Source organism: Brassica oleracea, chromosome C6 (assembly GCF_000695525.1).
Source record: "Brassica oleracea var. oleracea cultivar TO1000 chromosome C6, BOL, whole genome shotgun sequence".
Lineage (NCBI taxonomy): Eukaryota > Viridiplantae > Streptophyta > Magnoliopsida > Brassicales > Brassicaceae > Brassica > Brassica oleracea.
The window spans coordinates 24,032,991-24,097,846 of NC_027753.1; the positions used below are offsets into that span (position 1 = coordinate 24,032,991).

Here is a 64,856-nt window from a genome sequence, read left to right on the forward strand (position 1 = left end):
AATACAAGATGGATGATCAAGGGGGAGTGTTATAAATTAAGCATTGAAATGATCATCCACTTCTTTACCAAACTCAAGCACTATGATCATCCACTCCTTTACCAACTCAAGCACTATGATCATCTACTCATCAAACACTATGATCACCCACTCATTTACCAAATTAAGCACCATCTTTGTTATTTTATGTATTGTTGTTCACTATAAATACCATCACTCATCTCACTCTTTTGTACACCAAAAACAAGAACAAGAGTTTATAATCAAAGAATGATTACATCTTCTTCTTCTTCCTTATAATAAACTCTCTCCCTTATATTAGTGTTATTTGCTTTCTACGGGTATTAAATTCTACTCTTATTTAAATTTCTCGATACTATAAATTATAAGTTATTTCATAACAGATTTATCATTTTTGTAATGGTGGCTTTCATTTGGTTTTGTAGTCTTAAATTCGGACAAAAATAACATTTAAATTTGTTTAGTGATTTATCAACATCTTCTGGCTCCTCCACAATTCGTTAATTTGTCGTTTGCACCAAGATTATTTCCTTTGTCAATGGATTAGCTTTGTTGTTTGGTGGACTATATTCAATGCTTTAGATCCAAAGCTATAAATTTATTATATAGACAAGAGCATCATCTAAGTAACTTTGAGCTTAAACGTTTGGTTTGAGGAGTCTTTTTAGTTTCCTTCAAAAGAGTATCAATGACTTTTGGGTATTACCTCCCTCTAGTTCGCATTTAAGAGTTTTAGATGACCGGTAGTGGCAATTTGACTAACTGATCTGATGGTGACTGAGGTGTGTCGGTCATGTTTTTGGAAATGACATAAAAGAAAAAATGAAGGAACTCCACTTGTTCTGCATCATGCCTCTTTACCTTTACATGTCCTCCGAATTCAAACCAAAAAAAGAAGGAAAGAAATAGGAATACCATTGATTATCATATCAAATCTTGCGAAAATGTATCGAATTACATATATGTCGGAACCTAAACTTGTTTGTTTGTTTTCTTAGGCCGTCTAACTAAGGTAGGTTTAGTTTAGTTTGGTTAATGAAAAATGAAGTTTTAGTGTTGTGTCTTCCTTTTAATAATTTGATTCCCCGATATGCTGCTCTGTTGTGAGTTGAGCATGGACCAGGTACGTTGGTTTTTTTAGGCAAACGAACCTAGCTAATAATACTCCACAACTATCCTTTTTTCTTCCATTGGATTCTTTGTCGATAGATAAAGCCTCCGCATATCATTATGGTTCAGTGGAGGAAAACTTGAAAAGATTCCTTGTTATTCACTCGAACTTGTTGATCTGTATTAGTACTTGTCACGATGTTTCCACTTTTGTTATTGTCACGTTTCATTTCGCGGTGAATTGGAAACAAAAAAAAAGTTGTTGTCACTGGAAGCGTAAGCTCCGTTATGTTGCATCCTGTTAAAGGACCAAGTGGAATAAACGTGGCCATGGCTATGATATCACTCGGGATGAGAGACCACGCAAGCGTCTCAGCCAACTGGGACGGGACTCTCCACCGCGAGAGTCTCTTTCGTTGGCCCGGGGACCTTCATGGGGCGGAACTTAGACAAGCCCATTTGCTCCATTCACCCCGTCGACGATGACATTTATAGCCTTTCACATTCTTAGACATAATAGTCAGGAGGCCTTATATCGGTGCTGGTTATAATTGACTCATAAAATCATTTTAACTAATTGTTTGATGGGTTGAGCCCGGCCCTTGCAATAGTGCAACGCAAAAGAAACTCATAGAAACCCAAATAGCAAGCTATTTAACTGGTTTTTACCCTTAAAAAATAGAGTTAATATCATGTGGACCGATGGACCACGTATCAGATATTAAACTGATAAGAACAGATACTACAATTGATCTTAGCCAAAAGGCCGAGAAAGGTATGAATCGAATGCAAGCCTCGGCCTCTTTGTTTATACTATCACCAAGTGAGCAATGTTTTCTCTGATAAGCGATGTGGGAGGTAAAAGATTTAAGTTTTAGAGGCAACTTTATGTTCAAAGACAAAAACAGCACAATCGCCTTGCGTCTTTATATATACTTTTCGTGATTGTTCGTTGGTTGCTACTGAACACAGAGGAACTTTGAGCTGGTGATAATTGAAGCTCAAGTGAGATCTCTGTGCGCAGATGAGAATCATATAATATTTGTTGCGCTATAGTAATGCAAACTTTGAGGATCTACAAACACTATCTTTGCTAACTGGTGATTATACTATGAACGAGGTTAGCACATTTCACCTGAGAAAACAATTTAAAAGAAACCCTCCAAGCTCTTCAGTGGAAGATGTTTGCCAGAATCGATGCTTATTTGATGATTTATCATGAGTTTCAAAGAAGCAGGCTTTAAATTTTTCCCGACGATGTTTATTCTTGATTTCATGTCGCAAATGAAATATCCGTGAAGGAAGGAACCAATGTTTTTAACATTCTTTCAGGCGTTGTGTGCCAAAAAATGTAAAGCAGGTGGGGGAAGTGAGATGAGTAGGATAAAACACAAAAGCTAACATACGCATGTGCGGCGCACGCTATACATGTAGTTTGAAACATGTGCAAACCCTACACCGACCCAACCCCATTAACAATTTTCTATCAAACAATCCTCTTTTTCGATTTCGTGTGCGATTCTTCTTCTACCACGAAGGCGAATCAAATCCACAGCAATCGATTAGGGTTTACGAGACCACGCATCACTTGCTCGCCTGGGGATTGATTACTCAATGCCTGCAATCTCTTCATCTGTCACCGAAAACCCTAGGCACTCCCAATCTGCTAGAATCGTCGATTTTCCCTGATGGCTCCGAGCCGGAAGAGAGGCGGTGGTAAGGCTGCAGCATCCGCCAGGCGAGAGTGGAAGGTTGGGGATCTCGTTCTCGCCAAAGTCAAAGGCTTTCCTGCTTGGCCTGCCGCGGTTTGTGCATCTCTCTTCCTTCCCTTCCCTTCCCTTTTGATTTTGTTTTGTTATGGCCTCTTGCTCATGATTTTCATAGATGCGGTAAGACAGGTTTGATTAGAATTAGGTGTTTGATTATTATCGACTGCGTTTAACTATGATGAAGTAGATGTTTATGCCTTTTTACTATTGACTGCCTTTTACATGAATTTTTGGTGAGGAATTATTTTAGTTTCTAGTAGATACCATAGTTTCATTTACCACTTTCTTCAGCTGATACATGCTCCGAACTTGATAACATGACAACTGATCCTTAGTTTCATATGATCGATCATACATCGACTGTTAGTTGTTTGCCAATTTCTTGTTTGCTTATTGCAGGTTTGCGAGCCAGATAAGTGGGGCTACTCTGCCGATAAGAAGAAAGTATTCGTTCTCTTTTTCGGCACTCAACAGATGTGAGTTTTCTTGCCTTTTACTACTTACATCGTCTAGCTCTGCTTTCTGGTCACACTTCCCTTATTTGAGCGAATGCTACCATTTTTTTTTCCGTCCAGTTCATCTTTCTCATCCTATATACCTATCTTAGTTCATTAGATTTGCGTCACCGTTTGAGCATATTTTTTTTTCATTTTATCATGATTCTCATTCTCCAGGAAATTTATTCTGGTTCTTGCATCGGTATTCTCTAGATTAGGACGTACAAGTTGGTAGCTTCTTTATGGCCATTCAATTTTTTGAACTTTTCTTGCTAGGCAGGTTATACTTGGTGTGATGTGCTTTCTCAAACATACACCACTAAGTTCGAATTTTACTTGGTTTACTATCTGATTCATCTCTTGTGCGGAATTATGGGTTTCTTTCCAGATAGTTGACAACAGTGCTTCTTGTTGAACATATTTTTTCTACTTATGGTTTTGAGTTTCACTTTAAGCCTTTTGTATGTTGAATTCTCTTAAAACTGTTTATCATCTCCTTTGCAGATTAGCGTCAACATTTAGTGAATGTTCTTTTTGCTGCTTCATTCATTCCCACGGTTATGTGAATTCTGATGTATAATTACCATGAAGAAAGCATCTTAGCACAGCTGCTCTCTTGTTAAATTAAATAAATTTAATTGAATCAATTTAAGGTTTTAAAGCTGTGTTCACTTTCTGCTCTTCGCTCTAGATCTGTTTTAAACGTTTTGTATTCCCTGTTACAAACCTAGTAATCATTTTTGGTGTATATGCAGAGCTTTCTGCAATCCTGCTGATGTAGAATCATTTACAGAGGAGAAGAAGCAATCTCTTTTGACAAAACGGCATGCCAAAGGTTCAGATTTTGTCCGTGCGGTTAAAGAGATCGCAGAGAGTTTCGAGAAGCTGAAGCAGCAGGTCGAAGCTAATGATCCTAAATCTGCTGACGAAACAACTGTTGGAAGCTCTGGGAACACTATTGAGCTGCCTCAGGTTTGTGAAAACCTTATTGGTACAAGACTTGACACTCAAATGGAGTCAAATTCTAGTCATGGTAAAAATGAATCAACACTTCTCAGCGAGGATGCTTCAGCTGCTGAACAAATGCTAGCTCTACGTCACAACAGTCTATCTCTTAATGTAGCAGCTAAAGATCTGTGTGACACAGCAATATATTCTTCAAAGAGAAGAAATGAAACGGCCCGGTCTCAAAAGTGTGCTCCACAGACAATAACATTACCGGTTCAGGACTCCAAACTAACATCAGGGTTGGAACTGGATAGGCTTCAAAGACCCCTGCGTCAATGCAGTGATGGTGGCAACATTGTCGATGATATAGATGATGGAGATATAAGAAGGAGAAAGAGGATCCGAAGGCCAGGTCATTCTGAATCAGATGATGTGGTTTCATCAGCTCTAAATTTGCACGGATCTGATGAAGAGTACGCATCTGAAATTGCTACTGTTGAGTCTGACAATAATAGTAGGAATGAAGGCAATGGTGTGGATTCTGGTTCCAAAGTTGAGCATTCTGATGATGTTGGCGAGGGTTGTGAAGGAAGTCATGAGCTTAGCAAGGGGCTTGATTTCCAAATTAGTACCATGGTTACGAGGAAGAAGAGGAAGCCTACCAGAAAACGTGAAGCCAATGACCTTATTGATCCTCCTGCTAAAGTTGAAGCAGAAGAAGGTTTTGGGACCAAGGCGTGTGATAGCTGCCAGGGATCTGAAAATTCTCATGAAACGCTGAATGAGAGGCCCTGCGGAGAGAAAGGTGATGAACACTTACCTCTGGTAAAGCGAGCCAGAGTCCGGATGAGTAGAGTATTTTGTACTGATGAAAAGGGCAATGCCTCTTCACAGTTGGAAGAAAGATCATCCAAAGACTCTCCAACAAGTGCAGCCATGCAGCCAAGCTCTTCTGTTGATCATGAAAATGATATTGTATCTGGTCAAGATACTTCTGCGGCTAAAGAATTTAACAGCTTTGAGTTATCTGGTAAGGTCCCAGGTGCTATGGCTGATGTAGGGCCTTCTCATATGGAGAAACCTTCTGGCAGAATGTCTCCGTATAAGGTATTTATTCAGACTGTAGGAGATAAAAAAGCTGCTACGGAGTTACATGAGAACGAATTTAGCCTGGCGCCAGATGATGAAGTAACTCGAGCGCAATCTAATCTACTTGGCAGTTTGCCAGAAGGGAACACTCGTGTTTCTGAAGTTGTTCAGGGCTCTTCGGAGGTATCGCAAACCGTGAACTGTCTAAACATTGAATCCGATCCTATTGACTTGCAGTGCACACGTCAAAATGAGAAAAATGGACTCCCTTTGAATTCTGATACCATGGATTCATTTGCAAATAAGCCCCCAAGTTTATGCCCGGGTTTGGATTTGACAGCATCATCGGTACCTGCTCAATCTCCTCACCAACACGAAAGCCAGGACAATGATTCTTGTGATAATTCATTAGTCGTTGTTGGGGATTCTTCTTTTAAAGAAAAATGTGAGACTTTTGATAAAATCGCTCAGGATGTTCAGTCCCAAGCTGTAGAACATTCTCAATTGTTCTGTTCAGTGGTCAGTAATCAGGAGGCTGAAAACATGCAGGAAACTGAAAACAATCTACGGATAGAAAAACAAGGTACTCTGGATAAAGAACTTGAGAGTGGCAAACTAGGTCATATAATAGAGAATCCAGCCCCCTGTGCTACTGAATGTTATATTGTAGTTAAAGAAGCGGAACCTCAGTGTGGAACGGTGTATAGCCACTGTGAGGATGCTGAGGAGAACAAAAAGCTGGAAAAGAGGTGAGTCTTCTGATTTTGTCCCTCTACCTCCTATGCTAATCTCTGATACCATGATGTCTCTTATTGGTTTTACTAATTAGAATAACTTCTACAAACACATTGGGATATTTGAATGGAGTCTTTATATTTAGACTCGCATACTAACCCATTTCCCTATTATTTTTACTTTTGTGTAGCTTTCATTTCCCTTCTTTGACTGAAGGTTAACTTGTTCTTACGGTGAAAGTCTATGTAGAGGATAAGCATATTGAGTTTTAGGAAAATATCTATTAGATTAAGTCTCTTCAGAGTTTAGACATTATTTATCAACTTTTCGCAGTTAACAGAACTAGTTGACTAATAATATGGTGTGTCCTTCTGCATTGACAGCTGTGAGACGGATGGGCAGAAAGAGCATGTCCAAGCCACCAATTCTGTCTCAGTATCTGAGAACCTTTCACCTGAAAAAATGAGGTTAACTCCAGACTCTCCTGCAAGGGGTATACCACATAGCAACTCAATTTGCGATATTTCTACTGTAGAAAGTGCAAATGGTATGCAGAGCAACAGTTATTGCTGCACCAGTGTTCAGTTTGGTGAGAAGAAAACTATGAGTGATGACACTGTCAAAGAAGAAAGGAAAGGTGAAATAGGTGCAACTGAGGTAAAGAAAGTTGTTATTTCTGATGTGCAATTCACTATTGAATCATTTGAGACGGCACTTAGCTCCTTGGTGAGGACAAAGGAGACCATTGGCCGCGCAACACGTTTGGCTATGGATTTGGTGAAATTTGGTGTGTCGGCAAAGGTACGAGACGTTCTTCCTTCTTGTGATATTCTTTGTTTGTTGATGCATATGTTATATGGGTGAAATCCAACTTTTCTGCTTTTTGGAGACAACTTTCTTATTGTAGATTGTTGATATCATAATAACTTGATCTGTCCTTTGGTAAAGCACTATCTACATTATCCAAATATTTAATTGCCTCAATTAAACAGAGACTATATCTATCAAGCCAACTTTACCCATTTCCTTGTGTATATTGTGTTTGTATGCTGTTTTTAGGATGCCGTAGCCCGTAGGCATACAATAACCCTAGGCAGCGTAGATCTAGGGAAAGCCTTATATTCTTATCTACTGCCTTTTACATGAGCAAAGGGACTTGTTTACACTGTGATTTTGTAGGATTTATTAAATACTATATTGTGCAGAACGATGGCCTATGTTGCTAAGAATGTTTGTCTTGTATTAGGCCATGGAAATTCTTGCTCATACTTTGGAAAGTGAGTCAAATTTACAAAGAAGGGTGGACTTATTTTTCCTTGTGGATTCTATTGCTCAATGCTCCAAAGGCCTGAGTGGTGAGTTACATATTTAACGTTTTACTTTAGTCGCAACATGAGGTCTCAATGACGAGTTAACTTAGTGAATACTGTATTTTTCTTCAGGTGACGCTGGTGGGGTTTATCTTTCATCCATTCAAGTTATGCTGCCTCGCCTATTGGCTGCTGCTGTCCCAGCTGGAGCTACCACACAAGAAAACCGACAACAATGCTTGAAGGTGTGTGATAATTTTTAGCTCTTCTTTTTCTTATAAATATTAATTCTCACCCTTTCTGCTCTTGTATAGGTTTTGAAGCTTTGGCTCGAAAGAAGGATCCTTCCTGAATCTATTGTTCGTCATCATATAAGAGAACTTGATTCACATAGTAACGTTCCTGCTTGCCTCTATTCTCGGCGCTCGGCTCGAACAGAAAGGGCGCTGGATGACCCCGTTAGAGATATGGAGGGTATGCTGGTTGATGAATATGGAAGGTGAGATATTCGTCTTCGGATCTTTATTTTTTTTAATCTCTAGTGTCATAACTCAACTCATCTTTCTGTATCAGTAATTCAACTCTCCAGCTTGATGGATTTTGTATGCCTGCAATGCTCAAGGTTGAAGACGAAGGAAGTGACTCGGATGGTGAATTTGAGTCTGTCACCCCTGAACATGAGTCAAGAATGCTTGAAGAACATGTCACACCCTCCATTACTGAAAGGCATACCCGTATACTTGAAGATGTTGACGGTGAGCTTGAAATGGAAGACGTGGCTCCACCTTGGGATGTTGGAAGCAGTGCACCCAATGATCAAGCTGGTAATACAGAGTCTGCGAGTTGCCAGCCTGCCTTTGGCACTTCACATCAGAACGTGACCTCGTCATCTCCATTAGCTCCACCTTCACAGAATGCTCAGTGTGCCATGTCTGATTCCTACTCAAATGGCTTCGACTGCAGAGGGTATCCCAGCATGCATGTGCGTCTTTGTTTCTTGCTTAAAGAATCTTTTCGGTTAAAGGTAGTGATGACTGAAGCATGATTACTAACTTCATTTCTGGTCATTTTTTCCAGGGAGATCATCAGGCAGATATTCCAAGGATGAATCCACCACCTGTGCATTACCGAAGTCCTGAGTCATCTTATAGTTCCCGTGCATCTTTGTCAAAAAGCATGGCACATGGTGAGGATTCCAACTTCCAGCATGGGCCTTATCCCCCACCTCCGCCTTCACATCATTATTATCCATATATGGAGCCGGAGCACCATAGAAAGCCGCGGAGAGAAGGTCCATCATACCCTCACAGATCTCATTACACGCCGGATTTTGAGGAAAGGAATTATCATGATGGCCATGAGAGAATGAGGCCTGCAGCGTGTGAGAGTCGAGACAATTGGAGATACCATCCGCCCTATTCTCATGGTGGGCTCCTTTAACCCTTTTAAATTTAAATAAATGGATGCATATGCACGGCATATATGAATGGATGTATGTATTATATGTGCTCACACAAGCACATGGTCAAGCATGCTAATATAGCCATGGATGCTTTTTTGCGTATTGCAGGTCCACGATATCATTACAGACAAAGAGGCGCTTATCAATCCAGCTCACACAGTGGCCATCACCGTGAGTATGGAAGGTTTGAGAACGACAGGTGGAGTCATTCTCCGCGTGCATATAACAATAGGCACTCTTTTCACTATAAGCCGCATTCAGAAGGTCCAGCTCCAGTAGCAATGAGAGGTAAATATGGAAATTCGTACCGTTCTTTGCTCTCCCAGGAACTGAGTCAGTAGTTAGCCGTACAATACATTCTAAAGCTGGAATTATGGCCTAGTGTTTTAGGAAACCTGATGCTCTAAGTAAGCTTTGTTTTGTGTGGTTTGCAGATCCCCCAGGCACGTGGCATCAAAGGTGATTTTACAGAGGTGGACTGGTAAGTCCCACGCCAGAGGTTGTCTGATGTAATCTGAGGAGTGAGTTTGGCTCGAGGTGTATTGGAGGCTTGTCTAGGGACTTTTTTTTTGTGAAGAAGGAAAAGGGAGAGAGCGAGAGTGTACATATGATGATGGATGGTATTTGCCAACAAAACGAAAACAGAAGTCGTGAAAATATTGGGTAAAAGTGTAGAGAGAGATGAGAAAAGGAGTGATTTATTTAGGTAGTTAGTAGTAATAGCATTTTAATATCTCTGTTTATTACCCAACTCCACCAATATGGGTGTTTTGTTACTAATGGTAATGTGTTCACTCGAATGATATAGACTTGAGTAAATTAGCTGCTGCCTGCTTAGCGTGTAATGTCTTTGGTTAAAAAGTGGAATGAATACTATAGGAAAATCAAAGACATGAACTCAGTTTTATATATAGAAAAATATATATCAACGTGACAGCGAAGAAAATTATCAAACAAAAAAAGCCGGGGTTAACGCGTGACCAGCCTGTTTTTTTTTTAAAATCACAAACCAGCCTGTGTATAATACTAATAATAATGATACTAAATATACTAATAATAACAAAGAACAACTCTTTTTTTTTTTCTTAGGACTTCAAAATGATATAATTCAAATGGAATATCCACTCTCCTGGGATTATTTAAAAAAAATCAGGAGGTGGTGGATAAGACAGCAACAAACAACAGACGTAGAACTTGGTTCGAGAGTTCCGGCTGCGAGAAGATGGGTGGTTCAATATCAGTGCCCGAAAAATCTATCCATGAATTCACTGTCAAGGTTTTTCCTCTTTTATTATTTGTATTATCGATTATTACGAGAATAAATAGTAGTAAATTATTTTAATCTAATTCACCACACAGCCGAGAAGATGAAGCGTTTCTGATAATCTTCTTTTGAATTTTTGTAACGTTTGGCGTGGGGAATTAGGATAGCTCCGGCAAGGAGGTTGACCTTAGCGTTTACCAAGGGAAGGTTCTTCTCATCGTCAACGTCGCTTCTAAATGGTACTTCTTCCTTCTTCTTCTTTTTTTTTCTTTTTTTGGGATTATTGTTGTTGGTATCACTTGATTGATTCTTGGGGTTTGGGGAACAGCGGTTTCACTGAAACCAATTACACCCAGCTTACTGAACTTTACCGGAAATACAAAGATCAAGGTATTTTGATGATTCTTCTAGGGTTTTATTTATAACCATGAAAATGCTTATACAGTGTCTTTTTTTTCGTTGATGAATGGCTTGTGGTTTGTTTGTTCAGGGTTGGTGATATTGGCGTTTCCTTGCAACCAGTTTTTGAACCAAGAGCCTGGCACTAGCCAAGATGCTCATGAATTTGCTTGTACTAGGTTCAAGGCCGAGTACCCCGTCTTCCAAAAGGTACCCTACCTAAGTACCTACCATCTTTTATTAGAAACCAAACAGAAGAACCAGCTCTGGAAATGTTGTTAAGTAGTTTGACATCAATATGCTTGTTTTAAACAGTCAAAGTCAAACACTTTTATTGATTGATGCATCTCTGTTATTTTCTTTGATTTGTATATAAAACAAACCCAATATAATCAATCTGCCGCCCTTTTTAGGTGCGTGTGAATGGTCAAAACGCAGCACCAGTCTACAAATTCCTCAAGTCAAAGAAGCCATCTTTCCTTGGAAGCAGGATCAAATGGAACTTCACCAAGTTCTTGGTCGGCAAAGATGGTCAAGTCATTGATCGTTATGGCCCCACTGTTCCACCTCTTTCCATCGAGGTGAATCTTGTCTTTTACAAATGTCTTTGTCATCTCTTGCAATTATATACATGTGTCTGAGCGGTTTGTGAATTCATTCATGTTTTCTGCCAAACAGAAAGACATCAAGAAAGCCCTCGGAGATGAAGGAGCGTTTCCAAGTACTTAGCCCTTGAAGAAGAAGAAGACACAGAGAGAGGCTCTTGAAGAAGTTCTCTCTTACTCTTTGATATCACTCATTTTGTAGTTTATATGGTGAAGAAGATGTACACGTTTCCATAGCACAACCCTGTGTAGCTTCCATATGCCTCTTTGGGCCTAGCATTTGATCTTCCGAACTAATTATTCAACGATTATCTCGATAATTTATAAATATAAAAAAATCAACTAAAAAGAATCCAAAGAATATTACTTGTTTTTCTATAGAAGGAATTTTAAGCAGAACATGTGTTATGTATACTATATTTCTTTCTATGGTAATAATTGGAGTTCCAATCACCTATTAAATCTTGTCTCATGTATTAGATAAGAACCTTTTTCCACCTGTAATGTATCGATTGAATTAGGCGCATCATCCACACGTGCTCTGTTTTAGATATAATAGTGAAGTGCACAGAAAAGAAGAAGATAAAATAGTGTAAGAGAGAGAGAGAGTTGAGTAGGAAAGTGAAAAAGGAGAGCTTTGCTTGACCACTCTTTTGGTGGTGCATTCATCTTCCTGACTTCCTTATCACCTGTCAAACTCGTTTGCCTTTCTGTGTGTTTGTTTGCTCTCGGGACATCTCCGATGGTAAATTTCATTTTTTTTTTCAAAATACAAATTTTTTTTTAAAAAATGAAGAAGCATGTTTTCCAATAATTTATTTTATTTTCTTCTTCAAAAAAGAATATTCCAAATATATTCTTTTTATGTTTTATCATTATTTATCAAAAACATCTTTTATCCAAATATTTTATTTTAACAATATTTCACCACAATTGATAATTAATATTAAATAAATATTATCATACAATATAATTAGTACACATAAGATAAATAAATAACACAAGAACACTACATTTTATAAGGAAGCATAAGATGTATATTTTTTTCACATGTGATCAATTAAATTATTCCAAATAGTGAAATGAGCTTCTTGATCTTTAATTCTTCTAAATCGAGCCAAAAATTATTGAAAACGAATATTATCATGCTCATCAACCTCTAGAACTGGAACTTCTACACCAACTTCAATTGGAGTATCAAGATCACGCTCATCTTCAATTATCATGTTATGTAGAATTATACATGTAGTCATTATGTCATGTTGCACATCTTTTTTTCCAAAAACGAGCTGGTCTTTTCACAATTGCAACATTGAAAAACTCCAAAGGCACGTTCCTTCTTGTTGTGTAGCAAAATATTTCTTCTTTGAACTCACTGGCTCATGAATAGTTTGCACTATGGTAGACCATTTTGGATATATACCGTCGGCCAAATAATAACTCATATTATATTCTTTGCCTTGAATGATATAATGAGCGGGAGGTGCAATACCTTGAGCGAGATTGAAGAAAAGATGTGAAGACTCCAAGACATTGATATCATTATTGTTGTCCGACATCCCGAAATATGCATGTTATATCCAAAGATCATAATCCGCAACAGCTTCAAGAATTATAGTTGGTGATGCACTACGACCTGCATATTGTCTAGCCCAAGCGGTCAAACAATTTTTCCACTTCCAGTGCATGCAATCTAAGCTACCCAACATTCCCGGAAACCCTCGCTCTTTACCAATCTTCAGAAGTCTTGAAACATCGGCAGGTGCTGGGGATCGTAAGTATTCCTCTGAGAATATTTCCACAATAGCCCGAAAAAATCTTCCCATACTTTCGATTGCTGTTGATTCACCAATTTTGATGTATTCATCAGTAGCATCAGCGGGCAAACCATAAGCTAGCACCCGAAAGACGGTTGTTTCTTTCTGGAGAGATGATAAACCAAGTCTTCCAGTTGTATCCTTTCGCTGTCTAAAGTAGTTGTCATGGTCTTCGACAACATTAACAATACGAAGGAATGAAGAACGAGACATACAATATCTCCTACGAAACATGGTGTCGTTGTAAATTGGATTCTCTGAGAAATAGTCGTTGAACAATCTGCAATGCGCGCTTTCTCGATCTCGATGGATAAAAGAACGTCCAGGAACTGAGCCTCCATGAATCACATGGCTGCTTTGTGGATTACGTAGGTATTCTATTACCGCATTGTTATTTTCGATAGCAGAATGTATCGCCCATTCTTCTTGCTCGAGACTATTAATCATTTCTACATTTTCAACATCATCATCTGAAGAGGATGAAGAAGAACTCAAATGTAGAGGTGAATTTGTGAAATTGTAATTCATTTTAAAAGAAGAAACTTAGAGTGTGAAGTAAAAATATAATTTGTGAAAATCAACAAGGATTTCTACTATATATAGATCATTTTGGAATCACTTTTATTGTAATATTAAATCACATTATTTTAGATTGAAAAATATGAGAATCTTTGAATCACCTTTTCATTGCATTATCAAATCATGTCATAGTAGATTGAAAAATGTGAGGATCTTTGAATCACCTTTTCATTGCATTATCAAATCATGTCATAGTATATTGAAAAATGTGAGAATCTTTGAATCACCTTTTAGTTGCATTATCAATTCATGACATAAAATATAAAAACTTATAAGAATATTTGAATCACTTTTTCATTGCATTATCAAATCATGTCATAACATATTAAAAAAAATGTGAGAATCTTTGAATAAACTTTTCATTGTATTATCAATCATGTCATAATAAGTTTAAAATGTGAGGATTTTAATTCACCTTTTCATTGCATTGTCAAATCATGTCATAGTAGATAAAAAATGTGACAATATTTAAATTCACATTTTCATTGAATTATCAAATCATGTCATAACAAATTAAAAATGTGAAAATCTTTGAATAAACTTTTCATTGTATTATCAAATCATGTCATAATAAGTTAAAAATGTGAGAATCTTTGAATAACTTTTTCATTGTATTATCAAATCATGTCATTATAAATTAAAAACAAAATCTGAGAATCTTTATTGTGTATAAATATCATGTTGTGTTCTACATTTTCATTCACGACACTGGATCATTATATTTTCTATTGCATCCACATCTTATTTTAACTTTGTTTACAAAATGTCGTTACGTTCTGCTGGATATATATATGAAAATATCTCAAGATATTTTATGTCAAGTATATATGAAAATATCTCAAGATCCAATCAAAGGTGTTTATCAGTCGTTCGACCAATTATGGTCTCGTGTGGCAGCTGCTTACTAGAACGAAAAAGATGGAAGTTGGAGTGAACATACAAAGAAGTTTATCCATTGTCGAATTCAAACTATTGAGAAAGTAACGAAGAAATTGCATGCAAGCATCAAGCAATGTGAAAACATACGTCCAAGTGGTGCTTCAGATGAAGACATTGTAAGTATTTTTTTTTAGTTTGTGTAATATATATTTTACTTACTTTGCAATAATGTTTTATTTTTTAAAATGATATGCAGTTTAGACAAGCCAAGTTAATGTTATTGGATGATCCAAAATACAAAGGAGGTTGGAAGTTCGATCATGTATGGAGCATTATAAAAAAATTTGAAAAGTTTAAAGATGGTGACACATCCACGAAAAAAGTATCAAACTCATGTGGTTTCGGGGATACAAATCCAGAATTGGAAAATGTTACATCTGATTCTGCTACACAAGAATCTCCAGGTTTGTCTACCTTTTCTATGAATTTAGATGATGAAGAAGATAGAATGGGTGGATCTTCGTCTAAAAAACCAATTGGAGTGAAACAAACCAAACTCAAAAGAAAAAATGTTGATCAAACATCACTTGTTATTAACATTTTGGAAGAAAAAAATAAAAAACTATCGGAGAAATTAGAGAAAACAAGCGCACAAAGACATCAACATTTGGAGATTCAAAACAAGAATTATGCTTTGAAGAAGTTTAAAAAAGAGAACAAAATTTTATTTCGTGATTTGAACTCCATACAAGATCCTAACGTTCGTGCATACATTCAATCTGAGCAAAATGAAATTTTAGTAGAAAAGAATGAACAACAACAAGCTCAACAGCCTTCTCAAGCAGCCACTTCATTTGGACAATATTTTAACAATCTTAGTGGATCTGGAAATGATTTACCAGATTATTAAGTGTTAGTTTATGATGTGCTATGTTTTTTTTATTTAGATTGATGTTTATCAAGTCTTTGAGTTTTTATATTATTTAAGTAATTGTGTTTCATCTAAATATTAGTAAAACAACATGTTTCTAGTATATTTAATATTTTAAATTGATTGAATAAAAAATAATAAAATTTTTAAAAGTAAGTTGGTAATATTAGCTTTTATAGTTTATTTAAGTAAAAACTAAAAACAAGTTAAAGATAAGTGACCAATCTGTAATTAAAAAAGTGTATCTTCAAAAATGAAGAAGTGAATAGTACTTTTTCAAATTCTGTAATTTGAAAAAATAATGTTTAATTCTTCAAAAAATGAAGAAATGAGAAAAAAAATGAAGCACCAACGAAGTGAAAAATAAAACACCATTGGAGATGATCTCAGTTCATCTGAATATTAGGATTATTGATCATGAATACTTTTGTCAACACACGACCCCCACCTATCCGGTAGTAATCATTAATTAATAGACTACACAACTAACCTTATCGCACCTTGTGAAGTACTATCTTTTTTCTTTCTTTTTTTTGCCATCTAAAGTTTATTAAAGGGACAAGGTCCAAAGGACCAAACCAAAAACGTAAACAAGGATACAACCATGAAGCCCAAACACACTAGGGCTAACCAAACCGTAAACCTATTGGGCCCTAAGCCCATCGTCCTAACCCAGAAAGGCGCCTCTTCCTTCCCGCGAGATGCGTGAACAGGACACGTGTCGTAATCCTCACTGCGAGAGACACGCGTCACCAGGCCGCCACGTCTTGACCGAAACACCATCAGAGGGGCACGTGTCCTAAGATCGAAGCCCCACCCCTTCATCGGCATGCAAACTCCGCCGCCGCAATAATCAGGCCTCCACCGGAAGAGTACAACAGCTTCCGTCGGGGTCAGAGCAAAAGTGCGACCCAACTCCACCTTGGAGCCCAAAACCGATGAAAACCTATAGATCTCAAACACCATCTTTGAAGAACAACAATCATCTTCGATCGATCCAAAAAATCCATACAGATTTTCAGATCGAGAGTCGATTGAACAGAGGAAGAGCAAGAGCGTAGATCGAGAACTTGATTCCGGATCAAACCGGAGAAGGAGCCGGCGAAAGAACGGTGCTATCAGAGCCACCGCTTTCTCGGAGACGAAAGCCGGTGAAATCGGTGCTGTCAGAGCCACCGTTCCCCGGAAACAGAAGCTGGCGATAGCGGTATAAAGAGAAACACCGCTTCCTAGAAACAAGCTTACTAACCGGAGATGAGACTGTTAGAAACTCCGGTAGAGGTCTCCTCTCAATCCTTCTTCTGTGTCAGATTTAGAGAGAGGACAGAAGAGGTCGTGTTTTTTGTGAAGTACTATCTATCTATCTCCACGACCATGTTTTTTTTTTTTATTAACAATGCTTCTAACTAAATTTGTTAATTATGTGTTCAGTCCCGATTTTGTTTTGGTTACTATATTTTCTTTAAATGTAGATAAACAGTTCTTTATGGGTTTGTGTTAAACCAAATACATCTTTAACTATTTGAACTTCACACCAATCACTTTAGTTATTTTGGCTCATTTTGATTTGGGTATATTAGTTTTGTTTTCCTGTTATACCAAAAAATCATTTCAACCAATATAAAGACAGTGCCGTCTTAACCAATATAATAGCCCTGGGCGAAACCCAAAATATGGATCCTTTTATAAATATTTTCTATCACTGCATTTCTTTTAACTTGAACTCTAAAACCTGAAACCAGTGTTTTGGAAACTGGACCGGACCGGTCGGCTGGACCAGACCGGCCGGTCAGACCGTGACTCGGCCATCTATTCGGTTCCAGGTTATACTAAAAACCGGATTTGAGTTAAATTGGCAAACCCGATCAAAAACCGGCAAAACTCGCTAAAACCAGTGATCAAGGTTGATATTAAAATCCTATTTTTTCAAATCCAAGAATTTTTTTTAAACTGCAAATTTGAAAAATATTTCATAAAAATTTCATATTGTTTTCTAAGTATCTATCTAAATAAATTATTTTCATTATTTTATATTATTTTTAAAAAAATCAATTTTGTTTTCATATCATTTTTAGATTCTAATAATTATATAAAATTTTATAAAAATAATTTTGTTATACATATAATAGTTACTTAATAAAAAATTTAATTAAAATTTAAAACCCAGTTGAACCAATTGGACCGGTCCGACCATTGATCTAGTTACAATGCCGAATCAATGTCTGGTCCGGTTTTCAAAACACTACCTGAAACAAATAAAAAATATATCTCAAAACTAATGGTGAATGTACAGATTTTTTATTGTTTTGTCTTGTAATAAATAAATTAGATTTACTTAATTATGATTTTTTTTGATAATTTAACAGATTGAAATGGACCTTTAAAACAACACAAAAAATTTTTGGACCCATGGACCCATGGCAAATGCTCATGTTGCCATGGGTAAGAGCCGGGACTGTATAAAGATACCCGTTCATTTTCATATTGGATGAAAATTGAACACCCTTACACATTATATGACATACCTAATAATGAAACCATAATCTAACAATATGCCTTTAGCTCCAGTGGAAATAACTCTGGCCATTGTATTAGAAGTTCATGGTTTGGATAACCACTGAAACGAAACTAATATTGTAGTTTCGAATTTAGGGATTACAGATTTCGGCCCGAACCTCAAGTATTAAAAAAGCATAATTGAAACCCTTCCCTTGATACCCCTTCGTTCAAATGGAAAGCTTATATCAAAGGGGCATCAAACGAGTGATTTGGTGAGATGAACGTTGATACAGAACCCCTAAACAAAAATCCATAACTAATTAGTTCATAGTCTCATACTTTTAACGACCAAACTATATACTGTACTTAATTAATCATCGAATTCCCACCAAACACAGCAAGACCCCACAAGCCACAGCTCCATCATTATAAGTCTCATGTGTGCATGAACAGAAAATGTCTGTTCAAACAGTATCATCCCCGCAATATCAAATCTCGAAACTGATAATATTTTTTTTCATTAAAAAATGAAGAAAATACCTGATTCCTAAAAAACAGTGAACATTTAATCAGTGATAGATACTAATCAAAAGATTTTTAGTACAAAAGCGAAGCTAATGGTTAATGCACCACGTGTATGTTTTACAGACATGTAGGTCCATTTTATTCAATTCAATTATGTATCTTTATCCTATTTGTATACGCATTATACACCAAATTATTTCCATGCATCAAGCTCCAGTCAGCAGCATATATACTATATATATAAAGCAATCTTATCCCTCCAGCAGCCAAAAACCATCAAAAACAACAGTTTCGGTAGTTTTATAGTAATTACTTGTGAAGCTTTCTCGGTAGGATCACAATGGCAGCGACGGTTGTGTTGAGCTGCAGTAGAAACAGTACGAACGCTAGAACATGGAAAAGGTGTTCGAAGCAGATAAAGGAGCAAAGGGCTCGTCTGTACATCATCTGGAAATGTGCAGTCTTTCCTCTCTCCTCCCATGATTGATCACAATCATCAATCTCGATCCTTCTTGGTTATGTATTAGTTTAGCTCCGAGAGAAGTGAAGATATATATAAATAGAGAGAGTTAATTTTCTAATAGAGGGGGTGATTGCATATGGGAAGCCAAGTATGTATAATGTGAATCTTATTGCTATCATTTGATTATACAAATACATATATAGTTGTTGATATGCCAATAAGCTTTTGGTATAGTTTTGTAATAAAAGAGATGTTATAAGAACAAAAGTTCAACTGTGTAAATAAAGTTAAACATCTTCACAATGTTAATTGTTAGTTATTATACATGGATTTTGTTTTAGTTAGTGTCATATCAATTATCATACATTCTTATACATGGGGCGCGTGGAATGTGCTGCTCTTTTCGCGCGTGGTGTTTATAAGCCTCAGTTCAGGTATTGTAGGGTTTATAGGCGGTTAAAAAAAAAAAACACAGAAGCTGACGACGGCGACGAGTAGAAAAACAAGAGCTCTGCTGAGATCGGTAAATGGTGTTTAGAAACTTAACCGTCTCTTCCAAACTCATTAAAAAAATCGATACCGTTACTAAACCACCAAACCAGATGGATCTCGAGCTTGAAAGTGGTGTGGAAAAAGGACACGAAGCTAGACGAAGCCATCGAGCAGGACAAGCGTTACAACCTCTGCGCTCACGTCGTCAAAGAAGTTCTTAACGAGCCACGCCAAGTCATCCTCCTCAGGTACCTCGAAAAGCGCCGCGAGAGACTGCGCCTCAATTTCAAAGCCAAGAGCTTCGTCGTGATGAACCCTTCCCTCTTCGAGATCTACCACGATCGGATCAAACCGAAGTCGGAGCCCGTTCAGTTCATCCGCCCCGCGCAACGTCTCAGAGCTTTCTTAGACGAAGAAGAGAGGATTACACGGAGAATGAGGAGATGATCGTCGCCAAGCTCTGTAAGTTGCTGATGATGTCCAAAGATAAATATAAGTCACGACATCAGCGCTGAGAAACTGGTTCATGTCAAGAGAGATTTCGGTTTTCGAAATGATTTTCTGGTTAGACTGGTTAAGAAATACCCAAACTATTTCTGGTTAACCGGTTTAGCCGAAGAAGGTGGGAAGTCCTTTCTCGAGCTTGTCGATTGGAAAGAAGAAACCGTTAGAACCGGTGTCCCGGTTCGACTCAATTTCGACGTGAAATTGCCGTCTGGGTTTTTCGTAAGGAAGGAGAGGAGAGAGTGGACTAGGGATTCAGGGATTGGTCAGAGGGAGACTACATATCGCCTTACGAGGATGTGTCTCGTTTGGACCAAGCGTCTAGGGAGATGGAGAAACGAACCGTTGGTGTGTTCCACGAGTTGCTGTCTCTCTCGTTGCTGAAGAGAGTCCCTGTGCCTACTTGGCAAGTTCTGCGACGAGCTCAGGTTTTCGAACGCGTTTTCGAGTGTTTTCACGAGGCATTCGGGGATATTCTACTTGTCGTTGAAGGGAGGGATTGAGAGAAGCTTATAGAGACGAGGAGTTGATTGATAGAGATCATTTGGTGGCTGTTAAGGAGAAGTTTTTGAGGTTATTGGAGGAAGGATAGCAAGAGAGGAAAGATAGGTTGAGGAAGCAGAGGGAACAAGTTGAGACAGATAGGGAGATTTTGTTAGCGGCGAAAAAGCAGCAGGAACCAGAGGAGCGTCTCTGTGATTAACTTGTAAACAGGCCTGGTTTGGTCATTACTGTGTCTGCTCTTGTGAAATAAATAAAACTTCATGGGAAATGACGGTCATGTGTCTTAATCGCACTCTGTCTGATTAGTGATTACAGGTGAACACATTTGTCTCAATCAGAAGTTAAGCTGAATCTGGTGCGAGTGACCAAATGATACATATTTTTCACACCTTTGTTTGTGTAATGCGGTTGCTATATTTGTTCCAAGTATTATTACCTTTCTCGATTTTAATCAAGAATTGCATTTGGATATTAGGATCAATCAAACTCAGTTACAGAACTTGTTTAACTATCAAAGTTGTTTTGTCACGCTTTTGAAGTTGCAGCTACTAATAGTTTTGAGATTAAAATGGTTGTGGAATTTTGAACAGGTCTGGTCAAAGTGAAACACTGTTCTACAAGCAACCTAACAAAGTCACGCAAATCAAATGGAATACTCTAATATGAACCTAAAACCCCCCTGCTTCCCATCGTAATTTTTTGCTTTATTTCACGTTGAATATATAGTGATGACCCACCAAAGATCTCTCTTCACACACACACACACACACATTCCATGGAAACTCCTTTTCTTGTAGCTGTTCTCCTTCTGGCTCTCTCCTCTTCCTCTTTCACACGAGGGCAAAGAATCATACAGATTCCACCACCCCGTCCGTTATGCGCCTCTCAATACGCCCTGGCTAACTACGCCTGCTCACGTCTCCCAATGAACACTGTCCCACTTCCTTCCCCCATTGCCCCACCTTCTCCTCCCATCTTTCCTCCTCCTCCTCCTCCTCCTCACTATGACCATGACCATGACCACGACGATGACGATGACCACGAGCATGACCATGGTGACCACCATGATGATGATCACGACCACGACGAGGATGACCACGACGACCATGACCACGACCATGATCACAATGACCATGACCACGACCGTGATCATGATCACGATGATGACAACCACCACGACAACAACCATAACCACCGTCGCCACCGCCGTCGCCACCACCACCACCATCATCATCATCAAAGACACAGAGAAGAGACGTTTGCTCAACAAGAGTGCTGCAAGTGGCTGAAGCAAATGGACAACGAGTGCGTGTGCGACCTTCTGGTTAGGCTTCCGCCATTGCTAGCAAAACCTGCGCATAACTATACAGTGTTTGTGGATGAGTCGTGCATCGTCACTTACACCTGTGGAGGCAGACTTATGAGCTGATCCTCTTTCCTTTCTAAACTACTTGTCCCATAGCTTGTTCTTCTTCAAAGACCCTTTTGTTTATCTGTCTTTTCTTAGCAGTTTATTATTTCACGCCCTTCAGTATAATTGTTGTACTTGTACGTTTTACACACCACCAGCAAAAAGTCAACCAAACCAAGCAAACAAAAAATAGTAAGATGGATTATAATTTGCCTGAGCTTTGCTTCTTCCGTTGGATATGGGGCCTAGGTTCATAGGGCAGTGACATTATTGTAAGCCAGCTAGTAGATTGCAATTTTCTAAATTTGTTTCAGGCCCGTGGATTGTATTTACATCTATGAATAAATCTAAACTGATTAATTTGCTTTGAAAATTGTATACTGACTCATTTCACATTAGACTAATAAAAGAGGAGTCTTCAATAGAGCCTGAGACCAACAATGCTCATAACTTTCTACTACAATAAATGTGAAAGAGTTGTCATCCCATCAATTTTGCAAAAGAATGATCAGTACCGAACATATACAAAACCCTATCTTACATTTGCGTCACTCATGAATGAGTTCCTGATCTGCGTGCTATGGTTTGAGAGCAGACTGACTCTGTTGTGCTCTTCCGCCAAGTCTCTTTGTCGGCTTGGCATGCTTCTTTTAAAATTTTTAGCTCTATTTATTATATACAACAACAACAACAAAAAAATGATTTTGGAGGCATATCAATATTTGCTCAAGCATTCTTCGTTGCGGCTGCCATAGTTATTCCGCAATTATGTGAGGGTTCTCTGCTACACTCACTAATCACTATTTGCGTCCTCAACTTTCATGTTTACTGACACTGGGACGTCTATGAGGTGAGGTAAGGAAACAATATTAAACAAGTAGCATAGGATTGAGATCAACATGGTGGAATAGAGTGATCGATATATTTTGAAAAGGGCTCAACATAGTCACGAAGACAAAAAAAAAAAGTGTCTAACATAGGAGTGTATTACAAATCATAAGTTGTTTATCAGATGGGTTGGTCTTTGGGAACGATCTGATCCTTGATCCACATGTAGATTGGGATTAACACAAACCAGGCAGCCGCTAGGGTACCCAAAAGGAAGCGTCCCAAGAAAGAGAAAGGATTGTTTACAGGCTTCTCGACGTCCTCTTCCTTCGGACCAAGCTGCAGCATTTCAAGATGATGGATGGTCAAAGAAAGACGAGCAAAGCTTCAAGTAGCGAGACAGAAAGAGCAAAACAAACCTGGAGAGGAGAGTCACCGGAGGCAGGTTTGACACCGGTGACAGAGCATCCCATGATAAGTCCGTGCCTGCGAACACCACGGTACCACTTGGGGCCAATCCTCTTAAGCTGAACGTCCTTGAAACCAGCATTCTTGAACCACTCAATGTACTCTTCCTCCTTGGGGAAAAGCATCCAAACATCTGCAAAGAAGCGAGAAAGCCAGAAGGTTGGGTGGACAGGGCCAATGAGACATGCTTTCCCACCGATCTTGAGAACTCTATAGGCTTCCCTTATTCCCCTCTGCGGGTCGGGCCAGTACTCAATGCTGTCGAAAAATAAACCCTAAACCCAATCACACACTCTGATCCACACAAGTTTTTTTTTATTTTTTATTTTTTGGTTACCTTCCAGCAGAGACGTATCTGTCTGCATAATCAGTAGGAAAAGGGAGATCCTCCGCATCTCCTTCAACGATCTTGCACTCCTTCAACGGCTCCTTCTGCTTCGCCTTGGCCAGCTGATGCGGCGACTGGTCCAGAATCGTCACGTTCTTAGCCTTCACCGTCTTGACGATTCCCAGCGTGGTGAAACCCGTTCCGCCTCCGACGTCGACAACGCGCATGTCCGGATGGCTCAGATCCGCCGGCTCGAGAGCGTCGTCCCTCATATCCTCCGTCCAGTGGCCGGGATTGATGATATGGTCGTACACGATGGACAGGAACCTGTAGAACCAGTAGGCCTCCTTCTTGTGCTGGATGAACCTAGGCTGCGCAGATGGCCTTGACGCCGACACGCTGCTGCTGCTGCTGCTGCTGCATCTTGTCGCCACGGAGAGTCTCCGCGTGGCTGTGTTTGAGACGAGACTCAGCGGAGGACTTGGTCTGGCGTGTAGATTGGAAGCGGGGAAACCTAATCCCTTGGGGAAGGTGATGGCTCCGTTGAGCATGAGAGAAGCCATTGGTGAAGCGTGAAATGCTTATCAGATCGGGTAGTTGGAAACGAGGCGCTTTATCACCACTGAACGAGCAGGCCTTAAATCAGAGTGATGACTCGCAGCCACATACCTTATTTATTTATTATTTGATGTAATTATAATATCGTAACGTTGTTGTACGTTGCGATTACCCATTTTGATGGCCTATTGAAAAATGGGATGAAATTTACAGTTCCATGATAGTTTTGGGCTTTAATAACGTGACTTGAAGAAAAGAGGTCCATATATCTGTAACGATCCGATTATCGGTCCAGTCATTTCGGCCCAGCAAAATCCACTAAATTTGCTGGAACACCTAGGTGAGTCCCCACTATTTAAACAAAGCCTCCCTAATCCCTTGGGGAAGGTGATGGCTCCGTTGAGCATGAGAGAAGCCATTGGTGAAGCGTGAAATGCTTATCAGATCGGGTAGTTGGAAACGAGGCGCTTTATCACCACTGAACGAGCAGGCCTTAAATCAGAGTGATGACTCGCAGCCACATACCTTATTTATTTATTATTTGATGTAATTATAATATCGTAACGTTGTTGTACGTTGCGATTACCCATTTTGATGGCCTATTGAAAAATGGGATGAAATTTACAGTTCCATGATAGTTTTGGGCTTTAATAACGTGACTTGAAGAAAAGAGGTCCATATATCTGTAACGATCCGATTATCGGTCCAGTCATTTCGGCCCAGCAAAATCCACTAAATTTGCTGGAACACCTAGGTGAGTCCCCACTATTTAAACAAAGCCTCCCTAATCCCTTGGGGAAGGTGATGGCTCCGTTGAGCATGAGAGAAGCCATTGGTGAAGCGTGAAATGCTTATCAGATCGGGTAGTTGGAAACGAGGCGCTTTATCACCACTGAACGAGCAGGCCTTAAATCAGAGTGATGACTCGCAGCCACATACCTTATTTATTTATTATTTGATGTAATTATAATATCGTAACGTTGTTGTACGTTGCGATTACCCATTTTGATGGCCTATTGAAAAATGGGATGAAATTTACAGTTCCATGATAGTTTTGGGCTTTAATAACGTGACTTGAAGAAAAGAGGTCCATATATCTGTAACGATCCGATTATCGGTCCAGTCATTTCGGCCCAGCAAAATCCACTAAATTTGCTGGAACACCTAGGTGAGTCCCCACTATTTAAACAAAGCCTCCCTAATCCCTTGGGGAAGGTGATGGCTCCGTTGAGCATGAGAGAAGCCATTGGTGAAGCGTGAAATGCTTATCAGATCGGGTAGTTGGAAACGAGGCGCTTTATCACCACTGAACGAGCAGGCCTTAAATCAGAGTGATGACTCGCAGCCACATACCTTATTTATTTATTATTTGATGTAATTATAATATCGTAACGTTGTTGTACGTTGCGATTACCCATTTTGATGGCCTATTGAAAAATGGGATGAAATTTACAGTTCCATGATAGTTTTGGGCTTTAATAACGTGACTTGAAGAAAAGAGGTCCATATATCTGTAACGATCCGATTATCGGTCCAGTCATTTCGGCCCAGCAAAATCCACTAAATTTGCTGGAACACCTAGGTGAGTCCCCACTATTTAAACAAAGCCTCCCTATTCTTTTATTCATAAAGTCTCACTACGTCGAAACCCTGCAGAATCAGAGCCGTCAAGCAAATCCGAGTCCGTACCGTCAGTGTCACCATCGACCGAGATCGGAACCGCCAACCAGTCGCCGTTAACAGCCGAAGGTAACCGGAAATCGTCCTTTCCGATTTGTTTTTAAAACGGCCGTCCATTCAATCGATCATAACTCACTAACCGTTTGGAATTTCGTAATTTTAAGACCACCATCGTGACTGTGACGTCGAGACGAGTCAGGACCAGGAAGATCAGCCGGAGAGTCGCTCGGACGCACCGTCACGCGCCGCTTTTGTCCCGCGACGTTCCGCGCGTGTAGCTCACGCGCCACCACCACCCGCGGTTTTCCGTCGCCGCCGTTGATCCCGGTAAGCCGCCGTCCCTTTTCAACCGCCGGTGACTCGGCCGTTGACTCAGTCGGTGACTCGGTAACTCGGCGAGTCAACACGGATCCGGTCAACCGGTTAGGTTAATTGATTTTTGGTTTGGTTTAGGCTAACCGGTTATTTAATAAATAGATTTCTGGTTTAAATTAATTGAATTGGTTAAGTTAAACCAGCGGTTAAAATTGATTTAAATTCGGTTATGGAAAACCGATTTGGTCTAATTGAAATCGATTTTGGTTTGGATAAACCGATTGGTTCATTTCGATTTCAATTTGGTCAAAGGTTGACCGGCTTGGGTCAGAGTTGACCGGTTGACCTTTGACCAGCGGGTTGACTTTTGAACTGATCGTCGGTTATCCATTTTTAACCGTTCGAAGGGCGTTCTGACTAGATTTTTCGCCCTGATTTCAGATTTGCAGTCTGTTTGAGCAGTTGGAGTTCATAGCTACTACTTTTCCACGTTGCTAAGGTGAGGGTCTTTTCTCGAGCTTCTCTTACACGACTTAGTACCACGAATAAGTATAATTTATTTCTAATGTGTTTCCGTCTGCGTGAAATTGAGTCTGTCATTGCTTGTTTAGTTTGTAGGTTCTTTGCTTAAACTGGAACTAGATCACTAGGACCATTGTTTGATCTCTGGGTACTTTAGGTACCGGGTTTGCAATGAGTTAGGATTAAATTATATTTATTCGGAGTATTCTGTCCAGGTCCATGGACTTCGGGTTTAGTATCCCATACCTCATTGAGTGACATCCCCGTTACTCACCCCCTCATTTACCCCCTTGCAGGTGAGGCTGATGAGTAGGAGATTGATCGGACAGCTGGTGCTTTAAGGCATTTTCCTTTATTTTATTTCTCGGACTTATATCTATTATTTCGACGATTATTTCAGTTATTTCGACTATGGTATTTATGGATTTATTTCGTTATTTATATGAAATTCGACTTTCAGACCTTTTACGGATTTGAGATATAAGTTGTTGATTAGTAGCACGCCAGTCTCGAGTATTGATGAGATGGGTATTACAATTTGGTATCAGACCGGGGTTGTGTCTCGGCTTTGACCCGGGACGCCGGTTAGGGGACCTGATTTGCAAAGATTTTTTTTAAGTTTTCAACGGTTTTCAAAACTTAGAAGCACCTTTCTGTTTGGTTATTTTTCAGCAATCGTTAATGTTCTGATTTAACAGAAATTAATCGTTTCGTCCATTCTCTTTTCAGATGCCGCCAAAAGGAGGAACTAAGCGTACTCGCACCGTTCGGATCAGAGCTGATGCTCGTGAAGTTGTGGATGATCAGGGTGCTACATGAGGTGTTCAGGCAGAGGGTGTGCAGCCTGCAGCCCCACCATTTGATCAGGCTGCACTCATGCAGATGGTTCAGCAGGCAGCTTCCCAGGCTGCCCGGGCTGCTATTCAGCAGGTTACGCAGGAAGCTGCTCGTGTCTGCACAAGAAGCTGCCCGTGTAGCAGCACAAGAGGTTGCCCGTCAGTTGGCTGCTGGTCAGCAGATTCCACCTCAGCAGATTCCACCTCAGCAGATTTGACCTCAGGTTCCTGTGCAGGGGGTTCCATGACAGCAGCTTCCTTAGGGTTTACAGCAACCACCACTACCACCAACTCCACCTTTGCCGGTTTACCGTGTTTATGATTAGAGGTTTTACAGACTTACGACTCAGGTGCAGAACATGGATATGGAGCATTTTGGGGGAGCTGGTATTACTGAGGAAGACCTGATTAGGAAGTTTTTGGGTGGGATGCGAGTCGAAATTCGCAATAGATGTTGTGTCGTCACTTACCACAGATTGGGGCATTTGGTGGAGAAAGCTGCTGAGCAGGAAGCAGGTTTGGTAGAGGAGCAGAAGCTCGCCAAATCATCTCAGACTAAGTCTGGAAAGACTGATGAGTCTCAGAGGAGGACCATGGACCAGTCGGAAGCACCGTATTGTGCTCGATGTCGTCGTCATCACATCGGAGAGTGTCTCAAGTGTTTTACTTGCGGAAGGTGGGGACATTTGTTAACGCATTGTCGGGTGAAACCAGCGGATGCGACTTTGGCCTGTCAGATTGCAGCACCTACAGCGGCAATCAGGATTTGTTACAATTGTTATGAGCCCGGTCATATTTCCAGAGATTGCCCAAAGAAGGGGCAACCAACGCTCCCACCAGCTAAGTGTCAAGCCGTCGCTCCCCGTGTGTATGCCCTAGGAGAGGCCAATGGAGCTGAGCCGACAGCCAGTATGTATCTTTGCCACACAAATTTCTTTTGAGTGCTATTGTAGTTGTGATTACTATGTATAGTTTAAAAAAAATTATGTGTAGGATCGGTTTCTGTTGTAGGTGAGGTAGCTCACACTCTTTTCGATACCGGAGCTTCTCACAGCTTCGTAAGTTCACGACTAGTCAAGTCTTGGCCTTTTCATGGTGTCTTTGAGCCAAAGACCAAGCAGATTCGGACAGCCGGCACCGAGAGAATTGGAGCCACTGGCGTGTAGGCCTGGGCAAAATAACCGGAACCGAAGAACCGAACCAGAACCGAACCGAAATACCCGAAACCAGAACCGAACCAATACCTTCAAATACCCGAACGTTTCCTATATTTTTATATCCAAAATAACCAAACCGAACCGGAACCAAACTGAAAACCGAACGGGTACCCGAATATATAAAAATATTAATTATATATACATATAACATCACTAAATATATATCTATAATTTAAAATTCTATTAAAAGTATTTGAAAATAGTTGTGGATAACTAAATTATTATAAAGTATCCAAACAACCCGAAAGTATCTGAAACTATCCGGATAGTTTTATCTGAATATCCAAAGTAATCCGAAATATCCAAAATTTTTATCTAAATCATCCTAATTATTTGATATTTTACCTTAAGTAACCAATATTTTATCCAAATTATCCGAACTACCCAAACTATCCGAACCCGAACCGGATCCAAATGAGAACCGAACTTTTTCCGGATATTTTCCGGTTCCTACATTTACTATTCAAACCGAACCGAACCCGAAACTATCCGAACCGAACCGAACCGAACCGAAAATATGTCAAGTACTAAATGGATCCTCTAGCCCCTATCCGAACTACCCGAAACCCAAAATGCTCGAACCGATACCCGAAATGCCCAGGCCTAGGCGTGCATCGAGATGTACCTGTCTTACTTGGAGGGTTCGTTTTTACCGGAGATCTAGCAGAGATGGAGTTGGATTACTATGATGTTATACTTGGGATGGATTGGCTGTCACGGCACCGAGTGGTGTTAGATTGCCCGAAGGCAAGGTTTCATATCCCTAGAGAAGAGGGGAAGATCACATTCCAGTGTGTTCAAGCTCACCGGGGAATTTCTATTGTCTCCATGACGCATGCCGAGGATTTATTGGAGAGAGGAGCAGAAGGGTTTCTGGCGACTATTTCGATGGTTAAGAACGATGGACATCACGAGTTACAGGACATTCTGGTGGTTGAGGAGTTCGAGGATATATTTGAGGCCTTAAAGGAGCCACCACCAGCAAGAGGAGATGCTCTCACTATTGAGTTGGAACCAGGGACAGCACCGGTTTCACGGGCCCCGTACCGACTAGGGCCAGCAGAGATGGCCGAACTAAGAAAACAATTGGAGGAGCTATTGGGTAAGGGTTTCATCAGACCGAGTACTTCACCGTGGGGAGCACCAGTACTGTTTGTGAAGAAGAAAGATGGGAGTTTCAGGCTTTGCATTGATTACAGAGGTCTAAACAAGGTGACCATCAAGAATAAGTATCCACTTCCGCGTATTGATGAGTTGTTGGATCAGCTACAAGGAGCTTCATGGTTTTCTAAGATTGACTTGGCATCAGGTTATCACCAGATTGCGATAGCTGGGGAGGATATACGGAAGACGGCTTTCCGTACACACTATGGACATTACGAGTTTGTGGTGATGCCATTTGGGTTGACGAATGCACCTGCAACGTTCATGAAACTTAAGAATGATAGTTTTCACGAGTACTTAGATAAGTGCGTGATCGTCTTCATTGACGATATTCTGATTTATTCTCGGAGTAGGGAAGAGCATGCTGAACATTTACGGATTGTGTTGGAGAAGCTCAGAGAGCATCAGTTGTTTGCCAAGCTGAGTAAGTGTAGCTTCTGGCAGAGAAAGATTGGATTTTTGGGCCATGTGGTTTCTGAGGCAGGAGTTGCTGTAGATCCAGAGAAGATTATCGCAATTACAGATTGGCTGACACCTAAGAATGCTACAGAGATCCGCAGTTTTCTGGGTTTAACAGGTTATTACAGGAAATTTGTCAAAGGATTTGCCAGTATCGCCAAACCGATGACTCAGTTGACAGGCAAAGATGTTAAGTTTGTGTGGACAGATGAGTGCTCGAAGAGTCTCACAGAATTGAAGCGACAACTCACGGACACGCCAGTTTTGGTACCACCGAGGCCAGGGATACCATATGAGGTTTACACATATGAGTCAGGTACTGGTTTGGGTTGTGTATTGATGCAGGATGGTCATGTTATTGCTTATGCATCACGTCAGTTGAGGCCTCATGAGGTCAACTACCCCGCCCATGATTTGGAGTTAGCAACAGTTGTTTTTGCGCTAAAAATATGGAGGTAATATCTATATGGAGAGAAAGTTCAGATCCTCACAGATCACCAGAGTCTTAAGTATATTTTTACTCAAGCGGACCTGAATTTGAGACAGCGTAGATGGATGGAATTGTTAGCACATTACAACTTGGATATTACCTATCATCCAGGTAAGGCCAACCATGTGGCAGACGCCTTGAGTAGATGCAGGAGTGATATTTCAGAAACCAAGGAGGTTCATGAGCTGATTGGAACAATTGCTAGTCTCAGATTGTGTGCAATCACTTCAGGTGGGGAGGCAACTGGTCTTGATGCTTTGGAACAAGCAGACTTTACTATGGAGGATACACAAAGTTCAGGATGATGATGAGGCTTTGGTTAAGCAGATTGAGATCAAGAGTATTGGATATCATACAGCTTCGAATGGGATGTACATGTACCGGAACCGAGTTTGTGTGCCAGATGATAAACTGTTACGGAAGGAAATTTTACAGCAAGCACACAACTCACGTTTTTCTATCCGCCCAGGGAATACCAAGATGTACAGAGATTTGAAGCGTTATTACCATTGGACTGGTATGAAGAAAGATGTTACTAAATTTGTATAGCAGTGCCAGACATGTCAGATGGTTAAGGCTGAACATCAAGTGCCTAGCGGATTATTGCAGAACCTACCATTGCCAGAGTGGAAATGGGACATGGTGACTATGGATTTTGTGAGTGGACTCCCGACAACCTTTGGTGGGAAGAATGCTATTTGGGTGATTGTAGATAGACTCACCAAGTCTGCACATTTCATAGCAATTAAGAAAACAGATGGAGCTGATCAGTTGGCACAGATTTACCTTAGAGAGATTGTGAAGTTGCATGGAGTTCCTGTCAGCATTGTTTCGGACCGAGATACAAATTTTACGTCTGCTTTTTGGAGGGCCTTTCAGAAGGCGCTTGGGACAAAAGTCCATATGAGTACAGCTTATCACCCGTAGACAGATGGACAATCAGAGAGGACTATTCAGACTTTGGAAGATATGCTCAGGGCTTGTGTTTTGGATTGGGAAGGAAACTGGGGAAAATATCTACCTCTAGTGGAGTTTGCATACAACAACAACTATCATTCGAGTATTGAAATGACACCATATGAGGCACTTTATGGTAGGCCTTGTCGTACACCACTTTGCTGGACAGAAGTGGGGGAGCGACGAGACTTAGAACCTGCAATGGTTCAGGAGACAATAGAGCAAGTGGAGATGCTCAAGTCTCGGCTTAAAGAAGCTCATGACCGACAGAAGAGTTATGCAGATAAGCGCCGTAAGGATTTAGAATTTCAGGTGGGTGACCTGGTATATCTAAAAATGAAGACATTTCAAGGAGGATCTAAGACTCGAAAGCTAAAGAAGCTTAAACCGAGATTTATGGGCCCGTACCCTATCTTGGAGCGGATATGAGCAGTTGCTTACAGATTGGGGTTATCAGCAGAGTTGTCAGACTTTCATGATGTGTTCCATGTATCCGTTTTGAAGAAAGTTGTGAGAGAGCCAGAGCTCATTCTACAGCAGCCACCAAGTGACATTGGTAAAAATTTGTCTGCACTTTGTCAGCCAGTGCAGATTTTGGATCGGCAAATGAAATCGGTTCAGGGGATGATGACTAGTCTGGTCAGAGTCCGTTGGGAGAGAGACGGGATTCAGGAGGAGACCTCGGAGACCGAAACTCGGATGAGGATCGATTATCCAGGGCTTTTTGAGGATGGTATTGTACAGTCGGTTCAGGAGCCAAATTCGGGGTCGAATTCCTTATTGGTGGAGAGAATTGTAACGACCCGATTATCGGTCCAGTCATTTCGGCCCAGCAAAGCCCAGTAGGTTTGCAGGAAAACCTAGGTGAGTCCCCACTATTTAAACAAAGCCTCCCTATTATTTTATTCATAAAGTCTCACTACGTCGAAACCCTGCAGAATCAGAGCCGTCAAGCAGATCCGAGTCCATACCGTCAGTGTCACCGTCGACCGAGATCGGAACCGCCAACCAGTCGCCGTTAACAGCCGAAGGTAACCAGAAATCGTCCTTTTCGATTTGTTTTTAAAACGGTCGTCCATTCAATCGATCATAACTCACTAACCGTTTGGAATTTTGTAATTTTAAGACCACCATCGTGACTGTGTCGTCGAGACGAGTCAGGACCAGGAAGATCAGCCGGAGAGTCGCTCAAACCCGCCGTCACGCGCCGCTTTTGTCCCGCGATGTTCCGCGTGTGTAGCTCACGCGCCACCACCACCCGCGGTTTTCCGTCACCGCCGTTGATCCCGGTAAGCCGCCGTCCCTTTTCAACCGCCGGTGACTCGGCCGTTGACTCAATCGGTGACTCGGTAACTCGGCCGAGTCGACTCGGCGAGTCAACACGGATCCGGTCAACCGGTTAGGTTAATTGATTTTTGGTTTGGTTTAGGCTAACCGGTTATTTAATAAATAGATTTCTGGTTTAAATTAATTGAATTGGTTAAGTTAAACCAGCGGTTAAAATTGATTTAAATTCGGTTATGGAAAACCGATTTGGTCTAATTGAAATCGATTTTGGTTTGGATAAACCGATTGGTTCATTTCGATTTCAATTTGGTCAAGGGTTGACCGGCTTGGGTCAGAGTTGATCGGGTTGACCTTTGGCCAGCGGGCTGACTTTTGACCAGATCGCCGGTTATCCGTTTTTAACCGTTCGAATGGCGTTCTGACTCGATTTTTTGCCCTGATTTCAGATTTTCAGTCTGTTTGAGCAGTTGGAGTTCATAGCTACTACTTTTCCACGTTGCTTAGGTGAGGGTCTTTTCTCGAGCTTCTCTTACACGACTTAGTACCACGAATAAGTATAATTTATTTCTAATGTGTTTCCGCCTGCGTGAAATTGAGTCTGTCATTGCTTGTTTAGTTTGTAGGTTCTTTGCTTAAACTGGAACTAGGGTTATAGATGGTTCAACAATACTTGTTCATTTATAATTGATAATATATATATATATATAGTATATTGATGTGATTTGGATGAAAGCCGACCATGGGTGTATCGGTTGGAGACAGTACATTGGGTGTGGTGTTTGCTGCGGCACAGCGTAGTCGACCGGTTGTGCCAAGGCGTGGAGGTCGATAAATCGTCTACGGGCGTGTGTTACCGAGCACATATTCGGTGGTGTTTTGGCCTGTTAGTGGGCGGCGAGTGTACACCTCGCTAAGGCCATTGTTTGATCTCTGGGTACTTTAGGTACTGTGTTTGCAATGTGTTAGGATTAAATTATATTTATTCGGAGTATTATGTCCGGGTCCATGGCCTTCGGGTTTAGTATCTCATACCTCATTGAGTGACATCCCCGTTACTCACTCCTTATTTACCCCCTTGCAGGTGAGGCTGATGAGTAGGAGATTAATCGGACAGCTGGTGCTTTTAGGTGTTTTCCTTTATTTTATTTCTCGGACTTATATCTATTATTTCGACGATTATTTCAGTTATTTCGACTATGAGATTTATAGATTTATTTTGTTATTTATATGAAAGTCCGACATTCAGACCTTTTACGGATTTGAGATATAAGTTGTTGATTAGTAGCACGCCAGTCTCGAGTATCGATGAGACGGGTATTACAATATCACGACCACATGGCGCTTCCTCTCTTTTCAGTACAACGTGTGCGTCAACAGATGCAGGGTAATCTTTTACCTCATTTCAAATTTTTACGTCTCCAATATGACAGAGGTGACAGAACAAACAAATTAAATTCGTCCAAAGAAAAGAGAGACAAAAAAAACTCGTCCGGTAAGGTACGCATCAAAAACATGAGAATGTCAAGCAATCAGATCTCTACTATCTTATCTAAAGCAAATTGAGGTATTTGATGCAAAAAAAAAGATTGTAGTAGCAACAGTGTTTTAAAAGCGAAGGTAGATAAAGAAAGTAAAAGGAGTCTCTCCTGTGGATTTATAATCTTTGCTCAACCCAGAAAGTTTACAAATCACCGCACATTTTGCCTGGTCTTGATCATCCGCTTTAATGCCGACAGCCAGAAGTTGCACTCATCCCATTCGCTGTTCGTCAGAAGTACCTGTTCCGAGTCATCAACACCAACAATGATTCTTTCTTTCTTTCTTTCTTTCTTCTGTCACTAAATAGCAAGGAACCAGAGATTCACTAGCTTACCTGTATCTGAAGGGCGGTACTGAAGTCATGGTTGTCCAGAGCTTGGCAGAGCTGTCCGAGTTTGTCTGCGGCACTCTTGGCCATCTCTCCGCTATTGAGTTTCACAAATAAAGCCCCTAATTTTTTTGAATTGTCTTCTATCTCACGCTTCTTAGGAGGATTTGCACGTGCGCCTCCCAGTGCTTCCGATGTCTCATTGAAAAGCCTTGTCAACGTTGCTACCACAGGTTTCTGGTGGGCTGGATCAGAATTTACAACAGGTGACCATTTGACTTTTAAACTCAGAAACAAAACAGACAAATGGTGCTGCACAGTACCTGGGACGTTGGAAGTATCTGCAGTCTGAACAGTTGGTGGCGGAGCTGCAGGCGCAGGGGCTGCCTGCGGTGCTGGAGGACTTGCTGGTTGCACAGAACCTATTACAGATCTTGGAGCAACTCCTGGAGTTGACATAGGCGTAAATCCTACGGGTCCAGCTCCTGGAGCAGCGACTTGGGACATCATGGGGTTAGAATATTGCCCAACTTGCGAAGGGGCAGAAGGTACATATGAACCAGGACCAGGAGGAACAGGGTATGCATTGTTAGATGGTCCCTGATGTGACGTACATGTAGCAGTTAGCTTAGTTAAACTAAAAAGTGCGTGAAACATCAAACACAATGAGTCAAAAAAAAATTCACATACGGTGAATGAATGGGAAGCAATGGTTGGCTGCTGATATTGGTTTGCATTCTTCAGTGCAGCGGGAGTTGAAGGCACAAAAGTAGATCTCATGGATTGCTGAGCATTGCTTGCAGGAGCCGGAGGATAAGATGGCTGCATATACACAGCATAGTCAACAAATTGACCCAAGAAACCTATACATAACAAACAGGATATTTCCCCACCAAAAACTCATTTTTCACGAGCTCTAGGATATAGATTCTACAGAACTGAGCTGAAGGAAAGATATTCATTTTTCCGACATGACATTAGAGGCAGTAATGTTCGTCTTTGAGTATATTTTTTTCGTCAAAGAGCGAGATACCTATAATCCATCCCAATACTATGACAAACCACACAAAAGAAGAGACCAGGCATTTGAACACCACATATCCAGATGTCGTACTATTTTTTAAAAAATTGACCAACGCCCTAAAAATTGACCAACGCCCTATTGAAGATCATAACGGAAAATCTCCTAATCTAGACATCTGAAAACGCCCAGATGAGGATGGATAATGCATGGTGGTAAAAAAAATGAGCAAAAGAAAATGCAACAAACCAAAACTTCAGAAACCTGCGGAGTTGGCTGAGCTTGGTGAGGCATAAACATGGTTGCTTGCTGCATGGGTGGATTTACAGCTGTGGGGCCATATCCGCCATAAGAATTAGTGTATGGTTGTTGATACTGATTATCATATGGGTTACTAAGGACGTTTGGTTGCGCCTGAGTTGGCTCCTAAAACACAGAAGAATAAAAGGATAAGTATGTTGTCCGTAAAAGCTAAATGGATTCCAGAAAGATCCAAGCTCTAATCTAAAGATAGCTGCAGACTAAAAATGAAAGAGACCTGGTTATATGGTATGGTGCTTGGAAGCTGAGTGTTGCCTGAAGCTACAGTGCTTGTCTCTGCAGATGCAATTTGAAATGATACGCTAAGTTATCATCACAATTCAATCCTCTAAAGAAATAACCGAAACACTACTGCATACGTACCAGGTTCTGCAGAAAGAGAAATGCGATCACGTAATATAGAAAGTTCAGGTGACAAGCCACCAGAATCCAGAACTTTTAAGTACTTCATTGCCGTTGAAAGAAGCCCTTGGCTGGCCAATATCTCCGCATAACTCTCAAAGAGTTTACACAGGGATGCGCTGAACTTTTTGTTGCCAGTTGCCAAAGCAAGGACAAGAGTCTTCTCCATAAGATCCTATTAGACGAAAAGAGCAAAAGAATATGAACAAGGTAACTTAATTTATGCAAAACATGGAAAGTGATACACACTTGAAGAAGCTCGGCATAAGATCTTCCATCACGCTCGTTTGAAAGGCTCCTCGACCAAATTTCTACTGTTCTGTCAACATTGCCTGCGCAAATGTAACACAGAACTGCAGCCAAAGTGTTACCAGCAGCCATCAACTTTGAGGCAAGGACATCGCACAGGCTGCTCCATTGTTCTCCTTGTGCAAACTATTTGCGAATGTATATAGGAACAGGATTAAATACAAAGCATTTTATCGTGACCTGAACAACGTCGCAGTTGCATGCATATGCGCACTGACGAGTTGTTCATTGTTTGAAGAGCTAGAGTGATAGGAGATTATATTTTGATCAAGTAAAACATGAAAAGCAAGAGTTTCAGAAACTTACAGTGCATAGGAGAGCAAGAGTTTCTTTCCAGTACTTGTGTGACCTTGTATGGACAAGGCCGGTGAGATCGTTGTTCACCATTGCAGAAACAACCTGAAAGCAGATTAGCATACAGTAGTTTAGAGGCTTATCGACCATAAACAGGGATGTAGATGGCACTTACCTACATATAAAGTTAGAACGCATATACATACCTTCATGAAAGGTGCACTGCTCATCTTCAAATATTTCTCACGAGTACTCTCCCACAACGCTGTACCACCAACATGAGCAATAACTAAAGCATCAGCCATCTTATTTGCAGATATACACTGATCCACCGCTTCCTTGTAATCTCCAACAACCAAAGCACGCTGGATGGCATCATCAAATACACGGTCAGAACTTTCATCTTCTTCTTCTGGCATTTCTTCAGTTTCTTCTTCTTTGGCAGTAAAATCTGTGTCAGGGGGCATAAAATCTGTGGCAGAGGTAGATACGGGAGTATCCGGTTTAGCAGGAAAGTTGTTGAAGAAGTCTTCTCCATTGTCCATAGCAAATGCAGCTGCCTCGTTACTTTCCTCAGGCTCCCGTGCATGCACTGCAGTATCCTCTAATTCGACGCCATTCAGATCTGAAGAGAGCCCATTTACAGCCTGATCCTGTTCTACAGAAGGTAAACTAAAGCCGAGGTGGCTGATCAACTTTGTCCTTGTAGTTCCTTCCTCATCAAACATCATTTTCAGCAAGCCCCATGTCTCTTTCTCTTCTTCGGATCTGCCAAATCAGTGAATTGAAACAGAGCAGAGTTCAGTTGTCGGATGAGTTTGTCAAAGAAGAATATGAACAATTTAATCACAAAGATGGAATACTCAGTCTCTTCAGATTTCTTCTCACACAAACCCCTTAGAGAAGTCTTATCTCCGTTTTCTATGGCGGCTTCAAATTCAGAAGTACGACTCACTAAACTCTGTTCTGTTACCAGGCTGTGCAAGAAAACCTGAACATGAAATCTAGCCAAGTCAGAATTGATGAACAAAAGGAGTATAATAGACAATATCATTCCTATAAGCTAACCTCAGACGTAATGCATGAGGCACCCTTCGGAGGGGCCTTTGACTGAAACGATACTAGCTTTCCCCCAAATCCAAAAGATGCACCAACCGGGCGCTTATACCATTTCGGTGCTTTTAAATAAGCTGTACAAAGAGGATTACAAGAAGTGACGTTGGTTCTAGTGCTATTCAATCCTCCAACAAGGAATGATAAAGGTAATTATGGCAAACAAAATTGTACAGAATGGGTAAATGACATTACCAGTACCAAAAGTATTGTCTTCAGCACCATAGCGGCTGCAACCCTGCACCAAAGGTTGAACTCATAATTTTGTAATTTATTCTAATTGAGGAATTGGGAGAGTCCAAAAGTCTTGCTAGTAAGGTAATTCTCAAACGGTAGGTGCCAAAGATTTAACCACCAAAACATTTCATCACCGGTAAATCAACAAATTTGGAAACCGAAATCTAAATTAATATTGGGTACGAAAACAGTCAATAAGGCTGAATTCACAGTTCGTATTATATTATGGTCTCATACATTAATTTTCACCTAGAACCGAACAATTTCAAATACATTAAACTACCAAGATACCTCGATGTTGTAGATGCCAATTTTCCCATCAAATGACGATGCTGATATAACTCCAGGTATCTTTGGGTACCAATGAACATCAAAATTCCAATTGTTGCCAGCAGGTAACTCAGCCACAATCTGATACAGTTGGATAAAGTTCAGTCTAAATGAAGATTCGCTAACTAATTAGCGGATGAAAGCTAGCAAATATGTATATTTCATCAATTCCATCGCCCTACCTCTCCTGTATTAGTGTCCCAGCAAATAGTTCGGTTGTCCTTAGCACAGGTAAGAAGATATGAGCTATCATTTGGACACCACTCCATTGCAATCACACCTGCAAGATAAGAAAACAGACCACTACAATTCACCAAAATGGTACATACTAGAAGAAACGAAGACAACAGGAGTATGAGTGACCCTAAGATGGCTGATCTACAAATGGAAAAAGCATTTTATAGAAATGATTTGAAAATACCTTTTTGGTGTCCAGTAAACTCGCGCACAGGTGACATTGTATTCCTCATATCCCAGAGCTGATTGTGGAGACCTTAGGTTACTAACTAAACGAACCAAATTTGAAAAAAAATGAGGCAAGACATTAAATGATTCCTTTACCTTCAGAGTAGGTGAACTGTCGTCATCGGATGCAACCATGATCTGAGTAGCAATGTCAGGGTTCCATTGTAAAACAGAGCACCGGCGTCGAACTGAATCTGCAAAGCTGTTAATAGATAATAGCCAGATCAAGGTTTCTATAGCAAGAATAGAGCGCCTCATTAATATCTTATCACATAAAGAAGTGTATACTTACTTAATCAAAGGCTTCTGCTTCCTCAAGTCCCATATTACTGGGGAAAAAACACAGATGAGCAGAAGCAGAATTAGAGTTGACAGAAAAGAACTACAGATAGAAAAAGGGGGTAGTAAAATCTCACCAGTAGTCCCATTGTATGAGGTAGATGCCAATATCTGTTGAACTTTTCTATTCCACGATATAAAGGAGATTTCACCTTGCGTGGAAGAACCACTGCCCTGCATACGACACTCGTTTTAAGACTCCAGGATTCAACTAACTGATGCATGTACAAGTAAGTGATGGTTAACCTTGAGAAGGGGAAAATGAGAAGGCTCAGAAGGCTTAGTTAGATCCCAAATGCAAATTTCCCCATCATCAGCCCCAGAGGCAAGTAGATTTGGGGTGATAGCATTAAACTCAAGACCACGAACCTAATAAGGCCCAAGGAAAAGTAGCACGCATGAGCAGAGTTAAAACAAAAACAAACACAAGCGTCTAGCAAGAGAAAACTCACGGGGCCTTTGTGAACTGAAAGATGTCCAACGAGTGCATTTACGCCGGACTGGGAACTGAAAAATGAGACAGTAAACTCAATACCAAAAAGAAAACTAGATAATGATTCGTCTACGCTGCGATAAGGTGCCTTCAATTTTCAATTACGATCCGTGTTTATGGGATAAACAAATAAATCCAAATGTCGATGAATATCAATTTGAAACGAGAAGCACCTGGTTAAAGAAAGCGGATTCCACAGATCTATATTCCCATCGCCAAGGCCGCCGGCAATGAGACCGAGGGAGAACTCATCGGATCCAGATCCGTTTCTCCCCCACGCGAGTCTATGGAATCGCTCCGAGCAGGGGATCTCCCCAACCAGCGGCAAATCGCGATCGTCTGACTGAAAATCGAGCTTGAAGATCTCCAGACTGGCGGAAGAGCTAAACGACAGATCCACGGCTCCCGCCATGGTTCCGGCGGCAATGTAAGGAGCGTCGGGAGCAAGCGCGACGGAGGCGGATCTGTCCACCCCCTTGATGCAAGCCATAATCGAAGGAGAAAGGGAAAATCAAATGGGATCGGTGATCGGGGAGGTAGAATGTGTATGTGGATTAGGGTGTGAACTTGTTATGTAAATTGGGATCTCAAGAAAAAGGAGTTACCATTTAGAATGAAAAGAACAAAAAAAAAGATAATCTATCTGAGCTTCTCGAGGGGTGAAACTGTCTTCTCGCGTGAGTCAGGGCAGTTTGGGAACTTCCTCTAAGGTTCTCCGAGCCATTGCAAGCATGACACGTCGCCTACTCTTTTTAGGCCTAAGACCCATCTCAGTTAGGTGGTTAGGCCTATAGATTTATCATCCCCAATGGGCTGTCATGTGTTAAATTTGCCCAAATTTATTTCTATGATTATCGGTGCAGATACAATGACAGTCGCTCGCTGCTTTAATATTTTAAAATTTTATTATTTCCTTTATATTTTAAAATTTTACATAATACTCTTTTTTTCTTTTGTTTAATATTGTATATTAATTCAAAACAGACATGGACAAAGTTACAATTTTGGTGTACCGGAAAACGGTAAAACCTAGTTTACAGGTGAAAAAATGAAAAACATCAACATATATCAAATACCGACAAATACAAGTCATGGGAAAGAAAGCATAAAGGAAACCGAAGCTTCCTACTCCGGTTGGACGCAGTGGTCATCATATCTCCGGGATTTCACTAGCTCAGAGTGTCCAATCCCAAGCTTATCCTTTACCATCGATGATATACCACACACTGGAGGTGCCCCGCGGCAACAAAACAATGACTTCGACAGAAGATGACTCTTAACCCTAATCGTCTTTCACTAATATAGACGTTTTCGTTTCACAGGTTCAAGACTTCACATATCTAACTGTTGGGCGTAGATTTACATCATCTTTCAAGGCCCATTGGACAATGAACTAAACTCATTTTATTAGGAAACCATATACTTTTCCTTGAGACACATCTCTTTAGCAAATAATCTTCTCTTTTCCATTTAGACCTAGAACACATCCTATAAAAAAATTATACATTTTTTGATTCACTTTACACTAGAAATCATTCTTGTAGTGTAATCTTTGATCAATAAAATCTCTTGGATGTTCTTTTTCTCATTTGATTCTATGAATATTTCTCCTAAACCTCAAGAATCTAATCATTATCTTTAGATTCTTTATTGTATGATCCAACAAACATCACCAGCATAAACACTTTTTTTGGATCAAACAATTGGCGCTAGAAGGAGGGGGACAAGGAAAACTATCATCAAAGCATATCAAACTTGAGAGAATCTAGATATGTACTCGTTGGTCTCCATTTAATCTTTGCCTAAAACAACTTAGTTGTTTGGGCTCAAAGAAAAAGATGTTGTTTTGAGAGCCCAAATTAGATCCAACAAGTTTCATAATCACCTTGTCCTCATCATCTGGATCCCGACGACGAGCCACACACAAACCCACCGAAAAGTCATTTTTGATTTTAGGAGTGGCCGGTCAAAACTCATATCGGTTGAGTTCCATTCCATCATCTCCTACAACAAGTTAGCATGCGACGGAAGGAATGAAATGGGAGGAGTGACTTACCCAAAGGTCTCGACTTCTATTCGGTTTCGAGAAAAGGGGAGATGAAGGCGGCGAAGAAGCAAATCCACGCTGTCACGACATGGGTTCGCCAGCAACCACCGAAAGTCAAAGCCTTTCTCGGTGTTGTTTCCGCCATGGCTGCTTTCGTTTTCTTAAGAAAGATTGTTCACAACCACGACCACGACGACTTCTTCGTCGCCACCGAGGGTTCGTCGCCACCGAGGCTGTCCACGCCTTGGAATCTCCGTTCTTATCTACAAACCCGCCAAGGAGATCACTGTTCCCTTCCAATCGTTGAAACAGATCAGTAACTTGCAGAGCTTTTTCATTCTCAGTATAAGCTCTGACGTATATCTGGCGATTCTTCTCGGCCAAGTGGAGTGACGATTTGCAGACCGAGACTTCGATGCTCTCATCTCCGTCAACAGCATGAGGTCGCCGAGATTAGTTCCAAGGAAGAGGCCTCCACCAACGGCAACGTCTCCAAGCTCCCCGCAAGTTACAACTGAGACCACATTGGTTTTCAGATAAAGGTGAAGCTTTGTTGTGCAAGACGTTACCTTTGGATGCGGGCAGATGCACTTGTCTGATTGTAAAAGAACAATCACCAGAAGGCTTACGCGACGGTTCTATATTCACTTTATACACATGAAGTTCGTGGAGGGAAAGACCGGAAGCTAGCGGTGGTTCTTGCAGTGGGACCGTGGTCTGGTGAAGTGTACTTATGTGGAATGTCATCACAAGCTTGCCGTCTCGGCACGAGCTCCTCTCAACTCTCTCTCGCTCTGTCTCTTCTTTGGAAGATGTTGCTAGCTCGTTGACGATCTGGGAAGTGAAGTGAGGTTGTCTCTGTTGATGTTCTTGGAGATGTCTGTGAGTAGCTGACCACTTTCTCCACAATGGAAACAGCTTCATGGACTCTGTTCTTCAGACAGAACCCGTTAACAAAAGACCATATTGCCGAATAATTCAACACTTGAGCTCACTACCGAGTTCTACATGTTTTGGGAGTTAAGTGAAACACAGTTCACACCAAGATAAGCTCAGGGACTGATATTACGTGTATACGCACACCAATTAACCTAATGTGCACACTACCACAATCGAATGGTATGTCGATGTAGCACTTTAGGATCGAATTCACAAAAACCAATGATTACACTTTATTTCTATAGGATCAATATCAAGCTAAAACAATATGGGGGTTTTAAACTTGAATTCGTAACAAGCAAGTAAGAGATTGATTTAAGGTTTTTCAGATGATTAAGAATGCTAGCCTAAGGTGGTTTGATCGGGTGTTAACAAGTGTGAGCCAAACAATTATTCAAGTTCAATTAAAAGTAAGTCTAGAACTCGGATCACTCAGGTTGAATCAACCCACTCTCGTGGTATTGATTCCTTTGCAAGTCGGTCTTGTTGCCTAAACTCTTGTTTGGATCAAGACGCGCTAGCAAGCTTTAGAGATCAAGTCCGATATGTTCACAATATGTTCACAATACACCCTAATATCTACTCTCGCTGACTAGGGATGCAATGCTCATTCATAACAGATCTAGCAACCTATTACACGGTTAATGAACAGGTTAAACCTAGGATCTAACATTAAGCGGCCAGTTTAATGCACACATTAAGAATAATTATGAATGAAGACAATCAAAGGATTCACTTATCTATGTTTAACTCACAGATCTAACTCCCTAACACCCTAGACTAAGCAAGTGGATTACTCAGCCATGGACAGAGAAATCACAGAGATAACAGATGAAGAAAACATCTCTGAATTAATAATAAAAAGCAAAGAGGGTTTAGAAATCTTCTCCAAAGGATGTAGAGATTCTTCTCCCTTAACAAGAGTACAAGTTTTCTCTCTCCAAAATCTCTCTAAAAAATAGCGTAGAATGTCTAGAATAATAAGAAAAGATATATATGCAGGTCTGTGGCGGCCAAGGAGTAAAAAGGGGAAGCCCTAGGTAAAATCCGAAATATTTGGAAACTTCCTTAAAAATCTCTGCCGCTGGAACAGGCACGTTAGACTGCTCCGCACGACTGTTCTGCGTGAAAAACTCCAAATTGCACTCTTTTTCTCCTCTTTTCCTCCAACTGGTCTATCTCCCATCCAATGCAACTCCAGACCTGTAATGGCTCAAAAAGTGAGATGAATATATGATTACAACATTTGTTAATTTTATTTAGGTTCATCCTTTTATTCAACTGTCAAATATTTCAAAGTGTTATTTTTTTTAGCTTACCATTTAAAACAAATATTTTGATTTTGATTTAAATTTAAATTTAAATTTTAACTGAACAGATTCTAATGGATCAGCTATTATATTAATCCAACTAGTCTAGAGGAAGATTTAAGTAAATGGATATAAAATGAAGGAGTGTCATTTTATAAGTTTTGTTGAACTTAAAAGTAATTTACGGCTATTTGGAAAGATCCTAAATTCTAGATTTAAACATAGATATTTGATATCTATATTATTAAAACTGAAGTACCTTTTGGTACCGTTTGGAAACATGGATAAAAATTAAAACAAGAACTGTTTGGAAACATGAATAGCAGATTAACTACTTTTTTTAATTTACATATTTAGCCATTATATTTACAATAATTAAATACTTCCTTTTTGTATTTTTTTATTTACAGATTCTGCCACTGTATTTAAAATCAATTTAAATTAATTAATTATAATAGTTGTTGTTTCTTTAAGGTGAAAATAAAAACACAAACTGAAATATATAGTATATAACTATATATTATATAAAATACTTTTTAAACCCTATTTAATTTAGTCAATATAAAAATTTAGAGAGTTCAATTTTCAAGAAAAAAAATATATCATAAAATTAATAATAATTCTTAGAAAACTAATGCAAAAATTTAAAATTTTAGTATGTAGTTTCATTTTAAAATAAATCTTTATATATAAAAGAGGATTTTAATCCCTCCCATGAAGCCACCTCAGATGACATCATGGAAATTCGTTTAATGTCGTGTTGACACGTGTCCCGTACGGACGAAACTCAGCGTTTCATTTAAATGTGTATCGTCGTGGGCTTTCTTTGTTTGGTGCATGTTGGGCTCTGGTTTTGCCATCCGGCTCGAGAAGATTGGAATCGCATTCTAACGAGACTTCTCTTTGGCGGAACTTGGCGGAGTTTAGGGTTCGGATCTCTTCGCTTTGTTCTGCAGCGACTTCTGATCTTCCTCTGTATAACTGAAACGCTTTCAGTTATGTCTCTTCGTGTTTAATCCCTTCTTAATTCGAAGCCTTGAATGTGATCTTTTTCTTCGGCGAGTCAGTATATCGAAGAGTATAAAGGGGTCAGCATTCCTCCTCTCGAAACCATCTTCTAATTCTTTCTTACTACGTTTACTGAGCTATCTGTTTAACTCAATCACGAGAGACGCTTATCGTCGTCTTCCCACCGATTTTAGGGTTTTCCATCTTCTTCAATTTCAGACAACAACAATGGAGTTTCAACGATTGACTCAAATTGTTGTGGAGAATCTCTGAGTGGGTCTTCAATTGTGTCTTCCTCTAATCAAAACATAAGGCTCATTCTCCCCTAATCCTCAAATTAAGTTTACTTTGACCTTATGCTTATCATTGGCTTTGTGGCTTTGCGGCTGCGCCTACACACAAGGCGTGATCGACATCAAATTTCACGAGTTTGACGTTGCAAAAGGTGAGTCTTTCCATCCGAACGGTATCTCCATGAATGCATCATACTCTTCAGAGGCGGCATCTTCGTGCGATTCGTCTCCGTTTAGTATGGTGTTTACTTCTAGCGGTAAGAGGGCTTTGCGGCGTACCGGGTCGAACTTTTAAATTTCACTGAGAAGGGATATGACAAAGGAGAGAGATGAAAGTGATTGAAGTAGCAGTTAATGACGATTGGTTGTCTCCATCGCCGAAGATTGTCTTCGATAAAAGAAAAAAAAATCCATGGAAGATTCTACTATTAAAGCTTTGAGGTAGTTTTCTATATCCTGAGTATTTGTCATATATGTGCTTCCCATGTTGCTATTAGAAGCTACGGTGTGAACACTGATAGTTTTAATTTTATAATGCGCTTTGATAATATCATCTAGAAAGTTTCTTTGTTAACTTTGATTCTTAGGTTTTGAATTGAAATATGCAATATATTAGAAGCTATGCATGGTTTTGTATGTCTGTATTTTCTATGTTACAATTATAATCTACTGTTTTTTCCAACGTTATATCCCATGGTCGATTTCACTTTCACATGAATCTATAAGTTTGGATGCTGCTAACTGTCATTTGTTAATTCGCTGTGTGTTAATCTCTAGAAGAATCTGGAATTTCTCTTCTAAGTGTGTTGGACATGTTTCGTTTCCATTCATTTAAAGAATTTAAAGAATTTGAAACTAATTGTGGTCTAAGAGGTGAGCTTAACTCTGGTAAGTTCTGACGTTCTTATAATATGATGGTTTTATCTGTATTGAGGCTGGAAGCTTATCTTTTGTTTATGTTCAATTTTTTCTGAATTTCATTCAGAGGAAGAGGAAATAACCATGGATGGGTCTTAAAATGGTAGGTTTACTTTACTGTGTTAAAGTTTGTTTTGTGGCATTGTTACGCTATTATATTGACACTATTATTTAGAATTGGAAAAATCCAACGCCACTGGGCTGAATGATCAAAAGCCCAACCTTGAAGCTGATGAATCTGAGGCATCATTTTTTTTTTTTTTGTAAAACTTCATCTGCTGTTGACAATTACCCTCAAACTATAAAGACTATTGTATTTGGTTTTCCTCATATTTTCCCATGTATCAATGAACTGATCCACCTTTGAAATTTAACGGTGCTACAAGCAAATCTCATTGACAAATCTTGCAACTTTATGTTATCCGTAATATTTGTCGACATGGTAGGTACTAGAATAATGATCAAGCCTGTTTGTTATTTTTTACAACACCTTCTCATTACTGTTTTTTTACAACTAAGGACAATCAAATTTTGATTTCCTAATCGTATTTGGCCAATTATCAATGAATCACTCAGTTTTCATTTTTATACATGAGTATTAACGGTACAACAAACAAAAATTGTTACCGATTACGCACAGGATATGTATACCCGTAGTATGGCAGAACCTGTTCTGGATTATGTTTTGCTCTGGTCTAGGTTGCTGATATATCATACACTAACTGACAATTACACACCGGATATGTTACCCGTAATATGGCAGAACCTATTCTAGATAATGTTTTGCTCTGGTCTAGGTTGCTCAGATATCATACACTAACTGACGTTACATACCTTACATGGCAAAGAACTGCTGCAATTCGGATGAAACCACTACTTTACACGACATAATAAAATCTACATCAAATGTAAAGCTTATTTAGATTTTCCAACCTTCCCATTCATAGTTTTTCCAAACTAAACAATATAATTTTTGTACAGTGAAAATTCATATTGAAGTTCTAATGTACAAAACTTCAAAATTTAAAAATTTGAAGTTTTTTTAGAGCATGCAACATTTCATATTTGAAGTTTCTTTTGGAGATACTTTTAATACGAAACAATTTGGTTTTGGTTTGTACTCCATTATATGTTTGCTTCAGTTTGAAATGTATTTTCTTAACAAATTGTACAATCAATAAAGTCCTTGCTTTAGTCGATAATGTTTGGTAATAAAAATATTTAACCAATAACTTGGAGATCCATTATATCAACACAAAATAATAAATATATATATATATATAGAAGAAAGTATATAAATTAATACTCGACAAATGAATAGACACAATAATTAATAAATTTTACTGGTCTTGAATTAGACATATGTAAAATATAACTTAATTCGGTAAAATAATAATAACATAACCATTATATATAACTTTTTACAAACATAAACAAATCATTTAAAAAAAATGAATTCATCTTTCATCTTTTCTTTATAAGAAAATAACTATTCTGATGTTTTAATTGAATTATAGATAAAAGACATTTATCTACTACCATCAAATTCAACACACATTATATATCAAATAATTTAATTTAAGTAGAAAAAATTTAACTAATATTTAGTATCATAAATTTAATTTGTTTGGACAACCGAAACAACTATCGTAAAAAACAAAATATATCTCATCACATATAAAATCTCCTCACCTAAAACTTTCTAAAAGTCAAAAATCTATCATACACATCTCTTACAAATGCAAATCTGAAACATAAACCAATAAATTATACAAATAATAATAACCTAAATCACAAGTAAACTATATTCCGCCCGTAGGGCGGGCCGACCCTAGTACATAATATTAAGAGCTAACCAAATGGTGGTAGCCTAGTGGCAATCTCTTGGGGCTTGGTGTTAAATTTAATATAATATTATGCACATATAAAAAGAATTATTATCAAACATCTATATTATAAAATAATATATTTTGCCCTATATGTAAATTACAAAACATAAAAAACATATATGATATATTTTTATAAAAACATATATGCAGGGGCGCGGATCAATTTTAAATCTGAAGGATTATCCCATCTTATTTAATAAAAGCTTTCAAATATATTTTAACTTACTTTCTTCATCATCTGTATTTGCTTTAGAGATATGAAAATATCATCATTTGCTCTGCATTGTTAACTTTTAAGCTCATTCAGTCTCTATCATTTAAGTTTACCTGTCTATTTTTTCTAGCTATAGCTACAGTAGAACCTCTATAAATTAGTACTCAGTAAATTAATAATGGGGGATTTGCCAAATATGACTCAAAACTTGATATAAAATGCAAACTTATACCCAAACTTGAATCAAATGCAAAATTAACCCAAAAACCTTGTAAAAATACACTCAACCCCTTGTGACCAAACAAAAAAAAACTGAACTCATTTTTACGAATATAGCCCCGGTAAGTCGTCTGAGTCTTTTGAGATACTGGAAGTCCTCTGGACGACTTCGCGTCTGGTATTGTTGATCTTAAAAATAATTTATAAATTGTTTAAAAAATATTTTGACAAGTGAAAAATTAAAATCATGTAATTATAAACAGTTTTAAATGATGTAAATTAAGATATAATAAAATTGAATAGTTTTCAACATAGATGAGTGAAAGTAGTTAATCATGATATTCTTTGGTTTAGGGTTTGGCAACATATGTTGTAGTATTGTATGTATTCCTAGAGTTAGATTTTGAAAAACTTAAATGTTTTTTTTAAATTAATTTTTTACTTATATGTGTTTATTTATGTGTATAGTAAACACTTTTTAAATTTAATTTGATTTTATGAAGTGTTTAGTTAGTTAATTTAGCTTAGAGGTTATGTTTAGGGTCTAGACGACTAACAGGTAAGTCTTCTATTTTAGTTAAAATATTTTAGTTTCCCGCTAAAAATATTTTAATTTCTTGCTAAAAATATTGAACTCCTCTGGACGACTTACAAGTAAGTCTTCTGAATCAAAAATATTTAACCTAATTAGATTGTTTGTCTCTCTATATAAAGAAAAATTTACACATTCTCTATCCTCCTCTCAAATGGCTGCAACAAAAATGTAATGTTCCTCATTCTAAAACTTTTCAACCTCTCTCTAATCTATTTGAACTTATAAACATCAAACTTTATATTAATATATTGTTTTTGTCTTATGTCTCTCTCACTAATTTATCTTATTTTTGCAGGTTTTTCATCACATGGTTCTCATCTTCCACTCATTTAAAGGTAGATATATTAATTTTAGATATGTATTTTTGTGTATTATATAAATGTAGATCTATCTAATCTTTCCCTCATTTTTTCTGTTTTTAAGACATTTGAACATTTTTGGATATGCAGGTTTTTCATATTTGAATTTGGATATGCAGGTTTTTCAGATCTGGAAGATTCTGGGCTAGAAGACTTCCAGACGAGTAGAAGACTTCCAAACGACTTCCAGGAAGTCTTCTGACTGAGTCTTCTCTCATATCTCCCTTTCATAACAGATCTGAGTGTTTTCGTAAGTTTTTATATCTGATTTTTCTTCATTTGGTAACCTCCTGTTGCATAAAGTTCATACATTTTTCTCAAACTAAAACTCTTCAAACCCACTATAATCTCTTTGGCTTGAAAACACTAAACTTTATATGAGTTTTTCATTTTTGTCTCATGTCTTTCTCATTAATCTATCTTTTTGTTGCAGGTTTTTAATCAGATGGTTCTCATCTTCTACTTGGATATGTACTTTGTGTGTTCTATAAAAGTATATCTATCTAATTTTCCACTCATTTTCTCTGTTTTTAAGCCATTTGAACATTTTTTGATATGATATGCAGGTTTTCCAGATCTGGGGTTTGATATACATGTTTTCTAGATCTAGATCAAACTTTGGAAGACTTATGGGAAGTCTTCTCGGAAGTCTTCTAAAATATAATGCGCTAGAAGTCTTCAAAGAAGTCTTCCAAGACGACCTCCAGAAAGTCTTCCAGACGACCTCCAGGAAGTCTTCCAGACGACTTCAAAGAAGTCTTCTAGACGACTTCAAAGAAGTCTTCCAGACGACTTCCTGGAAGTTTTCTGACGGAGTCTTCTTCCATATCAAGTGGAGTTTAAGCTTGTCTTTGTAGATGAATGATCTATAATAGTTTTATTTGTGGTCTGTTTTGTAATTTGCATGTGTACTCCTTAAGTTGTGACTTTTTTTGCAAATTTGAAGAGATATTAATGAAAAAAAATTGGTAAACATGTTCATTTTCCACAATATTATCTTACCAAAATTACTTGACATAATTGAAGTTATTGATATAATTTCAATAGCAAAACACAATAACGCAGAAAATTAATCAAATTTATTACAAATAAGAGAGAAGAATTCTCAAGAAAACTTAGTCAAATTCACAAAAGATAAAACATAACATAAGTTCAAAGATAGAACACTTTCAATAGAAACATAAGTAAAAAGTATATCTTATGATCTAAGAAGACACATTAAACCATGTTACTTGATATTCTTGAAGTTACTTAAAACTTTTGAAAATTAAATAAACATGTTTTAAAGTTACTTAGCAAATTTACAAAAACTAAAGGAGAAGACTTCCACGGAAGTCTTCTCAATTAGCTAGAAACTTTACTAAGCATGAATATTGGTAACCTCATAAATATCACCAATTGAGTTATAAATTTCATTCAGTAGCCCCAATATTGACTAATATACATGAATTAACAAAAAAACAATTAAAAAGTCTTTATAGGTTTAGAGAAAATGAAAGTTTATTAAACATTGACGCAGACGACTTCCACGGAGGTCGTCTGGTAGACTTCTAGGAAGTCGTCCATTTATGTTAGTTTTGCAATTGATTTTTAACCTAGACGACTTACATGGAAGTCATTCATCTTTGTTTGTTAAAAAAAAAAATTCGAGACGACTTCCATATAAGTCGTCTAAGGAAAACATGTTAGTTTTGCATTTGACCGGATTGTGCAAGAAATTTGACTTTTCCTGGACGACTTCCATGTAAGTCGACTTCCATGTAAGTCGTCTCAGGTTAGTTTTGCAACAAAAAAAAATATTTTTTTAGACGACTTACACGGAAGTCGTCCGTCCGACGACTTACATGGAAGTCGTCCAAGATAAGCAAGGTTTGACCAGAATCTCGGAATAAAGTCATGGACGACTTCAATGTAAGTCGTCTGACAAACGAGTTCCGTGTAAGTCGTCTAGAAAAAAATAATTTTTTTTGTTTTATTTTTCAATTGCAAAACTAACTTGAAACGACTTCCATGTAAGTCGTCTAGGTATAACAAAATATTGATTTTTTAATTTTCCACTAGACGAGTTACGTGTAAGTCGTCCATGAAAAGTCAAATTTCGGACACAATCCGGTCAAATGTAAAACTAACCCGTTTACTCTAGACGACTTACATGGAAGTCGTCTCGAATTTTTTTTTTTAACAAACAAAGATGGACGACTTCCATGTAATTTGTCTGTAAAAACACATTTAAAAGTCAATTGCAAAACTAACCTCTGCATTGACCAGAAGACTTCCATGTAAGTCTTCTACAGCCAGACGATTTACATGTAAGTCGTCTGGACGAACAGATCTGGGAAAAAAACTGATTTCATAGTTTCAACCTGTGAGATAACTTGTTTAGTACACATAAGTCTTCTCCAAGCACCTAGAATCTCAAACAAAAGTGACCCACCAAGAATCGTAAGCTTCAGTGGCTCTATGAACCATAAAATTTTTAGAATCGAAATCTTTGGGTTTTTTTGGATGAATATTGAGAGAAAGTGAAAGGATGTTGTTTTTAGTTCATAAGAATTGGGAAAGAAAGAGTGTAAATCGATTTTTAGGTGCATTAAGAGCTTCAAATTGGTTGTTCATGGTGGTTGGTGTGTTGATAGCAATGACAATATTGTGAATACTTGAGGAAGATAGAGTAAAATAAGCATTTTAAAAAAAAAGAAAAAAAAAGTGATGACATTTTCATGAATAATCTGAACTCTGGGTATGAAAGAGGCAAGTCGAAGTTTCAAAAAAAATATGGGTTAGTTTTGTGTTTGACTTCAAGTTTTGAGTCATATTTGCAAAAACCTCATTAATAATTTCTATAAATTAATAAATTTCGTCGGTCCCAACTTGAACCGGTTCAAAATTTGATACAAATTGATAAAATAATAAGATAACAATTTCTTAGAACAGTATATGTAAATATATGGTCCCATTAAAATTATAAATTAATAATTTATATGTATACATATTTTATATAATTAAGAACATATTATTATATTGTTTATTTTATATTCACAATAGAATTATCTTTATATTTTTTTAACACTTAATATATTTTTGATGAGATTTAGTAATATTATATCTAAAACTATATTTAAGTTCTATGCAATATGTATTATATACACCATATAATATAATAAAATTAATATAAATATCAAAATTTAAAAAATAAAAATTAATGTCTATATACTAAAATCAAATATTTTTCTTATTTTAGAATAAATATATTTCAAAATAAAAAATTTAAATAATTTTTTTTTTGTAAATTAATATCTCTATAAATTAATAAAATTTTAAAATTTCAACATTATTAATTTATAAAGGTTTTACTGTACCTGTATTATAAGACCAAGTTGATCAGGCCAAACGTTTCTCCGAAGATCACCTTCATCTGATTATGTATGATATACATGAGAGAAAATACGCTAGATCAACAAGTATGGTGGTAAGTTCATCGGGATCCTCATCCGCTTTCTCCTTTTGGTTAGTTTTATGCAATTATTGGTCCATTAAATCTCAATCACTAATTGTGTTCAACAATTTATTTTTAGGCCCATTAAATATCTATTGTAACTTGAGTCTGACTATCTACGTTTAAGCCTATTAAATCTCTTTTGTCATTTTCGCACATATATCTGATTTTAGGCCAATTAAGTTTCTAAAACCCGTTTAATCTCGGTAAAACGGCTTATTCATTCCTGATTTACTAGTTGCTGAAAAAATAAATGCTCAAAATATATCAATATGTCAAAAATTTCTTATACCTAACAACAATTTGAATTACATATCCACACTTATACTAAACGGCTCTAACACATCTCTTAACTGACACGTGTCAATCCATAATAAATTGATTTTTTATTTTATTTATTTATTATATTTTAGTCCCTATAATTGTTTTCATAATAGCTCAGATAATTGAAATTATCAAAATTGACCCTATTTAAAATTTAAAATTTGAAACTAACTTTTAATATATGGTGATATATAAAATAGAAATAAAAATCTTACTAAATAAAATTTATAACAAGATAGATATTTTGTAATTAGTTGATATTAACCTATCAATTCACCATTACAATATTAGATATTAAATTATTTTTATCAATGGAAAACAACAGAAAAGATGATCAAATTTAAAAGTACTTTGTAAAGTTCTTAAACTTAATAATTCACTTTTTACATTTTTAATTTATTCTAGTTGTGAATATTATTATGTGCTTGCTTTATTTATATATAACATATCTTAATAAAAATTTTAAACAGTTTTATTAAGTTAATTATTAAAAGTAACAAGAAAAATATTTGATATAATTTTATTTAAGAATGAGGCCATTATATTAATTTATTAAGTGTTTTCATCATCCACATAGGACTAAAGTTATTTATAACTGATGTACTATTTTAATAAGGTATATTACATAATTTAATCACTAAATCATAAGAACAAAATTTTGCATTGATAAATCATAATTACTCACTACTAATCCAAAGGTAATAACTTTATATAAATATGTATTTTTATGCTCTAAATAGTTAAAATAATCAATAATATCTTCTAATTTATAATTTAGTTATTATGGTATGTAATTTTAATTAAAATCTAGACAAAAAAATAAATTTTCCTTTTCAAATTTGAAACTATAAATAGGATAAGTTTAATTATTTAAGATATTTTTAACAGAATAATCAATACTAAAGGCACTAAATTATAGTATTTTAAAATTAAAAAGTATTTCAACTCAGCACATGACCAGTATAGGCATTTTATAGTTGTTTATGATGAATTTAGATATGCAATTCAAATTATTGTTTAGTGTATGAGTACGAATGTTTCGCCATATTGATATAGTTTGAGCATTTATCTCTCATCATTTGTTGTATGGGAATGAATAAACCTGTTCTATAACCATTTGAGTCCAACTTTTTGCTTTTAATTAGACCTATTCAATCCCTATCATCATTTAGGCTCATTCAATTTCTATAGGGTTCAACTGTCTACTTTGAGGCCCTTTCGATTCTTATACTTGACCAGCCTCTATTTTGCAATCCTACTCGGCCGCCGAAGTACTCTTTATTTTTCATCTTAATTTTCATTCTCAGTTTTGTTATTGTGAACTCTTCTTTCTTTGTTTACTAGGGTCGGTCCGTCCTACAGGCGGGAAGTTAATCAAAACTGTTTTATATAAATTTATATTAATTTATGAGACATTTAAAAAATCATTCTAGATTGACAATTATATTATAAAAACAATAATGAATAGAATTCTGAAATCATATTGTTATTTTTAATAAACATTTTTGGTTTAAAATTAAAATAAAAGTATCCTTCATTATTCTCTATTTTCAGATAATACAAAATTAGCAAAACAATTCAGAATAATGTGATAATATATATATATATATATATATCTTCTTATTTTTCTTAATTCACTTTGACATAATAAAATAAAATATTTATTTTAAAAAGATAATACTATATTTATTTTAAGAAGTTTCAATTTTTTTTAAAAAAATCTACACTAATTAATTTTCATGATAATATAAATTAGTCTACCTCCAAGGTAAATCAGTTAAATTATAATAAAATTTGGTAAGACAATTCAATGTCAGTTTTAGAATACTATATAAATAGTTTAATAGTATCATAAATAATAACTAATATTTTCTAATTTAAAAGGAAATGATTGTTTGGAATATATTTGTTTCAGATCTTAATTATATCTGGAATAAAATGTTAATTAATTTTTAGTGTTTTACTGGTTATGTGTTTTCAACTTATTATAGCTTTTGTTGAACTTTGTTTAGTAACAAAACTATTCGTTAGAAGTTTTTCTCATGCTATTTTAACTTTAATTTTTTTTTTGCTAAATGCTATTTTAACTTTAGTTACATCCCTCTTCAAATCAAATAATTTATTCAAAGAAGTTAGAGTGAAGCAAAACATAACTAAACAATAAAGAACTAAAATGTAATGTAACTATTAATAATTTGGAAATCAATATGAACCCAACTACATATAAATGTTCTTTCATATTCGTTTTTGTTTTCATCAACTAAAGCCAGAAGAAGTAACTATATTCTATAACTTTTAGTGTTGGCTGTATGGAACGAAAGTTTATAATTCGTATTTCATCAAATATCCTCTTTTCATGTTTTAACATAATTTGTTCTATTATATTTTTATTTAACATTTTTTGTAGTTTAAACGATTTTATTTTAATTATGTATTGAATGTTATTTTGTATTTTTTTAAAAAAATTTATCATTCTTTTCGATTGAACTCATTTTTTGTAAAATACACAAAGCTGATGACAATTGGTTTATTATTGAAATTTTAGGATGGTGTTAATATAAACTTTCAGGTCAAGCTAATATGAAATGTACAACTTTATTTGTCAATCAGATATGTATTACAAAAAAATGTGCATTGAATTTTTTTGTCAAAGTGGCCTTTAAGATAAGAAGGCATTTCAATTTTTGGTTGGATTTGGTTTATTTGGTTTTATTTTATTTTTTTAATTCTAAAGATATAAGATATGTTGAGTTATTTATAATTTGATTCAGTTCTCGTTCAGTTATTATGGTTTTTGGTTTTGTTTGGACAACAAAGTGGGGAACCAACTAATATCAAAAACAAAACCGGGTCCCTTTCGGTTACATGCGTTTCATATTATTTTGGTTAATTTGAGTAAATTTTATAAATAAATTGGTTTTTGCCAGGAAAAAAAAAACAGGTGATTTGAGTTTTTTTGGATTTACCAAGTAGTTGATATAATTTTAAATAATTTAGGGAAAATGTATTCATAAAATTCATTGTGGATAATTTAGTTGATATCTCACTCATTTTGACCTTAACAGTCCTACCGGCGGGATGATATATTTTCATTGTGTTTGTGTTATAGACTGCAAAGGATGACATGCGGGACAACTACAGACAACTGTATTGTGGTTTTAATAGTAACAAAAATATAAGATACATAGGTATATGTAGAGATTTTTATTATTATTCACGGTGGTACGGTGCGGTGCGGTCGATCACCATTCGAAATCATAAAATCGGATGGTCGTCATAGATAATCAATCAGCGGTTTATATTTTACTAAAAATTTGTGGCTTTATAGTGTGTCTTTTTTTTTACCTTAAGATATAATTCATATGTTTATAATCTGACTAAAATAAAGTTTCTTGATTTTAAAATTTTAGCCAGTCGACTAATACGTTAGTGAATTGTGTGTTTGTGTTCTAAGTTTTGACTTGTAAGTCAACTTAATATGAGATGGTCAATATAATGTTCATTTTTAATATTGTTGGAGTGATTATGAATTGGCATTACGAATAATGATTAATGGATCTTGTTTTGTTATTCTTTTTAGTAAAGATCTTGTTTTGTTATTCATTTGACTTATTTGCGCTATAAAGTGATGGATTCTGCATACTATACGTTTGACTGAATCTTAAGAGTAAGGGTTGATGTTTTATCTTTTTTCACGTGTATTGTTAGATTTTAGGATGGGCTTTGGATGTTTGGGGTGTTATCTACTCTCTGGACTTGTCCTCTTCTACTTTATAATCAATCAAATGAATGTTGACCGGAAAAAAAAAGAAAAGAAAAAATATATATGTGTTTAATTGCATATACACGTGGAGTGTTCCTTTAGTTAGGTGAGACTGAATTCAAGAAGAAACAAAAGAGAAAGGACCAAACTGCAAATAGGTGTAACTTAAGTTGTTTATCAGATCTAGGGTCTTCTACATTTATATTGGCCGATCTCAAATTCTTTACGGGATGAGTCTCGTCGCCTGATGAAGGAAAAATCACGGCTTGAGCTCCTCTGCAATTGGAGGTGAGGGCGATGTGGAGCTGAGATGGTTGTTGGTCGTGATCTTAGAAGATCGCAGCGGTGAAAAAGATAAACGTCCTCACGCCACTGAGAAAGCTTAAACACGACAAAGGAGGGAGGTAATCACGGTTGGACCACCGGAGATCAATCGGAGCGGCAACAAAGATGACATGAGAAGTCGCAAGAGAAGTCGCGGGGTGCCATGGCGAGGAGTCGAGGTGGCCGAGACGAATAAGGTAAGAAGCACTTTTGACTTTAGCCATTTCTCAGAGATTAACTTTACTTTGCAAGTTAATCAGGTTGAGAAGCTGATTTTGAGAGGAGGATGTCTAACTTTTTTATAGTCGCAGGTATACAGCTTCGTATTAAATGATAAATTGTGGTGGATGGAGTTATGAAGGGCTTTAAGGCGATGTATCTGTCAATGAGGAAGAAGATTGAACGACGTGAGAAAAATCTCTACCAACATATTCATCTCCCCGACTCCATCGACCCAATCCCTAGAATCAGAGTTGTTGTGTAGAGACGTTACACGCTCACTATCGGGATGGGTTTTAGCCTAAAGCCCACATAAAAGATGTAACCCATATATCTATTCAATTTTTTAAATGAAACGCAACGTATAAGCAAAAGTGGACAGGTGTCACGTTCAGGTTGAACGATTTAGTGACATGCCGAGGTGGTGCGTCCTGTAGTGAAGAAACAGTACTTTATATAGGTAGATAGATTGATAGATAGATGTATACTATATTCTTCTGCGTCCTCATAATGAGTACACTTGCTTTGCTGCTTCACTGCAAGGACTAGCCAAATATTAAAGAGCCTATGACCCCGAAAAAAATACACTTGTTTTATTTTTTATTGCTCACTTGAATGATTTTAGCAAGTATTCATGTTCAGATGCATTAGATAGAGACACTGTAGGGAACACCCATTCCGGTAACACCGGGTTCAGAGATGGGCTTCAAAAGCTCGTACTTGACAACACCAGCTCCAGCTCTGTTCTTTAGAGAAACATTCACGTTCCTCTCATCTATCACTCCTTCTAGATATTGGAGCCTGCCTTTGAATCGTTCATATGCAGCAAAGATGACAGGTTCATCGACCCAAGATGCTTCTGGCTCTTCTCCCAAATACTCTTCGTCTGGTGAATGAGTCGATAGTAGATCCAGAGTCACCATCACCTGCGTCGCCTGCTTCTGCGACGGGAATGTCTTCAGCAACACCTTCTCTGGCTCCTCGTAGAATTCTTTTAGCTCTTCCTCTGTAGGCTCTTCCACTGGCATTCTTCTCCTTGTGGTGGTTGGTCGGTTGGGGAAGTACCCTCCGTACCCGTACTGTCCAAAGTTTACAGCTGCATGGTGACCTGAAGCCACCCACGCAATCGTAGTCGCCACGCCAATCAAGTCATCTTGTGTTTTGAGCTCAGGCCACCATGGTTCGTCTTTTTTGTCTCCATGCCCTATGTTCTTCACTTCACTCCACCATGCTTGGAGTTCCTCATCCGACGTGATCAGTCCTGCATCTGGATAATAGTGATTCACATAGTCTGTGATCCATTCTTTTAGTGCATCCCACAGCATTAGACCGTCATTCGCGAATGGGTAGTCTGGTATCGTCAGTCGCACCCCATGTTCCGCCTTCTCATCTTCCACAGCCAGCCCCCTGACAAGGCAAACATTTTCAAAAAAAATTTCTATATTTTTAGATTAATTAGTAATTTAATTAATATTTTTAATATTAAAAAATAATTAATTAATATAGTTACAGACAAAAAAAAGTTTTTTGTGAGTAAAAACAAAATAAAAAGGTTAACAGTTAGTTACCTGTTGATGAGGTCTGCAGGTAAACCTTCCTTGTCGAACCTCCATAGTTTACCATAGACATCTGAACTTAGCTCTAATGAATACTTGCCGGGCCAGAAACAAGTCTCAATGATTCCACCTGCGTTGACGAGACTTTGGCGTGCACGAGCGTTGATCTCCATGGTGTAGCGGAAGTGGGGATGCAAAAGCCTAAAGATAGGATGCATGGCACTTAATTGTCTGTTTGCCGCTATTATGTATGGCTCCATACAGCAATGGGTCCTCAGCCTGCATCTCTTTACTAGTCAGCCATAGAGAAACACATACGTCTAGTGCTATATGACCGGATTTGAAATTTTAGTGCTTGAAACATTTTTAAAAACTTTAGTAAATCTTTTTCCCATATTTTAGGGACTGAGAGCATCTCCAATGTATACTTCTATATTTTCCTCTAAAACAAAGATATCTATTATAATGGTGGAATTGCTCCAATACATCTATATTTTTGTCTAAATAGAGAAACTTTATTGCATAGTCATACTTTTTTTTTTTTTTTTTTTTTTGAAACACTTTATTGCATAGTCATACATTGGAGCAAATATAGAAATAAAAATAGAGATGGATTGGAGATGTCTTATACCCATGTAAAAATCTCCAAAAAAGTTAGAGACCAAAGTCAATGTTTCATTGGGCTATGCCTAAATTTGTCTCTGGTTATATGTATATGCAGTTAAAATCAACAAAGAAAAACATATATGTCTAGAGGGTCTATTATAATGTTTGTCAATACCAGTGGGAAATAAGCTGATGATAACCGGCATCATGAGCAACAACGTGAGTCTTAGCAAGTTTCCATAGCCAGCAGGAGGTAGCATCATAACCTGGCGTGAAAACCTGCTTCCATTGGGGCCTGTTGACATCTGGGGGACGAGTCAACTCAATGGCAACAGGTCTTAATGTGCTATCATCGCTGAGGAAGAATAGTGTTCGAGAAGCATATAACATGGTGTCATCCAACTCCCTCACTTTGTTCACATACGGTAGTAGCAAGTCGTGATAATCCAACATGAACAGTCTCTTGTTCTTTAGAGCCTGCGTACATTCATTCATTCAATTAAGGGAATTAATCTTCTTCTTTTTAAAACCTCTAGAAGATATTAAAACTTACCTCATCAACTGACATGACTCCTCTAATTTCCTTTTCCACAATTTCCCAAGTAATGAGTGAGTTGGGATCACCATAAACCGCAGGGTCTAGTTTGCTTTGCAACGGCCACTCCTACAATAAAAGTGAACTCGGATTTGAGCAATAGAACCAGAAAATGTTCCATTTATACAGATGCATGAATCTTGCTTTATTGGAACTAGCATAACACTTTAAAATTATTAGTTAAAGACGTATATAGCTTACTGTAACTAGCTGAATGCAATAGGGGTTAAGGCCTGCAAGTGTCTGGCGAGCAAACTCGTCGTCTCGGATCCATGAAAATCTATCCTCTGAATCAAATATGATAATTAGATAGGAAAGTCAGATAAATTGTAGGATGTATAGAATTTAGTTAATTAGGACTAAAGATGAGAGAGGGAGGTTTGTACTGTTAAGAAGAATAGGGGGATCAAACTGGAGAAGATCATCTTGAGCTTCAGAAATAACTTTAATAAGTTTGGGGAGCATAGGTAAAAGGCCAGCATCCTTGGGAAGGTTGATGCCAACGTCAAAGAGATCTTCTATTGACTTGAAGTGTGGGAAGGGCGATTTGGGATCCAGCAGAATAGACTCGACCTGTGTGAACACGGATGGAAGAGCTGCCAAGATGGCCTTGCCCGTGAATGCCGTTCCCTTGGTTGTGGAGAACTCCTCGTCTCTGGGGACATAGAAGTCCCCTTCGCGTTTCTCCGTGGAGGGGTCTTTGTCGGAGCGTTTGCGACCAGTCTTGCACCGTCTTGGGTACGGATGAGAGAGGCCTCCAATAACAGGACGGGCGAGTTCGTCATCTTTGTCGGGGTCACCCACATCGTTGTACACGTCATAGTCATAAACGCGTTCGTGTTTGGCGAATTCACCAACTTTCTTGCGGTTTTTGCCTTGCAAGGTCTCCAGCTCCTCCTTCCGCAGCTTTTTAAGAGGCTCCGGGGTTGCGGAAGGTATGTAGGACTTGCTGGAGAAGAATATCCTCTTGGCTGGGTCAACGGACTTGGGGGCCACCCATGAGTGGCATGAAAACGTAACGGACCCGCTGGGTAACTCAAGCTCCATCTCCTTGATGAATATGTCTCGATGGTGCTGGTTTTGTATCCTTATGGCTCCCACGGTTCCAAAGTCTTCAGGCATGTCAAACACGCACTCATACTTCTCATCAGCGGATTCGCCATCGAACCATACACGTTGTGCATAGTCTTCTACCGGATCCTTCTCCATCAGCGTCCCTGACATGTGTGTACTTGGGGGTTATAATCGTTATTACTATAAATTGAGCCATGGTTGCATTAACCTACTCTTTGAAGAAAAATGTTTGTATGAAAAATTAGCTACTCACGGGTATCATTCTCGGCGGCAATAAGCTCAACGAGCAGTGATCTTCCGGCAATATCTGCAATGTCATCGAGACCTCTTGACCAACGTAGGCCCTCCAGCACCGTCCCTTCTTCGGCCTGTATATATCCCTTTACTTTGATTTTTTTTACTTTTTCTTTCACTATGTTACCTTTCGGTTCACTATTTGACTGTGATGCCGTGACCTTACATCGTCCACCGAGGTTTCGGGGACGACACAGCTTGTCTCGACGTCCTGTCCAAATGGGGTTGATGAGTGGTGATGGTTTATGGAACGGAGAGCTGAGGCTCTTTGCTATGCTCAAGGTCTGGAGACCCGACGACGACTCTTTACAAAACATATTTTTCTTTTCGCTTCTACTTCGCTTACCATCTCCTCCAATCCCCGCTTCATCTCTTTATACAAGTCTAGATATTATTCTAATTTTGTCATTTCTAAAAATCAAAAATATCAAACCATCAAACTTGTCTACATTTTTGTTTTCTACTTTATCCACCGAATTGTTTGTCTCTTGTAAGTTTTTTAAAGAGTTACTCCACTAATTAGATTCGAAAATCGTTTCTAAGAATGTTTTGCAATATTAAACTCTACTTTCTGTAAAATAAAGAACTCTATAATAAAATTGCAATTATTCTCTATTTCATTTTTGGAGTAAAAATGAAGTATGAATTTGAAGTAAAAATAGAGTAATGAACAAAAAGATAAAAATATTATTTTATTTTTGATGTAAATCTATTTTTGATCTATTGATAGAGTGGAATATAAAATATAATTAGAGTATTTTTTTACTTTAAATTTCATTTTTGAATAAAATATAAATTAGAGTTAAAAATGTTCTAATCAACAAGTTATACAATTAAAATCCATCTATATTCACTACTTTTACCAATTTATATAATAATAATAATAATAATAATAATAATAATAATAATAATAATAATAATAATGTATAGATGGATTGGATAGACACCAATGTATAAGATTTTCACAGAGGATACATATATTTGAATAGATACCATGTCAGATGATTTTTCTTTTTGGAATGCACGAGGTGTTTGGAGTCAATCGTCCTACTTCGTCTTCATTGATTGATGCAGAGTCTCCAGTTTGATTAACATAATTTTAATAGAATCTACGTAACATTTTCTATATTTTAGACGAGTCTTATATACACATTTCCTCATTTTTATGTAACATTTTTATAAGAAATAGGCTAACTGTTTCCTTTGGACAGATAGCAAAGTTAATGCAATTTAATTAAGATTCCCCCACCCCCAAATATAGGTGGAACTTTAAAAGTTGGAGCAAATAGTGCGGTGCTTCAAACACATGCTAAACCAGATGGAAATATCGGAATCTGGTGGAGAGGACGATGATTTGAGGAAACTCAGCTTGATTCGCAGGAGTTTGCTTGTGGAAGGGACGGTTACACTCTGATTGAGATGCTCCATAAGGAAGAAGATTCATGTAACCCTCTTCCGTTTTCTTTCCATTTCCGGTCGGCCTTTTTCATGTAATCTCTAAAGTTTCTTACATTTGTATAAAAACGTATTTACCTTAAAATCAAAATAAAATAACTGATGTATTGCTAGTGTATCATAAAATATGTGAGGTGCTTTTCTTCATGAATTTAATAAAATAGTTATTAATTTTTCTACATATATAATTTATTATTTATTCTATAATATAAATGATTTCAGACCAATTTTAACAAAATAATATTATAATGTACCGCATGTAATCAAGGATGCAATCCATTGTGACTTATATTATTTCATCAGTATAATTCAGTTTGGAGAGAAAAAACGTTTTAAATGTTTCTTTCATGTTATTTTTATAGAGGAACCACCCTTGATAGTGCTTAGCACTAGCCCAATACTGTAATACCCGAGAACCCGAAAGAACCGAGAGAATTTCTAAGTATGAAGAATAATATGGAAGAACTCTCAAAATATTTAGAGAACTTTGAGTAGGACACTCTTTCTTTAAGAAAAACTTTCTTATTATTACACTTGTTCAACTTCTTGTGTTATTACAAATGAAAGGATGAAGGGGTATTTATAGCCTTCTAAACTATCTTACAAATATCTAGATTATTCTATTATAACCTCCTTACTTCCTAGATTTTTTTTCTTTTCTCTAGATTTTTCTACTAAAATATCTAGATTTTTTCTTCTTGAGGAGGTGATGATAATTCTAGAAAGATTCTAGAACTTGAGCTTAATTTTGGGTTTAGTAGTTTATTGGCCCATAATTAAACATAACCCAAAATCAAGTTTAACTTCAATACTCCCCCTTAAACTTGATTTTATCCACCATTCCGAGCTTGGAGCGGAGTATCTCGAACTGACCTTTAGGTAACGACTTGGTGAAGATATCTGCAATGTTGTCCTCGCTTCGAACCTCCAATTTCTCTCTTATGAAATGATGTTCCAATTCAATGTGCTTCGTCCTTCCATGGAACACTGGATTATTTGCCAGCTTGATGGCACTTTGATTATCTCCATAGATGGTAACCGATTTATTTATTGGCTCGAACAAGTCTTCAATGAGTCTTCGAAGCCATATACATTCTTGGGCTGCGAATGTTGAGGCTTTATACTCTGCTTCGGTAGTGGACAGAGACATCGTTGCTTGTTTCTTGCTGCACCATGAAATGCTTGTGTCTCCACACAAGAACACAAAACCCGAAGTTGATTTTCGATCATCTAAATCTCCACCAAA

The 64,856-nt window shown here is 37.9% G+C and overlaps 7 protein-coding genes and 2 pseudogenes across 9 annotated transcripts; 5 read left to right on the top strand and 4 right to left on the bottom strand.

The window, feature by feature from the left end:
* Positions 1-2,610: 2,610 nt before the first annotated feature.
* On the top strand, positions 2,611-9,834 carry LOC106300019 (HUA2-like protein 2). Its single transcript, XM_013736060.1, has 11 exons — positions 2,611-2,936; positions 3,300-3,376; positions 4,153-6,183; positions 6,553-6,970; positions 7,416-7,524; positions 7,612-7,724; positions 7,794-7,978; positions 8,053-8,461; positions 8,557-8,905; positions 9,050-9,229; positions 9,376-9,834. The coding sequence occupies exons 1-11, from the start codon at positions 2,820-2,822 to the stop codon at positions 9,402-9,404; spliced, it is 4,017 nt and encodes a 1,338-aa protein (XP_013591514.1). The 5' UTR covers positions 2,611-2,819; the 3' UTR covers positions 9,405-9,834.
* Positions 9,835-10,056: 222 nt separating this feature from the next.
* Positions 10,057-11,520, top strand: LOC106300020 (probable glutathione peroxidase 5). Its single transcript, XM_013736061.1, has 6 exons — positions 10,057-10,217; positions 10,368-10,444; positions 10,534-10,595; positions 10,696-10,814; positions 11,018-11,185; positions 11,283-11,520. Exons 1-6 carry the CDS (start codon positions 10,164-10,166, stop codon positions 11,331-11,333), a joined length of 531 nt encoding a protein of 176 aa, XP_013591515.1. The 5' UTR covers positions 10,057-10,163; the 3' UTR covers positions 11,334-11,520.
* A 1,263-nt stretch (positions 11,521-12,783) lies between these two features.
* On the bottom strand, positions 12,784-13,554 carry LOC106297797. The gene has a single exon (XM_013733965.1). The coding sequence runs from the start codon at positions 13,552-13,554 to the stop codon at positions 12,784-12,786; it is 771 nt and encodes a 256-aa protein (XP_013589419.1).
* Positions 13,555-14,432: 878 nt separating this feature from the next.
* Positions 14,433-15,394, top strand: LOC106297799 (annotated as a pseudogene).
* A 3,193-nt stretch (positions 15,395-18,587) lies between these two features.
* On the top strand, positions 18,588-20,742 carry LOC106298901 (annotated as a pseudogene).
* A 385-nt stretch (positions 20,743-21,127) lies between these two features.
* On the top strand, positions 21,128-22,186 carry LOC106299356 (histidine-rich glycoprotein-like). The gene has a single exon (XM_013735463.1). It carries the CDS (start codon positions 21,178-21,180, stop codon positions 21,829-21,831), a length of 654 nt encoding a protein of 217 aa, XP_013590917.1. The 5' UTR covers positions 21,128-21,177; the 3' UTR covers positions 21,832-22,186.
* Positions 22,187-22,701: 515 nt separating this feature from the next.
* Positions 22,702-24,519, bottom strand: LOC106300824 (2-methyl-6-phytyl-1,4-hydroquinone methyltransferase, chloroplastic). Of its 2 annotated transcripts, XM_013737058.1 has the most exons (4): positions 24,373-24,519; positions 23,447-23,958; positions 23,061-23,367; positions 22,702-22,980 (listed from the first exon to the last, which is right to left on the bottom strand). In XM_013737058.1, exons 1-4 carry the CDS (start codon positions 24,412-24,414, stop codon positions 22,822-22,824), a joined length of 1,020 nt encoding a protein of 339 aa, XP_013592512.1. In that variant the 5' UTR covers positions 24,415-24,519; the 3' UTR covers positions 22,702-22,821. The 2 variants fall into 2 exon arrangements, with proteins under 2 accessions (XP_013592512.1, XP_013592511.1); XM_013737057.1 differs by lacking the exon at positions 24,373-24,519 and having other exon boundaries at positions 23,447-24,103.
* Positions 24,520-34,355: 9,836 nt separating this feature from the next.
* LOC106300148 (protein transport protein SEC31 homolog B-like) lies at positions 34,356-40,742 on the bottom strand. Of its 2 annotated transcripts, none has more exons than XM_013736233.1 (22): positions 40,287-40,742; positions 40,073-40,127; positions 39,867-39,989; positions 39,698-39,794; positions 39,574-39,610; positions 39,378-39,483; positions 39,238-39,295; positions 38,999-39,096; positions 38,778-38,897; positions 38,445-38,487; positions 38,205-38,326; positions 38,000-38,127; positions 37,343-37,904; positions 37,149-37,241; positions 36,783-36,968; positions 36,495-36,708; positions 36,349-36,407; positions 36,075-36,236; positions 35,480-35,611; positions 35,113-35,389; positions 34,796-35,034; positions 34,356-34,700 (listed from the first exon to the last, which is right to left on the bottom strand). In XM_013736233.1, the coding sequence occupies exons 1-22, from the start codon at positions 40,601-40,603 to the stop codon at positions 34,611-34,613; spliced, it is 3,318 nt and encodes a 1,105-aa protein (XP_013591687.1). In that variant the 5' UTR covers positions 40,604-40,742; the 3' UTR covers positions 34,356-34,610. The 2 variants fall into 2 exon arrangements, with proteins under 2 accessions (XP_013591687.1, XP_013591688.1); XM_013736234.1 differs by having other exon boundaries at positions 38,451-38,487; positions 40,287-40,603.
* A 17,761-nt stretch (positions 40,743-58,503) lies between these two features.
* On the bottom strand, positions 58,504-62,472 carry LOC106300136 (lipoxygenase 2, chloroplastic-like). Its single transcript, XM_013736218.1, has 7 exons — positions 62,115-62,472; positions 61,174-62,004; positions 60,989-61,074; positions 60,746-60,856; positions 60,368-60,669; positions 59,599-59,865; positions 58,504-59,437 (listed from the first exon to the last, which is right to left on the bottom strand). Exons 1-7 carry the CDS (start codon positions 62,470-62,472, stop codon positions 58,678-58,680), a joined length of 2,715 nt encoding a protein of 904 aa, XP_013591672.1. The 3' UTR covers positions 58,504-58,677.
* Positions 62,473-64,856: the final 2,384 nt, after the last annotated feature.

What these genes read in the sequence shown, in the direction of transcription:
- LOC106300824 (XM_013737058.1), bottom strand. Translation starts at nt 24,414, where the DNA reads ATGGCTTCTCTCATGCTCAACGGAGCCATCACCTTCCCCAAG. An exon ending in GAGCCATCACCTTCCCCAAG is followed by an intron (nt 23,959 to 24,372) that starts GGATTAGGGAGG and finishes ACCTTCCCCAAG; the next exon opens with GGATTAGGTTTCCCCGCTTC. An exon ending in CCGGTGACTCTCCTCTCCAG is followed by an intron (nt 22,981 to 23,060) that starts GTTTGTTTTGCT and finishes GAAATGCTGCAG; the next exon opens with CTTGGTCCGAAGGAAGAGGA.
- LOC106300148 (XM_013736233.1), bottom strand. Translation starts at nt 40,603, where the DNA reads ATGGCTTGCATCAAGGGGGTGGACAGATCCGCCTCCGTCGCGCTTGCT. An exon ending in AATCCGCTTTCTTTAACCAG is followed by an intron (nt 40,128 to 40,286) that starts GTGCTTCTCGTT and finishes CTCATTTTTCAG; the next exon opens with TTCCCAGTCCGGCGTAAATG. An exon ending in GTACCGCCCTTCAGATACAG is followed by an intron (nt 34,701 to 34,795) that starts GTAAGCTAGTGA and finishes GACTCGGAACAG; the next exon opens with GTACTTCTGACGAACAGCGA.
- LOC106299356 (XM_013735463.1), top strand. Translation starts at nt 21,178, where the DNA reads ATGGAAACTCCTTTTCTTGTAGCTGTTCTCCTTCTGGCTCTCTCCTCT.
- LOC106300136 (XM_013736218.1), bottom strand. Translation starts at nt 62,472, where the DNA reads ATGTTTTGTAAAGAGTCGTCGTCGGGTCTCCAGACCTTGAGCATAGCA. An exon ending in TGCCGCCGAGAATGATACCC is followed by an intron (nt 62,005 to 62,114) that starts GTGAGTAGCTAA and finishes CACACATGTCAG; the next exon opens with GGACGCTGATGGAGAAGGAT. An exon ending in CCTGCAGACCTCATCAACAG is followed by an intron (nt 59,438 to 59,598) that starts GTAACTAACTGT and finishes TTGCCTTGTCAG; the next exon opens with GGGGCTGGCTGTGGAAGATG.
- LOC106300019 (XM_013736060.1), top strand. Translation starts at nt 2,820, where the DNA reads ATGGCTCCGAGCCGGAAGAGAGGCGGTGGTAAGGCTGCAGCATCCGCC. An exon ending in AACAAAAAGCTGGAAAAGAG is followed by an intron (nt 6,184 to 6,552) that starts GTGAGTCTTCTG and finishes CTGCATTGACAG; the next exon opens with CTGTGAGACGGATGGGCAGA. An exon ending in GAGGGTATCCCAGCATGCAT is followed by an intron (nt 8,462 to 8,556) that starts GTGCGTCTTTGT and finishes CATTTTTTCCAG; the next exon opens with GGAGATCATCAGGCAGATAT.
- LOC106300020 (XM_013736061.1), top strand. Translation starts at nt 10,164, where the DNA reads ATGGGTGGTTCAATATCAGTGCCCGAAAAATCTATCCATGAATTCACT. An exon ending in TCCATGAATTCACTGTCAAG is followed by an intron (nt 10,218 to 10,367) that starts GTTTTTCCTCTT and finishes GTGGGGAATTAG; the next exon opens with GATAGCTCCGGCAAGGAGGT. An exon ending in AGTACCCCGTCTTCCAAAAG is followed by an intron (nt 10,815 to 11,017) that starts GTACCCTACCTA and finishes CGCCCTTTTTAG; the next exon opens with GTGCGTGTGAATGGTCAAAA.
- LOC106297797 (XM_013733965.1), bottom strand. Translation starts at nt 13,554, where the DNA reads ATGAATTACAATTTCACAAATTCACCTCTACATTTGAGTTCTTCTTCA.